Genomic DNA, 71,469 nt, shown 5'->3' with positions numbered 1-71,469 from the left:
CCTTCAGCATCTAGCATTTTAAGTCAGATTTGTTTTTAAAACGCTTATAGTGAGGACAGTGGAATTAGCTCTTCAATCTTTTGATTGATTATTGGCAGGTTTGGTATAACTATTGAGGCACTGGTTGCAATAAAGCAATACAGAACAGTGAAAAAGGAAGCGTTCTCCTCCAGCATCAACACTAAATGCCTCTTACCCATGCACATTATTCTAAAATGTGTTTTTTAGGTTTTTGGAGCACCAGTGTATCCACTGGTCAATTCCAGTGATGATAAAATCAATACAGAAGCTGGTATGATGAGCAGGAGTAAAGAGTAAGCACTATCAAACTGTAGGTGGTAAAACCATTTTTCAGATGTAATCAACAGGAGTTGAAGAAAGAAAAGAATTCAGAGAATAGTGCCCCCACCATCATTCTAACTCTCACCCAATTTCAGATGTTGAGAATTTAGGTGAAGAAAATAAGATGGTTACTGCTGCAGTTTTTCTCCACTAATTTGGGGAGCATGAAACATTGGTCAAAATGCCAACAGTCCATATAAACTTAACTACAGTATCCATCCATTTTCTAACTGCTTCTTCTAATTCTGGGTCACGGAAGAGCTGGATCCTATCCCAGCAAGCGACAGGTACAAAATAGGGTACTGGACAGAATACCAGTCCATTGTACTGCAGATGCACAGAACACAGAACAAATATGCAGTTTGGACCAATTTTCCCAGAAGCCAGTTAGCCCACCAGTATGTTTTTGGACTGTTGGAGGAAAGTGGAGCACTTGGAGGAAACCCATGTGGGAAGAACATATACTGTAAACTCCATGCTGACAGGACGCCAGGTCTAGAATTGATCCCAGGGTCCCTGCACTGCAAGGAGGCAATGCTAACCAGTGCGCAACTGTGTAATACTGTAATTGTCTAGTCCTGTTTAAATAAACAAGAAAGTGAATTACCTTATGTAATATGACAAATCCTAAAAAAACAGTCATTTGGCCTAAAGTTTCCCTGAAGTAGTGGATAAAGTAGAATTGTCTCTTGCATACTGTTGAGTATAATGTTATGTACTGTATGTGATTACTTTAAGTTTATATTGCTGTAAAAATGCTCTCAGAGCATTTTACAATGTGAAATGTATTGTAAAATAAATAAATAAGACAATTATGTCAGTCTTAACTGTTAAAAAATAATATAAAAAATAATAACGACAATTAAGCACTATTAAATCCTTAAGGAAATACTTTATTCAGAAATAAAAACAATGCACAATTAATAATATTTCCAATATATCAGTTGTTTTCTAATGCATTCAAATTAAGGTTTTGGCTTTTTATTCATGTAGAACCCTGCCTTTGTATTTTCACAACGCCTTGACTTTTAATTTTACAATAGATGTTAGACTTAACATCTAATCAGAGATTCAGAAATGGGCTAGTAGCCTACTTTATTTGCAGATACCTCCAGTATGTTTACAGGTGCATTCAAATTCTAAATCCTCCATGTGATGTTGCTATGACAACTATTTCCAAAGTCATAGCCTTGTTGGCAGTCGACTTTGATCCACTGTACTGAGCATTATGCTTCAGTTTTCTATAAAACAGCTTTTTTAATTAGCTGCACAGAGAATTCACCAGTCTTATTCAATCCACCAAAGCATGTTGCCTGGCAAGGTAAACTTTTAATTAGATGGTCAGTTATTTTCCATTAACAGTTTGCCTAAATAAAGATGAGAAATGTAATACAGATATGAAAATAATATAAAAATTCCGAAATAGTCATGTAATTAACAACTGACCACCTGCTTCTCAATGTAAGACGTACTGTTTGTAATTAATCATAATATAACTACTATAGATTTGTAGGCATTCATGCAATATAATTGCTTTGATCTTCATGAAGTTTGAGAAACTGAAAACAAAAGAAACATTTTTCTGACATTTACAGATGTTAACTACTGTAGATCAAGCAAAATTTCGGATATGCATTTTTGTAATTTGTACATTTTCCTCTTGCAATTCTTTAAAAAAATAACCTGACCTGAAAGCAGACCGAGAAAAAGCACTTGCCTGCTAGAATACTTTATCAAAAGAAAAATGTTTTTTAATTCTTCTCCACTTCTTTAATTCTTCCTTTTCTTATTTCTTCTCTCTCCTTTGCTTCAATTTTTTTCTGCTCCTCTTCCTTGATATTCTAGAAAGTAAAATATTTTACCAGAAAGTTTAAAAAACATAATAGGATACAGATGTCAAAATAAAAAATGTACGTTTTAATTTGTTTCAATGAGAACTAATGATCTACCTGAAAATCAGCAGACTACCAAATGGCATGAAACTGCACATTATCAGGAGAAAAGTCAATTGTAAATACATTCAGCTCAAAGAAAAATATCTGTCTTCTTATTCTCAATTTTGCTTTTGAGCTCTAATCCAATTATACAGTAGCTAATACTTTAAGACAGTGATAGAAGTACTGTAGTAAACCACTTTGATCAGGCCAGATGCATGCCATAAAGGAGTATATTATTTCTACTTTCTTGTTTCCTTTTTTCCTTAAGTTTATTTTTCTATCTATTTTCTGTTGTTTCTAAGTTGTGTATTTACCATCATTTTCAAGCTATCATTTATAATGTTCACCATGAGTTAACATTTCGGAAAATATTGGCGGCCAATATAAGTCTTTTCTGATAATGGTTTACCTGAATTTCACCCTCAAGTTGAATTCGTCTCTCTCTATGTTATACTGTATGTGTTCACTTGCCCGGAGGGTGCTGCACTTCAGTGGGGGATGAAGTGAGTCACTTCTTACCTCTAAAGCTCTGTGGGACCTTTGGGATCAAAAGTGCAGAATAAATTGAGGTTTTCTCTTCTTTGAAATGTAGCAAAAGGTAGAAAAGTGCTTAATGGTATTTTGTAAAAGGATTGTTTTCAAAGCTTTTCTCCTTCAAAAGTAAACATAGACAGCAAAGTTTCAAACTGCCTAATGCAAAATTTTGTTTCCACACATTTGCTTCTGTGGCCTTTCCATTTCTTAATTTTACAGAAAGACTGCAAGTTATTGAGACAAGAAAAAATATGTAAATGTTATACAGTACAAATGCTTTACATACAGTGGCTAGCAAGAGCATTAACCTCCTTGGACATTGCCACATTTCATTGTGTTACCAAATGAAAATACAGTATAATGTATTTAAATAGGATTTTTTGCTATTGATCAACACAAAATGCTCTACAATGTCAGAATGAAAACAAAATTCGAAATTGTTGCACAGTGAATTGTGCGTGGACTGCAGGAAAATGACCGAAAAAATGGCAATTTTTGGCACATAAACGCCATGTGAAGACCTACAGTATCAATGAACCTCTCTCTTGAGAAGTGACGAGCACAAACTGAGAGGCAAGAAAATCACATATGATCTATTAGTAGGCTTTGAACAAAAGACAGTGTACTTCTTTTGAGCTGTCTGAATTTGAATTGTTAAAATACATTAAATTAATTTAGAATTAAATAGGGTCTTTTTGCTAGACTGATTATCTCATTTATGAATGGAGAAGATGACTGTTTAAAGGTAAATGGCAACATCACTGCTTGGAAAATCTGATTAACAGCTCTTTATTGAGAAGTAGCTTTCTTTTGGATGGGTATGAAAAAAAAATGTGCTGAATCATTTGCACGGGGTTGGAGGAAGTACTGAGAGGCTTTGTGCGAATGTGGGGGTGTCCCTGGCTACAGTAGTGTAGGGTGCAAGTCAGTCTGAGCCCGGATATAACAGGGTCCCCTCTCAACAGGCAGTCTTCGGACAGCTCCCAAGGATGTGTCGGGTACCAGCTCTGGAAAGCCCGGATCAGATGAGGGCCATTAAGTTGCTGGGTTGGGACCCTGGTCCATACTTCAGGCTCTCTCCCTCGCCAGTGCACCAGACACTGCACACGAGACTGAACCCGGTGTGAATCCAGAATGTGCGGAGGGATTAGCTCTTCAGTATTTTTCACAGTGGTTGGTGGAACGTTAGTGGTTGTCAGTGCTGGTTTCAGTAAGGAGATGAGGAACGCTGGTGATACTCATTGCCCTAGGGAGTGAGGCAGGGCAAGTTGATAGGTAATGGCATTCACGTGCTCCGAGACTTCATATGGGCTGATGTAGCATGGAGCCAGTTTTCGGGAACCACAGTCAGATGGAGGTGCCAGGTTGAGAGCTACACTAGTTGCCCTGGTCATAACAGAGGGACATCTCATTGGTGATGGTTGGCTGTCCTTTGTTGATGTTGAACTGCCATCAGGAGGTTAGTCTGTATTACTAAAAAAAAAAACCTCAAGATCTTGGGCTGCTCTTTTAGCAGCGGGCACATTATTAGACTCTGTTGAAAGCCTTTGAAGAGAAGGTTGGAATCCATGTTGGCATTCGATGGGGATTTGCCTGTGGAAGTGTTCATCAAGATGTTTCGTGAGAGCTCAAGCCATGGTAGTGAAGGTGCCCAGTCATCCTGAAATGCAGTCACAGCAACACAGGAGGGTCTCAACTGCAGAGTGTGGTAACATCTGGGCCAGCGGGGCTCTCTGAATGAATGATCCTACTGGAGAACTTCCTGTCAGGCTTGAACAGGTATGAACCGGTTAGGTGACAGTGTTTGAGCTGGTTCAGTTTGAGGTCTGGTTTGAGTTGCAGTGACCTTCTCTTCTGCTTCTAGCAGTGTGACCCTGATGATCCAGTAAGGGGGAATTATGGTGGTGGGCTCTGGAGGGGCTTTATTAGAGATGTAGATCCTCGTGCCTTTATATTCTTGGGGCCATGTTGATATGAAATGGTGAAATTGAACCGGGAAAAGAATAAAGACAACCGTGCCTACAAAGGATTCAGGCGTTTGACTGTTCAAAGGTATTTGAGGTTTTTTACATGAGAGAGAGGAAGCAGGCAGGCTGAATAATGCAGGAGAGGGCTGTGTGAAATAAAGGGATGAAGTCCAGCAGGAAAAAAGCTGTCTGGCTTGCAGCAGTGGAAATGTTGGAACTGAGGAGCCTCTGGAAAAAAACAGCGAAACAAGCTAGAGAAAAAAAAGGAAGAAATCCGCAGATTGAGTCTTCAGGAGCCTGGTAATTGTTAGCCTGGATGAAGGTGAGTGTCAGTTTTGGATCAGTGCTCTAAGAAGTATGAAAAAAAGGCTTTTAGTCTTGGCTAGATAAAGCTGGTAAGTTACTTTGGAGAAGCTGTCATGTCAGAGCACTGATCAGCGGAGAAAGACTCCTTAGATAGGCAGCCTAAAGAGCTGATTGGGAACAAGATTAACCACCTAATTGGAAGGCAGCTGGTTTAATAAAGAGGCATCCTGATCTTGCTAGCAAGAGGTTGGAGGAAAATGTAGAGCTTGTGCAAGTGTTTGGGTTGCCCCTGGCAACAGTAGGATGTGAGACAGTCTGGCCCTGGCACAACATCCCTTTAGTAATACTGAAGTAAGATGAAAAAACTGGAGTGGCAGAAAATGAAGACCAAATATAGGTGGTGGCTATACTGGTTAACAATTGTTAACTGGCCTTGTTAACAATTTAATGGTTTTAGTCATTGTAGTAGGACCATGTCAGTCAGATTTAGCCAGGAATCCTCTAAATTGAAAGACAAGTACCATGACAGAATAAGAGCCAAGGAAGTGCAGTTTAGGAGCTCCATGAATTGTTGTCTGTGTCAGTTTGCCATGTAAACAAATAAACTTTTCAAAAAACTGTACTACTATGTAAACATTGTCAATGTGTATGTGTGTATCACAGTACACGATAAGTATTGTAAAGACACATTTATGTTGGCCTCCTTAAATGTTTTGCTTGTTATTAATATCTTTATGTAATCATTATTCGAAAAGTCATATGTGAATGATCATGAAGCAATCACCATTCTTGATAGAATCAATGTTCAAATCATGATTGAAAAAAACACACGTCAAATGGTATGGTATACTTGAGTAATTTGTATACATTATATACTGTAAGAGGGCACATGGACATAGGTTATAATAAACTGTAAGTTGATTCAATAACAATTGTCAGGTATGAATGGATCCACTGTAAAGTTTCTTGGCTTACCTCTGCCTTACAAAGAATGGAAATACATTAGTCTGTAAATTTTCAATTTTTAAATCAGAACTTTATGTTTTTATAAATACAATCTCCCCCATTAAAAAAATAAACATGATATGTGTGAGGAAATGGCACGATAATTTGCAACTAACCAGAGTCACTTTGTGAGGCTGGTCTTTGGCTTCCAGAGTATGTGCTCCCCAGCCTGCCAGAGCTTCTGAATTCAGTGAAGTGATGTTTAAAAGGAACTGGACTTGTATTGCTTAATTGTTAAATCATGACCATACTATATATATTGTCAGCCTTTAGCTGTGATCTGAAAATACAAGTAAGCGTCTAATCATCAATTGGTGAAAGTTACAATTTTATATATTTTTTTATTTTTGGAATAATGTTTTGATTTACAATCAAAGCTAAAACATATTTTTTCCACAAAGTCTAGCATAGGTTTATCTTTTATGTGGACTTTTGGCAGAGTTGTCCGAACATCTCTGTTGGCAGTACTGAATCACAGAGGTGCGTGATGTGAAGGGCCCCTATATTAAACAAGTAATTGAGACATGTAGCTGGATTTCACATTTAGCGTAAATGATTGCCTGATTCATTGAAACAAGTCTCTGTATTTTAAAACATACATAGATCAAATGAGATTGCTGTTTTGGTGAGGAGTCCATGTTCAAATTCAATCAATGTATCTTGTTCACATTTCGATGGACATAGAGTAGTTAAATCTGTATATGGCTAATGTTATTTAACATAAATGTTTACTATCATTTCTTTTTTCATGTGCATTCCCCAATTAAACATGCTAAGTGACTTGGGTATTCTTAACCTTTTCGACATTCGTTCAGATAAGTGTATTTGGGTTTTACTGTATTTCCAGTAATTAAATGACTTTTTTAGTTCTTCCACAAATAAATTCAAATTATTTTTTACATTGGAAAAAAAAATATAATAATTGATTTAGAAGGCACCTTAATCCAAATCAGTACAGCATTTAATATTTCAAAAGCCATAGGGAAAGTAATTTCAACTATCATAATTTATTTTATTAAAATCCATAGCCATTTTATAATAAATGAATTATTTTCTTGTTCAACTTCTCTCTAAGCATTTGTTGGAAAAATGTGTTGGAAACTATTTCTGTAATAGCATGTTTCTGGAAGTAAAAATGCTAATTAAACATGCATCTCTACAGTATATTATTACTGTAGATCACAATTAATCGCTGCAATAAGACTACTAATCTGTACCCTTTCAAAACGTGAAAAGATTAGTATGCACTGGAAATTGCATAGAAGATATGGAGTGTCCTAGTTTGAAGTAAAATAGTTTTTCTTTATTTCGTATACATTATGTCTCTGTTTTTGTCCTCTTTTTCAAAGCATTATTCACAATTACAGTGTGGTAGAAAGAAAGAAAATAACACGAAGTTGACCCACAGGCTATCTAAACTGTTAAACTGTTAAACCTTCTTTGTTTATGTAACTCCAAGAAAATGCTTCTGTCTTCAGTCAGGTTTGTCTGTGAATGTCAGCTGAGGAGGCAGGGACTTATTACATGTTCTCACATTTGTAAGTCTTAACCAACACAACTGCAGTATACAGTACTTTAGCATGATCTGTATCACATTACAGAGATCCTAGATGGGAAGGTGTTGTTCATTTCATTCATTGTTCCAGAAAAACTCTCAAGGTGTATCCTAGAGAATAACGTTCTTTTATATGCAATCATCTTTGGCGTTAAAGTGACACTTCTGGCAGAAGCTTGCATATAGAATTCAAAATATATTAGAATGGTGCCCATCAATAGCTTTTTAGAGATAAACAGTATTCAGGATGACCTAGTGTGTATGCACACTTAAATGTGCTTGGTTTGGAAGATATAAATACCATAGGTTAATACAGTAGGTGCCCTAACACTATTGTTACCTTGAATAATGTACAGTATGTTGTATACTGTATATTTGAAATTTCATCTTAGTGTGGATTCATTGTTTCAAATCTTCTCATCTACTTCTACTGAGATACTACTGGCCCATTAATGATTAATGATTAATATGGCCAGGCTAATGTATGTATTAGGCATTCTAGGTTTATAAAGGAAAGTTACGAATACTGTCACATTCTGTTTTGAAACAGTCATTTTTTGGAAAGCTCAGTTTTGCATATTAAAAAAGGTTACAGCTAATTATGCTGTGAGGTTTTGATCTTCAAGGTCTTGAGCCATTTCTTCAAAGCCAATATCTCATTTCCATGATAAAAACAATACACTATCCTTGTGTTATGTAACAAGATATTCTAACCACTATGTTCTTTACTCTGTAAAAAACGAGATGGAAATTTAATGGGGAAATTCTGTTGGGGCTTTTTTACACACATGGTGTTTAACGGTGATAGTTTTATTACCTACTTCAATGATTTTGGTCCATTCTTGGAGCTGAACATTTTTAATAGGGCTTTTCTAAAATGGTAAGGAAGTGTTAGGCAAACAGTAAAGCTTTACCGCATCGCAGTGATAAAACAAATTATCCTGATCTTTTTTAGCTACTGCAGATACAGATTACAATAGTATTAAGGCTTGCATTAACATGATGAATTCAGTGAAAAGCATACACTGCAGATGAACAAGGACTCCAACTAATCTCTGTACGGTACCTCCTGTTTATAGAGAACTTTTACCATGGCATGAATAAGTAAACCAATCCAGTTACAATCATGGAGATAATATGTATAAAAAGAGCAAATATGCAGTAGAAAAATAAGGTACTGTATACGGTCCATAGAATGTACTCACTGTTAACGTCTATCTTTTTGGCATTGATTTAAAATTCTCTGACAGTCAGTATCATGACTTCATACCCACCTCTTCACTTCAATAACACTATAACGTGGTCATATTTAAATACAATATTTTAATGAAGTGAATATGAAAGACAATGGGAAGACGAACAGAGCAAAAGGCTGTTTAATCTCTTAATGCACTTCTGTAAAAATATGCTGATTGAATTATGTCTGAAACGCTATCTAACTGTCAGCCAGAGCCTACATGCATTAAAGGCTTCATTAAAACACTCCCTCTCAACAAATTATTTAATTAAATTCTATAACAGGTCCTTTTCTAATGAGACAGCAAATAAATCCAATAATGTCCCTGCCAAATTCCGTCAATCACTTGAATTGTGCAAGTTTAAATAGTTTCTGCAATGTGTTTTATTAACCTTATTAACCATTTTCTTTGGCTGTGGGATTGCATATGACGTTACATAACTTAATACATTCATAGTGACAATTTATCTCTATGAGTCACAACCATGTTTTTCAATGCATTATAAACTATATAATAAGAAGAGTACAGTGCAAACCTACATGGAGTGCGGCTTTGTACACTGTAATGATAGGAATTATTGAACAGTAGTTACAGAATATACAGTATAAGCTTTAATATTACTAAGATTGGAACTATTGTTTTTTCAAGATTTTTTGCTTGATTATATAGTATATAGTTTCACTTTTTATAGTTATGAACCATATCTGTAGCTGATTATTTAATAACATGTCATTTCCCCTTCAGTACTAAAACAAGAATATATAAAAAGTACAGTGATATACAGGTTTCATCTATGGATTCACAACTTTTTGAAGATAATTTTCTTTTTCTGTCCTAAATTTACCTTTCTTTAATTTGTCAATTTAATCATAAAAAATAATGCCCATTGGTTTACATAGTGTTTTCTTGGTACACGATCTCAAAGCTCTGAAGCCAGCAAATCAGTAGAAATTTGCTTTGCCTGAATACAGCATACAGTACTGTACATTTCAGTTGTTTGCAGTGGAGTTTCTGCTTTGGGAACTTAAACCAACTTTATAACATCAAAAGTGTAATCAAATCAAAATTTGATTTGATTTAATACAATAATGTGTGAGATATCCAGAATTGTCAGCTCACTGAAGACGAACCTGAATTTCAGACATGTGTCCTTGCATTACACAAGTATACATTTTGAGCTTTAGAGTCCACCAGATACAGATGGAGGTGAATTTCTGCTTTGAGGAATAAGAAATGGATCAATTCAGATCTCAAACATGACATCCATTATTCTAGGAACAATGAACAAGACAATCGCCTTATTCATGTGCCTCAGAGAGTAATGCTGACAGAGGATGAATATACAGTAGTTTTCAAATTGTGTGCTTTACAGTATCTACTGTACGTAATCTGAAATTTACAACAGCTAGTAATACTGTATATAATCGAGCTCTGGAAGGTTAATTGAGAACAACTGGCTATAATCTCAGCTGAGGTGTGAAGATAATAGAAAACAACACTGCACAGAAAAAAAATTACAGGGAATTATACTGAACATTTCTCACTAAAGGACACTACATATTATTAATCTCCTACAGTAAATTCGGTTTCAAAATTTTTTTACAAGCTAATGCCCTGATTGTGAAGCAATAATTTCTATTAAGAAGGTGTTTTTACATGATGAGATCAAGAATGCTCACTGAAGAACTACAGCAGAAACTGTTGCCTTAGCATGAAGCATGTATTTGTATTATGGGTATCAAACCTAGCTAAACCCAAAGCAAGGAAGGTAAAACTCCACTAGTTATTATGCAGGTAGACTTTCTGTAGGTTATAAATAGACTTGAAAAATGGGTTTAAAATGCTCAAATCTCTTCCCGAGTTAGCTATCCCAACTTTAGTCGAGGCTAATTGAGGTGCTCTGAGTACCTGGACCTCTCACATCTGAGAGGACAATAAAGATACTTAATCTTTCTCACAGCACAACTATTTTCTGTTATTGTTTATCTTGCATATATGTTGAATTTTTATGTACACAGTATTGAAGGTCCATTTACAAGTTAACTGATGATTAAACAATTACACCGAACTGGAAATGTAGTTGTAGGATTGACATGATTTATACATTATGCTAAAACACCCTTAATCCTATATTTTTTGTAATATGTATGATTTGTACTGACACAAACCTGCTGCTAGAAGTTTCAAACCAAGACATAATAGAATCAAATAGCTGTGTTTTAATTTAATTAAATTTCACAATTTAATTAAATTACAATTTAATTTTAAAGTGATTCAACTTGATTGTCATTCTGAACACTTCTGCCATGTCAGGGCATTCTGCCATCAGGCCAGATTGAGGCCACTGAACAAATTGTGTGACTTTTCAAAGTCATGTTGTGCATCTGAACTAATTTAGATTTGCCAAAACAAAAAGGAGTGAATACTTATGCAACATCAACACATCGTGGTTGTTGACTTGTAGTCTTTGTTGAGATTTAACTTCCACCCAGTGTACAGTTTGAGCTTTCAAGTTTTCATAAAAAAAGAACTTCAACATCATCTGTAACTCGGGGATATGAGACATCGATGGAGGGGTGAATACTTTTGCAGGGCACTGCACATTCAGAAATGGGTTATTGATGTACATGATTGATCATGTGTTTATTGGTATTGACAACCACAGCCTGAAATTTATACAGCAAAACTATTTTGTGGAAGGAAGATGAAATCTCCTTGAATACCTATTCCATTTAGATCAAGAATATTTTCAAATCACTGGTAAAGAAAAGTGGCAAAATTATTGACCACAGGCCTTTCAATTTGAGCACATATCTGTTAAAGACAGACTTGGTAGAATTACTTGAATTTTATATCTGAGTCATATCACCACCCAGATCACTTCCTAGTAACTGCAAACAGTAATATTTGTATCTTCCATGGACAATACACATCATATACACTAGAGAATGTCCTCAAATGTTTGTGAATGCCCTCTTGTTGAACATTCCCTTGAAATCATGTCCAAGAGATGAAAATATCAACCACGGACTTAATGTCATTGTTACTACGGTAACTATCATGCTCATACAACTTGCCCATAACACAACAAGGACATAAAAGCAATGCGTGTTACCTGTATGTCTATTCTCAAATGCAAACATTTAGATAGAATTCAGAGTAAGAAGCACTATGACAAAAGCATCATATATTGATGGGCTAATCGATTATTTTCATTTTTTGATGAGAAACTGCAAAATATATATTTTTTCATAGAGTATAACTTTCCTTGGAGGTGAAGTTGAAGGTGAAGTAGATTTGGAAATACTTTCACATTTTTGTTTTTTTTGTGAGTAGTTGTTATCTGTGGCTTGTCATTTGGTGAATTCTTTAATTGTGGTTTGAATCATTCCATTGTTTGACATTCTAGCACTCTGTCTCAACTGTATGTTTAAATATGCAATTAGACGCAACAGTGTATGGTTATCGTAACATAACCCAATATAAGGAAGTACGTCCTTCTAAAATTCTCCCTTAAACTAATGTGACTAATTATACCTTGTATTCTACTCTGTTAATATTCTGTCTTTACTTCGTCTGGGATTCTCATCATTTCTGTTTTTACAGTATTTTTGGATATAGATTTTTAAAAGCATTTTCTATTTTTTGAAAGAAACTGGTACACATGGTGATGTGGATTGGGACACTAAATTGGATTGAATTTAAGACCAAAGCAGAGAACATCTTAAAAATGCAAGAATTACAGATGAATGGATATTTTTAAAATAACAAGCATTTGTAATTAAATCGTTAAGCTGTCACAAACAGCACAGCAAAGGGAAGACTAGGTTTTTCTCATTTACATTATTATATATTAACAATTTACCATGAAACATTGAAACCATGCTAAAAGACTATGGCCCCCTTTACCAAGTATGGTGACTTCAAGCAAGAAAATGTATAGTCTTATATTTTAGATACATTATGTACTTTTATTTCCTTTCCTAATGTCTCGTGATGATACATTTTCAAATTGACTTTGATTTTAGGTTATTTTGTCTAATTGCAATGCATTACAGTTTTTAATGCCTCTATTATTTATGACCTGAAGTACATTAATCTTACAAGCTTTTTCTTCACATATCTGTATATCTTTCTGTACAAGTACTGCTTTATCTTATATCCTTATTTGTAAGTATAGTAGATACACATACTGTACAGTACTGCATACACAGTATATACAAAACTGAATGCAACAAAAAATTGGGTATGAAATTCAAATATCACAATATAGAATCCTATATTTTATAAAATCAAATTCACGATAGTACAGTTCTACTTATACAATATATTACTTTTACTCTCCAATTATAGTTGGAGAACCTGTTGTAGTGTACAGAGTGAATGTACAGTAGAGTGCTATAGACTGTAGGAAAGTAATATCTCCTGACAAGCACATACAGTAGAAATCAAAAACAAAGCTGCTGAAGCTTGCTCCATGTGGTAGATTATAGTTAGACACCATGGTTTCAGCAGGCGCTACAGGCAAGACTCTGATGAGAGTACACAAAATTGGAACTGCTCTTAATAGATGAGGTTGAAGCAGGAAATTCAAACACACCAGAAGTGATTCTAAAATGTGTGCTGTGTGTGATAGATGGGGATCCTACAGAAATCTCGCTCAGTAAATGAGTAGGTTACTTCTAGTTCTGAACTATATTCATAACTTCAGTTATGATCTATATTAATGTACTGTATATAATGAACTATATAATGTATCTCATTTTTACTTCCCACCTTATATAATAAAGAGCTTGTAATTTGTGTCAAGTCGCACCTGATGTGTACTGTATAAGACGTGCTCCTGGAGCTCACCCTGTGGTCATAACTGGAAATAATATGTAAGATGTTATTATCATTTTTGCTCACTGCCAAAAACATATCAATCTATTTTGATTTGTGGAGACCCCTGTTTTAGGGAAATTGTCTGGGTAATGTTTTTTTTTTTTCCTGCAAGGTGTCTGGATTAACAGAACAGAAGAAATATGTACAGAATGTATCAAAATTCTGATGTTACCAGTACCAGTTTCAAAAAGTAGATTTGTACAGTTTGAAACAAGGTTTTCACTTCATCTCGTCATTTAATGGAAGATGTTTTAATTCATACACACACAAAATACGTAAAAATATTTTCTTGCGTGTATAAACATCCTTCTCAGCACTCTGTTTTCACCTGTTGTGTAACATACTTGAACATTAAGCTAAAAAATGTTTGCTTTGTAAACACATTATGAAAACATTTAATAGTCTTACTTAATTTCAATTTTACAGATATAAGCCAGAAAATAATAAAAAAGAAATGTCATAGCTGCAATAGGCTAAATTATTTTCATTTCAGATTATTATTTATATTTGGATGTGTTACACAGACTTTTACTTCAAATGAAAACTCCATATTACGGTTAGAATTTTCCATATGTGGCACTATTATTATATTGTTGTTTTTGCTATTTGTCTGGCAGGTACCAATTTCCTGTATGACTAAGTGTTTAGACATTTTGACATTAAGACTAGATAAAATGAAAAACTTCCATTAGAAGTAACTACAGTAACAAAACCAAAAAATACATTTGTGATGATCTGAGAACACAAATGTTAGGAAAACATATACTGTATATATAGACTGTTTTAGGGAATGGAACAGGTTAAAACCACCACTAAAGAAGAAGTGTACATCTGACATCCTTCATAAAAAACATTGTAATGGCAATTGTGCCATTCAAATGTGTTCTGTTGAATGGGACTCTTAATTATTTTGTTTTTGAGTGAAATGCACTAATTTTGTTGCCAGTGATGAAGAACCCATGCTGAATTCAGACACTGTAAAGTGAACACTTAATATGAATGCACATACTGACTTGGACAATGTGCTATTTAGAAAATCTGATTTCAAGCTTGCTTCTTTGGTAGTGATGCATGACAGTGGATGAGTCACAGGAGCCACATAGGAGATCACAGTTCTTACGCCTTTCTCTAAGCAGTTAGAAAAAGCAGCTGCAGTGTGAACATTACTTTGCTTCCTTTCTGTGTTGTGACTTAGCCACCTTTCCCCCACAGTTCAAGAGCACAGGTCACCTTGCAGCTATCAAACACCACTTAACTGCCTTCAGTTGAATTCCACAGTGTGTTTACTGTCAGGGCAGGGCCATGAAGGGCTTCCTTAGCTTTAAATATTTATTTAACATGTAGTGACATGCAAGTCACCTTCTGCTTTTTAATCCTGTGGGAATGGATTTATAAGGGAACAAATGTGATTGAACAAATTAGAACTAAAAAAATCTGAATTGATTAGGAAAATCTAGTTTGTGGCTTGCTTGCTCTATAGGTAGAAAACAAAATATGTCCATGTGATTGATTTGTGGTTAATGTTCTATTTTAGGATAATTTTATAAACAATCTTTGCAGTGTCCAGCCTTGTCTATGTCCCTAATATTTTTTTATTTTGCATTTTAATTCTGTGCCGCAGTTTAATGTTTCTTTTACAACATCATTGTTTCCAGTCACAATTTTCAAATCTTCTGGAAAAATAGGTAACAACAATAACATCCTTATTTGTTACACAGTATACAAGTATACAGTATGCTACAGGGCAAAGAAACACTGTTGTGTTGAAGTGTAATTCTAAAAAGATGAATTTTCTGTTTTAAGCGAAATTGTCAGTAAGCGTTTGAAACAGTTAATTGGGAAGCATCGATATGCTTGTATAAAACATTGCTCTGTAAATGTAAGAAATTCGAATTTTCCTAACTTTAAAACAAGTTTTCCAAATATTTCGTGAACTTTCTAACAGTTCGTGTGCATGCTGTTTGTTTTTCTTAACACACAGAAATTATACTTTTCCATGCCAATGGCACTGTATAAAAGCTTATTTTGTTCCCGAGCAGACTTGACATAAAACCATGGTTTTTCTCCAAGAAATGTGATCCTTTCATTACTCTTGCCGATACTGAGCTTGGGAGGAAATGAAAGGGAGGGGCCTGTGATATATACTGTATTTTTTTCTAAAATTTAACAGTACTCTCATGCACATCATCTCAGATCCATCTGGATCTGTGATGTTCCTACCAGTCATGTAAACCTGCTCGGTTTAAAAACTGTTGGTGGTTTATAGCTGTAAATGAGATAATGTTGCCGGCAGGTTATCAGACTACAGAACAACGATGCTTTTCTGAAAGGACTCTCGAATGAAGACTCTCGCGTGAAACAATGCTTAACCAATTTGTGTGGCGACACGCTCATGGATAGCATAAAAGTGCATCCCACCATTGCATTTCCTATTATTTCTTACTTAAAAGTCACACGATGGGATTTGCAGCTAGACACCAATAGACAGAGGTAAGTTCAGTTCAGTTTTCAAGCTTAAGTAGTTCAGCCAAGAGTTTTGCCTCTTGGGCTAGTCAGCACCTACTGTACAGCATGATTCTGGTAATAAAAATGATGCGCTTCCCAGAAGAACACGGATTGACGTTTTTTTAATACAACACTTCATTTTTCCATCGATCTATTGGTGCTTTGAGACTCTATTGAGCGATAAGAGATTTATAGGTTAAATACTGGTGTTTCAATATTTACTGTTTATGTTACAGTAGGTTGCGAACAGTGGTCAGAATGTCATTTAAATAACTGTTCTGTTCTTTTTTTTCCTTTAGGAAGTAAAATGACTAATCATTCTTCTGAATTTGGGTGGGGGCTGCAACTTTTCGATAATAAAACGGAAAAGACACTGGTCAAAGTGCCAAACGAGACTTTTGCAGCATTTCAAGGTTTGCAGTTGATTCAGCAACTTAAGGCTGTAATAATCCCACTATATGCCGCTGTTGTCATCATCGGAATTATTGGTAACTTTCTTTTGGTGTCGGTAATAGTGAGAGTAAAGAAACTGCACAATGTGACTAATTTCCTCATAGGAAATCTCGCTACTTCTGATGTTCTAATGTGCACAACCTGCATTCCTCTCACCTTAGCCTACGTGTACGAACCCAAAGGTTGGCTCTTCGGCAATTCAATGTGCTATTTCGTGCTTTTTATGCAGCCGGTGACAGTCTATGTTTCTATTTTCACTCTGACCGCAATTGCTGTGGACCGCTACATTGCGATCGTCCACCCGCTGCGCCGCAGAATTTCTCTGAAACTAAGCGCTTACCTGATGCTCTTCATTTGGATAATCGCGTGTTGTCTTGCTGTTCCTGCCATGGCTAACACCTACTATGTAGAATTAAAGGATCAGGGAATCACTATCTGCGAAGAGTTCTGGGAAACCAAAGAAAGTCAAAGACAAGCCTATGCTTTCTGCCTGCTGTTAATTTCATTTTTGTTGCCGCTGTTGGTGATTCTGATATCATACGTGAGAATTTCTGTGAAATTGAAGAACAGGGTTATGCCCGGCAGTGTAACACAAAGCCAAGCAGACTGGGACAAAGCCAGGAAGAAAAGGACGTTCTGTTTGTTGGTCATAGTTGTAGTCGTGTTCGGCATCTGCTGGCTGCCTTTGCACATGTTTAACATCATTCGCGATATTAACATTAATATTATCAGTAAATATTACTTCAACCTGATGCAGCTCTCCTGCCACTGGTTCGCCATGAGTTCAGTCTGCTATAATCCATTCATCTACGCATGGCTGCACGACAGTTTCAGAAAGGAACTAAAGAAACTGTTTATTTGGCGAAGAAAGATAGCTCCTTACGGACACAGCGTAACAGTGAGTGTAGTTTTGTAATAAAGAACTTATTCATGAGCAAACCATTGTAATTTAACCAAAAGTTTTGTATCTATTTTATTATGATTTAAAAAACACACATATTGAAGAATGTATTGCCATAAACGTAATGCCTTTAAAATGTATTTTGTAAACTCCGCCTTTACATAAGAACAATAGATTTTCTGTGAATAAACGTAAAATGTACGTACAGGTACTGTGTGTTCACGATTAAAACGAATAAAGCAACTGTGTACAAAATTATACTTGTTCAAGAAACCTTCACTTCAGCTCAAAAAGGTTAATCTGACACACACAATTCCTGATCCACATTCAACAGAGGGGTACTTTCTGTCTTGAGGAAACAAAAAGGAAGGAGAAAAATAAAGTTAGGAACGCAATACAGATTACAATTTTGAAAGAAACCTCTATGTACAGGATGTACAAAGTAAAGAGCGCCTCATTTTCTGCCCAGCCCCCTTGCTTATTAAAATCCTCAGCTGAATAGATACCATCTCCTCTTTAGAAGTCATCAGCAGAAAATTTATTAGGATGTTGTCTCACACCTACAATAACAGTACAGCATGTCCCCTTTTATATGACAGCTTTACTGCAGATTATGAAATTTGTATTTTTAACGAAATTCAGATAGTGTTTTGACAGAAAAGACTAGGTAGATTGATAAGATCAGTGTTAAGGCAAACCAAGCTACCGCCTATCATAATGCTAGAAGAGAAAAACTGTATTTTTGATTTTGTGCTTGTACTGTACATTTTTAGTGCATTGTACAGATGGTAAGGGTACTATGTACTGTATGAAATATTTTTAAAAGCAGTCTAGGGGGTGTAAAAATACTGTGGATAATGTCCAGGGATGTGTAAATTTGTCTCTTAATTAAACAATGTATTTGGTACATAAATGTAATTCTTACTCATATTGCAAGTTTACAACTAAATAACTTAGCTGATAAATGTTTAAAAATACTTTAAAAAACAAATATTTTCCTAGGATTGCATAAAGTGATCTTAATAATATAAATATAACCTCACCATACTCCTTTCAGAGCGCTATCATTGAGTAGTGGGTGACTTTCTGTTCCCTAGATTAGTGAACATGGTAAATGCAGCCATTCAGGAAAGAGTGATGGACAGGTGTGCTAATAAATGGAAAATCCCTGACTAAACAGTTGGGTTGTCATATCACCTTCATGAAAGATTCAAGCCACCATAAAAGGTACAAGTTATGGTGTTAAAATGTTATGGTCTCTTTAAGACAGAAAGAGGTGGCTGTGGTATTGTACTCGGACAACAGAACACTAAGAAAAGCTACAGAATGATTCTGAACTCTTTGTATGGGATAAGCAGTCTTTTCTGATGCATTTCTGTCTGCTCCAGAAAACCAGAAATCCTCTCCAACTTCCATTGTAGCCCCAAGGTTAATGTCTCTCTGGAAACCTATTTAAATCTGACATAGCTGCTATATTCCGAGGCTAACAAGAGTGCAAAATGCAGGTCAATTTTGGGAAGGGAGAAAAATACTGACACTTTGTGCTATAAAGCTTTTAGTGGAAGGAGGCTCATTCTTTTAATTTTCATCTTCTTAAATAAAATGCTCCAAGCTTATGATTGTCGGGCAATCATTTCCACTTTTATTCATATCAAGATTGAATATGATTATACTGCGGTAGTTGAATCTACACTTTGATTGCGGGTGCACGTTTTACCCCTTTCAGCTGTGGCTGTGAAAGCCATGGACTTCAATCAGCATCTACAATAAAACATACATTATTGGGCATTCACAGCCAGGTCACATGGAGGCTACAAAAAAGCTATAACATTATGACTAAACTCAAAAGTACCCTTTCACTGAAGATGAGTCCCTTCAGCAGAATTCTTCATTTTTTAAGAAAGGAATGTTCAGTCCAATTTTAGGTACATGAGTCTCTTAAGCATATGTCCATTTCGTAGTGGATATGTTGAAAACAACAAAACATGCATGCATAATAATAATAATATTTTTACAACTGCTATATTTCTATTGACCACTATGACTGATACAGTATATGAAATGTACGTGGATATCCGTTAGCAAGAGAATGAACAGTGATTGATTACATGCATGCCCTTTGGAAAACTTCCTATTATACTGGAGTCACCACATCTATCTGAACAAAGGCTTTACAGCCAAAACATTTCTTTTTACTTTTCAGTACGGTATTAACCTTCACTTGCACCTTTGCACACAGATGCATCTCTATGATCTAATATCTGTATCACATCTATTAGGCCATTGCACATTTAGTCATACTACAGTATAAAGCATACAATATCATGAGAATATAATTTATTTTCAAATTCTTGCTGCCAATACATTTAGGATGTTGATAAGGGATATATGTATACAGTATATGATGCTTTAAATATTCTAACTGCAGAACTGACCTCATAAAATCTTTCAATCACCCCCTCAACTGCAGATGACAAACTGTGTACTAAGTGAAAATTTTGTTTTGGGCAGATAAAAGAAGCCTTCAGCAAACACAAAGTCACAGGTAATACTGTATATGATGAATCTGTTACAGATGGGCGGGTGAAAGTTCTGAGTTGATTTGGTTCTAAATTAACCTCAAGTAGGTTTTAAAGAACATGAGTAGCCAATTAACATTAATGCATAAACTTACCTTAGACTACATTTATTAAAGCGTTATTAATGCCAACCCATTAATGCAGTCAATTGCCGTCAATGTAAAGTCTGAAGCTGCAGATGTCCTGTCCTTAAGATGTGATACTGTAGGGGTTGCGGACATACAGTAGGTGATGTACTTAGGTCTCCCTCTGCTGGCAACAGGGTTATATTACTTCACATACTGTAAAATTTTTTTGGCAATTAAGTTAGGTATGGAGTCAAATGACTGCTGATCACAAAATCACTAGACAAACTGTAAAGGAATTAATTTTGTCATATTGTTCCCGCGATTAAAATGACTTTTCTGTATGTTAATCCTTTATGTTTATTAACAGTGGTGCGATGTAAAAACCAGCGATACAGAAACCAAAAATAAAAAAATTCATAACCTTGGAGAGTAAAAAACTGAAAGATCAAAAATAACGAAATGTTAGTCCGTGATTGCTTGTAAAATTAACAATCTACATACGCACTGAACATGCAAAAACCATGCTCGTTTTGTTCCTTAGAGAGACTTATATACAGTACATTCATCCCAATTATCATATTGTATTTGCTCCTTTTTGCTCGTTTCTATTGATGAAATATACATAGATTAAATGAAAGGCAGAAACTTATTGACAAGACACGTTAACCTGCAACTTGTCTACACTTGATGACAGTCAGATCATATTGTTCCATCTGAGACGTAGGTAGCAACGTACAATGCTGTACAGCCAACCACTTTCCCTCTTTGTAGAATGCTGTGACATCGCTAGAGCATACGTGCCTTTTGAAAAAAAAAACACTGCCCACTTGTAGAATATTTCAACAGTTCTTGAATACGAGGAACACAATGTTTTATCTTATTAGGTTGCACGTTTAACCATGCAAGTCAAGGAACTAGCCCAGCAGCATCGTAAGTATAATGTACAATGCCGATAAACTAGTTTATTTTAATTTTTCCAAAAATATTGATACAGTATGTGATTTATCGTATCAGTAGTTTAATCATGGTGTTGTTTTTATTTGTACGGTTTTATTTTAGTGAAATGCTACACAGATTTTATTTTCTCGAATCTTTTAGGTTTAGTTAGAGGCACTCAGACAGAGGGGGGGCAATACGACTTAAAAGTCTGTCCACGCGCTGCCACCTCCGACTGTACCTCAAGATGAACACTGAGAACCCGACTTCCTCGCAGAGACTGCTGGCTGAACTGAACAACATAACGTGGAACCAATTCACTGGGCTCCAACTGTTGCAGTCCTTTAAACCTCTGATAATTCCCTGCTATTCCTTCGTCGTTTTCATCGGCATATTCGGAAACTATTTGCTCATCTATGTAATATGCAAGACCAAAAAGATGCACAACGTAACGAATTTCTTAATCGGTAACCTAGCATTTTCTGATATGCTTATGTGTGCCACCTGCGTGCCCCTTACTTTGGCTTACGCTTTTGAGCCACGGGGATGGATTTATGGAATATTTATGTGCTATTTTGTGTTTCTTATGCAGCCTGTAACAGTTTTCGTATCCGTTTTCACATTGACCGTAATTGCTGTAGAGAGGTACCATGCTACGGTTTACCCATTGAAGCGACGTCTCACCATACCTACCTGCGCGTACATCCTGGCCGCTATATGGCTGCTTTCATGTTTGTTGGCGGCTCCAGCCTTGGCTCACACTTACCACGTCGATTTCCCAGAACTTGACTTCTCTATTTGCGAAGAGTTTTGGGTAGGAATGGAAAAGGAGCGCCTGGCTTATGCTTATAGCACGCTTATCCTTACGTACGCCCTTCCTTTAACTGTGATCTCCTTATCTTACTTGAGAATCTCTGTCAAACTTAAAAACCGAGTTGTGCCAGGCAACATTACGCAAAGCCAGGTGGAGTGGGACCGAGCTAGAAGAAGAAAAACTTTCAGTTTGTTGGTGTTGGTCGTGGCTGCTTTTGGTACTTGCTGGCTGCCGCTGCACATTTTCAACATGATGAAGGACATGGATATCAACTTAATTGACAAGCGGTACTTCAATTTGATTCAGCTTCTTTGCCACTGGTTCGCCATGATGTCAGCGTGTACCAATGCTATTCTTTATGCTTGGCTTCATGATAATTTCCGAGGGAAATTAAAGAAGATGTTTGCCTGGCCAAAGAAGAAGGTAGCCCCAGTTAACAACTGTGTGATGACAAGTGTCGTTCTTTAGACTCATACATGGAGTTAAATGTCAGATATTCACATTAAAATATGCTTTGTGAAAACTTTATTACTTAGCTTTATCTTCATTGTTCCTTATTCATAAGTTTAGAAATGTATTGAGGTACAAATCTAGAGGTTAAGGTCGCTGTTGTTTTAGACATTTTGTGATCCAGGTGTGTATAAATAACAGTAAAATAACTACTAGAAGGCTTTCCGGTTTTCGGTAACGGGCATTTCACCAGATGTAAACAAAATACGCAGATGCAATGTGATTAATTTGCAGTCTGTCACAAACGTTGTATTGTTATTGATCCTTATGATACAAAGATGCCATGTACTAATTTATAATCCATCAGTTATTAGCTTCCATTTCATTGGTAAGTAATAACTTGTTATTGAATTTCGGAAAGGTCTCCTGCTCCACCGTGAAAAGACATGTTTATCATATATGGATAATGTATTCGGTTTTGGTCAGTTGTACTTCTGCGGTGCTACCATTGAGATCAATTCGAATTCAGCACATTGGACAGCTCCTTCACAAAGAAATGGCACTATCTTTAGCACAATAAGAATGCTTTTCATCGAACTAGTAGGCTTACGTAATGTACATAAAACATCACGTCCCCTTTCATCTTCATGACTAAACAATAATTAGACAAATCGCGTTTATGATGATGAAACTTGCTTCTTCTATTTCACGTTCCAAATTAAGATATTGTCATATCGCCCAGGCTAATTTTGCATATTGCTTCGAAAAATTAAACAGGTTAGCGTTAAAGGCTGTATTCTCTTGGAGGTCGATAGGTTTAATTTTAAACACGTATGTTTATTAAATGGTTTAATCGTATGTCTACGACGTAATGGGGAATGCATTGCCTTTTTACTGTGCAAAGAAACTACAAGTTAAAGAAATGACCACAGAGTGTAAAATGTTTTATATATTAGAACTTTTATGAATATATTGTGCATCACAACACAGTGATAACAGCAGTTTATTAAGGTATAAAAATACAAGATACAAACATATGATAAGTGTGTATCTTAGTACAGTGTGTAAAATACTGAAATGTGGCCTTCCTAAAAGTATTACATGCAGAGGCTAATAAAATATACTCACAAAATAAAGTATCTGTATATTTGTGGGTTAATCTTGTCATTGTTAAGTCATACTCTCTGTTAAAATCTCAAACGAGGAAGGTGTTCTCTTTTAAATAGAAAATGAGCACCATGCAAGTTTGGATATGTGACTAACATTCCTGAGTGCTCTGTTTTAGTGGTGGCACTGTGAAGGATATACTGTACAGTAGTACCAACACTTATTGATTAGATAAGATATTAAATGTTTTAGGGGACTGTATATCTAACTTGTAATGGGTGCCAATAAATGAGAATGAAACAAAAAAAATAGTTTAAATAGGGATAGAGAGGAAGTTCCATGAAACAAAGTACTTTTGAATAGAGACTGGTGAAGGAAGCAAATTTTACTTACTCTTCAACCTAATCCCTATTTCATATCTTAACAGCCTGACAATATACCGTACAGTATGTAATCATAAATGTAAGTTTGATATGTTTCTTGTTTTTAATAGTAGAAGAATACACCTGGTGAGAATTGTCATATACTGTAAGTCACATTTGTGCACTTTCAAGATAAATGTTGAATTTTGTGTATAGATTTTTGCCTTATGTCACTAGCTTTTGTACTATATGTCAAAAGGTCAATTTCTTTTTCATGTCCTCTAATCTTTGTATCGCTTTTGATTAAACACACAAATGGTGAAAACCTAAATAATGTCATTTGCTCTGTTCTCAGTTGAAATCTGTGCACGTTATACAGTCTAACTCAGAAACTCATATTTATGAAAGCAATCAATGCAATATTTACTGTATGTAGCTGGTGTTTCTTTTAAATTTTTTAAATCAGCCTATAATTTCCTGGACTTCGGCATGCTATAGGACATGTTTTCCTTATTCAGAAAAACAATGGTACTGTTACTAATTTCTGTGGATATACAGTACAACTGCTTGGCTGTGGGAAGGAGTCTAGTACAATAAATGGGGCCTGACCTGCCTGTTTTTTCCATTGAAAATAACATATTTACCTTTTATCTCCATCATCTTTACTTTCCAAAAGTCTTTGCCAGTTGGAAAAGGATAGTATCAAGTATTTTATACACCATTCTTGGATGAGATTTGGCTGAGAGAGGCTCAGGTAAGCTTAATCAGGTGATCCTCTTGTTCAGCTTGCAAATTAATTAAAACTTCTTCAGCTTACAGTATGTGGCTGATTGGAGCAAAACAGGAATGGCATGCAAGATCCTAGAAATGTCAGTTATTAGGAAATGTACTTTGCAGTCACTGGAAACTGCAGAGATCTCTAAATACTGCACATGTGCATAAATGCACTAAGAGAAAATGTGCAAATGAGTCATGGTTTTATCTGAATTCTTAGCAACTCAAATGGAAAAACCCCAAGGGGGTTCTTCTGAAAAAATATATATCCACAAGTGAACATGCTGTTCACTGTACAGTAGTTATGTGAAATGCTTCAAGCATAATTCAAAGAGAAACATAAATAAGACTGCAGGATCTCAAGTGGCTTATACAGTATAGAGCTCTTACAGTAATATCTATAAATTCAAACATTTAATATTTTTAAGTAGCAAAATTACACCACCAAAAACAGGTTCTATTCTAATATTCTTAGCAAAGGATTTTGCACAAATGAAAATTACTCATGCACACACTATGTTGTATACCTGTATATAAATAACTGCATAATCTGCTATGAAAACTTGAGCTCTCATGGCCTGCTGGGTTTTATAATTTCATTCCACTCAAATTCTCAACTCCTCATCTGGACTAATTAAGTCATAATTCTGATACACATCGTTCTTTATTTTCTTCTTGTAGTGGTTCAGATATATCATCTATGTTCTAAATATTATTTATAAAGAAATAATAACTATTTTCTTTAAAAGATCATTATGAGGGAAATGCTATTTTTCCATGATATCCTCCATGATGTTAGGACCAATTTTGCTAATATTGTCCCAACAATTAACAAAATGCAGTATGATTGTGTGTGATCTGGGCTGTTGGACGGTATTGCAACAGTTCAAGATCTTCAATCTAATGCCCTCTAGCCTTTGCAGTAAAAAAAAACCTACATGAACAACATTCAGTGAGATCAAACAGGTTTTTAATTTGATTTGGAACAGATTACAAACAAATACTAATTTAACTGTCCTTTTAATTGTAAACAGGGGATTCAAGAGGGATAAAAGTTATGCTAAGGAGAATTACCCATACTGTAGTTGGCTCAATTGCAGCTCACCAAATTTAACCACTGTATAATCAAATCCATTTATTATCATTGTTGGCTAACTGCTTGCTAGTTATCTTTGAAAATACCCGAAGGTAAAAAATGGCAATTGTGGTAAAAAGCTACTTAATATTAATATTTAATATTAGAGGATGAGTAGTTTATGGTTCCCAGGCATAGATTTACTGCTGCTCTGTTGTAAGGCAGAACATACTGTATTCATACATATTAAAATCCTTGATGGACTAGTTTGTGTTCCTGCTTTGTGAGTCTTTTTTGCAATGATTTGTTTTTATTTTAATTTATTCAAGAGGAGATTAAAGTAATCCGCTTGGGAAAGATACTCCTATAACATGAAAATGTAAACTTATTAGGTTAATGATAGGACAGATCAAGGGAAATTGCTAGTGAAAAGGCAGAGGAACGATAGACTGGATTTGAAAAAGAACTATTTTTTCTTTATTGTAAATCACCATACAACTATTGTGATGTTAAATATCACTTTTAAATAATTTGCCATACTGTAACATCTTTAACTCCTGATTGTTGCTACTACAGAGTGTATGCATTTGATAGTTCACAAGGTGTCTTGGAGGCAGTGAATCTGGTATTTTAATTATACAGTACATAATTCAGTTTCTAGCTTTTTGTTTCTTATAAAAAGATTAAGTAGTGAATGACATAGGTTGTAATAATCAATAATGATGCTTATATAGGCTATCATTTGCTATTTACTATGCCATAACTTAAAGTAGTCAACAGTAGTTGTAAACGTATTTTGGGGGTTCGGATATGAAATTAACCTTTTTTGAATTCACTTGACAGAGTGTGGAGATTTGATGATTTTATAATTTCAATCCTGAAGATAACATGCTCAGGTTTCACTTACTATGTTTCATATTTTCCCATAAATCTGTGCAAAGACACAGCTTCATACAAGTGGTGATGGGAACTAACATGTGAAAAAACACACACACACACACACACAATAACCTTAAGATGAATTAATATTAAGAATATTGCACCACAGACTTATGAACTCTATGCTTGTGAGAACAGTGCATTTTCAATCTTTATAAAAACTTGTAGTGTATGACCTACCAATGCCACTTTCAAGGTTTCAGTTTTAAGTTGGAGGCATAATAATACATTGAATTTTACTTTTAAAACTTATTATTGATATATTCTCCTTCTAAACAAAAATACACCTGTGTTCTTGGTAGTTGTATATAAAACATTCACATGGCCTCCTACTACTAAGAACTAATATTTACTTGCATTAAACAATACAAGATTTTTAGAACAGAAGAGAAGATAAAGTTATGCCCTGCAATCAGCCTATTCTATTAAGGAGTGGAGTACCACCAACTACCAACATTGGCAAATTACAGTTTCCATCTCTGTCAAAACACCAGAATCATTAGTCTCCAAGAGTCTTTAGCTTGTCAAATGTTGAGAGAGCCAAATTTATACTTTCACTGGCTTTTGAGTTCAGGTATTATTGCAGGCTTATCACAAAGTGTTGTTTACAGTATGTCTATTGCTTTCTTAGCTCATTAGAAAAGCATGCAGTAACAATGAGGGAAATAATACTATATAAATTGGTCTTTATGTTTTTACCAGGGTTCTGCAGGCTGTCTGAGGATTTCAAATGGAAATTGCTAAACTCTTGCAGGAGGTTTAGAATCTCTTACATTTCATTAAGTGGCATTAAAATGTACCAGCACTGCTTCAACTATAAAATCTTCATCCAGCAGCTGGTAAAATGCTTAGATGGAAAGCTATTGTTTTTGAGTCATGTTCCTTTTTTTGCAGATGACACTATTTTCTATAAAAAGTAATTAATCCCAGTGAAATACAGAAATTGCTGTCAGCAAATAAATGATACAATTTTGTAGAGCTGAAAGAGTATTTAGGCAATAAAGAGAACAAAGAGTAGTACTGTAATTATTTTCCTATATCACTTTATTATCATATAATGTTTATGTTATTCATTTTCTTCAGAAAACAATTAAATATCATGTAATGGTTTCCATTCTTAAAAGTGAATATAGCCAAACAATATATTGAGCTGTATTTATAGTATATATGGTATTTGATTAAGAAAACAAATTAATATCTATAATATTATACTTGCTATAAGTTCAGTGATTTCCAAATGATTGTCTCTACAATTTCATGATGGAAAAGCCAAGGATTAAAATTATTTATCTTAATTTAATATTTAATCTTAATTTAGATTTGGCTGTGGCTGTTACGTGGTATGTTCTTTGAAATTTGGTTTCAGCCATTAAAATGAGTGAGAAAGCAGTATCAAAAACTTAATTCTCGTAAACATTGTCATACAATACATTAAGTTGTGCTTGGTACTTAGTGTGCCAGAGACTATTGTTGTTACCCTTTGAACCCTACTCATGTGAATGACTTATTTTGCCAAGACTAGGTAGTATTATATTGTGAAGATGGGTAAGCCTGTTTGAAATGACAATGAGTTGATTGAATTGTTTTGTGTATGTGCTGTTGTTGTTTTGCCTGAAAAACACAAGGCAATACAATAGCCCTAGGACTGTGTAAGGGACTACAAATAAGTTGCCCTTGCATAGATTTTTAACAGAATGGATAACACTCATCTCTATTCCTGTTGTTTTGATCCCTGATGATACAGTAGGTGTAAATAAAGTCATTACTGTGTGTTTTTATGAGCAGAAAACTAGTCTCTTGCCCAGTGTCTTTTTGTATTGTGTCTGGTAAACCAGAAACATACTTCAGCATCTTGGTGAGCATGCCTTAATAGGGGTTATTTATAAACCTTACCATGTTTTACCATAGTAGTAAAGACTGTTACCTTACTTGTTGTGTTTTTTTTCCAATTCATCAACTGAGTTTATTAAAACTAGTCTCATTACCATGACAGAGGGCAATATAATCAAATGACTCTTTTTCTTAATTTGCAAGCACTGAAAGAGAAGCCTACAATCGCTGAACGTAAATGGCCTTTACTGGCTTGGAAGACACCAATTACTTATGTCTTCTGGTGGAAACACTATAGGTTTGTCAATACAAAAGTTAAAGTTGCTTTATTTCAATTTCACTTGATTGTTGTGAAATTATCACACATTATCAGACATTATGACCTATCAATATTAATTTAATGTATATGTTAAGTGTTGATATGCATTACAACAATGAACTGTAATGAAATCCGGGTACTTTTCATTTTAGACAGCAGTGTAGGTACAAATCAAATAACATCAAACTACAACTGAAATCAAATCATTTAACTCTATTTCATACCTTTAAATTATAAAATACTGTAAACATTTATTTGCTTCTGTGTTTCTGATCATGACCCAAAGATTACGGCACAAAATACAAAACAACCTTAAATTTTTATCAGGTGCTGGACAGAAGAACAAAGAGCGAAATCTGGCAAAAATGCCCTACATGTTCTTGCTGCTGGATTATTTACATACTCTAAGCTGTACCTCTCAGATTACATTCATTCTGAGATGAGTCTTTTGTCAATGCTTACATTAGACTGGGGTAGAGTATGAAAGGCTGCTTGCAAGATACCAATTTATCAAACTGGTGACTCAATACCTGATGCTCTCCTAGTCAATGCAGCTGCAAGAAAAACTATCACAAAAACCCTTTTAAATGTCCTTTATCCAAATGATTGGGCACTCAGACGTGGATCTTCAAACTGAACGATGAAGGTCTCCCAGGTACAAGATGAAGCTGTCTGTGGGAGATCATGATGATAAATTCAGTCAATATTCCTGTGCACCAGGAATCCCATGTGGGGAGTGAAGAGCCTGCAGGCTGCTATAAAAGAGATAATTCTTTACAACATAAAGTACAGCCAGGCAAACTACAGAAGGATTAAATATCCACCTAGAAATAGCTGCCATCAACTGGACAACAAGGCACCTGCATGCGTACTAATGGCTACAAGCATTCTAATGACAAGAAAATTGCTTATGTTAATGATCTGGTACTAATGACATAGAGATTTTCAAAGAGCACAAGGTCACGCCAACATTTAACCTCAACCAACCACAAAGCATGTTTACTTACTAGTGTCACCTTCTGCCAGGAAAATGAACAACATGGCCCAAAACCAATCTCTGATCAAAAGGCTGCAATGATCAAGGCTTATGTGAATATAGTTACTTTGTAATAAGCTGGGCAGTTCTCTATACAGATTAAATGGTAACATTGCAAAGATCCACTCTATCATCTCAAAAGCATTATACCACCTGTAACTTTGTTCTAATTCAGATAATTCCCACAGCCTCTTTTAATACAATGATAGAAATTTGTTAAAATTCCTATTTTTATGTATATCCTATGTATATTCCTATTGTATATGTATGTATCTTCCTATTTTTTGAGGAAACTGAAACAATAGTGTAACTAAAAAGCACATTGTTCTTTTAACTCACGCACTTTTTTACCCGTCTAGCTCATAAAAAATATGAAGATAACAAGAATTTCCAAAATGTCCCTACAATGAATGAGGATTGTTCCTTATGATTAATTAATAACAATAATATTTATTTTATTCAGACATTTTTCAAGTCTGGTGAAGATTTCTGATTCGAACGATCTAAGCTTTCATTCTGCAATATGTGTTTTTGGTCTTTCACAGATGCCTCACATAATTTCACATGCTCCCCACAGGAGTGAAATCTGAGACTTTTGACAAACCATACTTTACATTTTTTGTGTAGTTTGGCGCAGTTGTTTATGTTCCTGAACACTTAATAATGATCTTCAATCGCAATTAATTATTAATATAATTATCTTAATAGTCAGTTTCAACTATTTGCATATTTATCAGAAGCAACAAAAAACTACAGTATGTGAAAGTCCTATATCTGTTGCCCCCAACTAGGGCTCTGTAAAACATCTATTTAATCTATGTAAAAAAACTCAGACACAAAAGCACCTAAATTTAAATGAAATTTGTAGGTTTGAATCTTCATGTGAAAATCCACTTTTACTGATTTTATGTTGACGGATTGGGGAATTTTGTGGATGTAGTATTAGAGAGTCAATTAACTACCTGCTGGATTACGTACTGTATGTACTGTATGTTTTTAAGAACAATGGATATGTTCTGTTTTTAGTTATAAATGGAATTTATTGTTGTTTGATTTTTTTTTCGAATGTAATCCAGAGCTACAGTATAATTTCAGTGTGATCAACAAAACTGGTAATGCATGGATTATTAAGGATTGAGTATTAGAACTAACCAACCAGCGAGAGAGAATACTTCATATACAATGCCCTCCACGTGTACTGGTACAGTACAAACGTACTGGAAGTGAATTACATTCCATCTTTAATTAAACAACTTGATAGCGTTAAATGGCTAATGGATGTTTGTTGTTGGGTAAATACAGTAGGTTCTTGTAAAAGAGCTGTGAGAAGTCTCTTAAAGACTTCAGTGTTCATATGAAAAGTCAAATTGTCTTTTCTTTTAAATACAAGGACACAAAGTTTAAGCTGTAAGAACAGAAAAAAAATCAGAATAATAGCACAGAAATCAGTGCCAAATTCAACAATTTGAAATGTGCTGCAGAAGAAATCACGGGTACAGTACAGTGTAATTACCAATCAAACATTTGAAAAGAATGCCTACCCAAATATCACAAAGATTCTGTCCAAATGAAAAGCAATGAAAAAATAGGGTCAATTTGACACACCCCGTATATACTCCAAAATACAGTATATTATTTAACATAATTTATTATTATGTTATAATATAATATTATTTTACATAATAGGGAACCATAATTGATCATATAACTTACAATTAAGATTCACCAAAGTGCAAGCCTTATGAAAAATTGAAGTTAATTTAAAATTAGTTTACATACTGTAACATTCGTATAGATTTTAAACCTCTTTTTTATTTTGTCATAAATGGAAGTTGATTGATAAAGGTAATTACCAATCGCCAAAGATGGGTGAGCCAACAAAAACATCTGCAGCTGATGACAGAAGTATTATCAGAGCTGTCAAGGAAAACTGCAAAACAACTGTCAGTGAAATCACCTACAACCTCCTGAGTGCAGGGGTAAATTTAACAAAATTCACAGCAGAAAACAGAGACAGCAGAAAATTGGCTCACTTGTCTTTATTGATGATGTAGCTGATGATAACTACTTTTGGAAGACACTGTATCTTATAACTATATTATACAGTCACGATGCACAAAATGCATCGGATGTACAGGAGAGTAAAGTAAATGGTTGTCTATGTAAATGGTTACTCTTTCCACAGATTTATTCTGTTCCTTTCAGAAATTGCTCATTGTTTTCATTGTTATGGCATTGTCATGCTACAGTACAGTTTAAGGTTGATATACTCAGGTCATCTGCGATAACAGTTTTACATTGTTAAAGCTGTTTCAATCTGCAAGAAATTAAAACCAGGGATAAATTTATGTGATCTGATTCATTTATCCACGTAATGAGCCCTTGTGGACTAGAGTTAAAATCTCAAGCAAAGTAATCAATAAGGAACTCATTTGCGAGAAGCACAATGCAATTTATTTCAAGACTTCAAAACCACGGAGGAGCATGTAAGCTCATATTTCCATGCAGCATGTGGAATTCCAATGAACTGACTACATCTCTGAAAACTGCAACAAAGTCCCGTTCCCCATTTGAATCCGAGTGCCCTAGTGATAGAGCTATGAAAACCTCAAGGGTATCAGGAGATCTACTGTAGAAGCTAGCAAACCCCACATTCTTGAAAGTACAGTATGCACATCACATTGTCAGAGCAGCAACATTGAAAGGCTGACAGGGAGCAGCTGGTCTCATTTGGTCAAAGGAAATAAAACAGAGCAGCCTTTCATGCCAACCCCACTAAACATCATATTATCAAAGGAGTTTGCTCTGCACCAGGACTTGTAAACAAAAAAGTCTAAAAACAGTCTAAAATTGACAAGTCAACCCTATAGACCTCTTCAGAATTGCCAAGGTTTCCACAAAGGGTTATGGGAGTCTGAGACAAGGAATGGGCCATGTTGTTAAAACCCTGGTTTCTTTCTAAATAATAGTAGGATACGATCCTACTAATACCTAAAATGAGCAAGATAAACTGAATAGCCCCTTGCAAACTGTTCCATCACATAATTTATGATAAGGGTAAAGAAATGATTCATCTAAAGTAGATGTACATTGATGTTTTTAAAGCTGTTCTTTATACATTTGCTGACCACAATTTTTGTGGTATGAAGTAACCACACATAACTTGTTGGCTGAAGAGAATAATTGAGATTACCTCACTTGTACATTATGAACCAGAGTCTGAAATGCACTCATTTCAGGTTACATAGATTTACAATTTCTCTTGTTTTTTATTAACCCTTTCACTCCCCACAGAAGCAAGAAGATTAAGTGTTTTGAGTGGTTGTATGAAATTAGTTTGTTCTTTTTTCAGCAAAATGTGATGAAGCTTTAATCAAAGCAGCCCTCAGCAATTGATGACCCCACACTGATTACAGCCCCATGCTGTTGTATTTCTAATGGGATAATGTTACAATCTCCTTAAGGGAAAGGAGATGATTAAAACATAACATTTTAGAACCAGCTAAATTCTTTTGTGAGCTACTTCACTGTACATGAGAAGGAAAAACACTCGATGTTCTTGAACAACAACAGTCCTGATCAATTGAAATGGCAGCTGAAGTGTGTTCAGTTCTATGAAAGCTAATTTTAAAAGGCTGATTTGTAAAAGTTATTGTTCATGAGTAGTGTAGATGTACACATCTATTATTTCTGATATCATTTGTCAAAGCAGTGGAAAGTCAAGAGCTGTGACTCCAAGCTGAGACAGTAGGTCAGCAGTGTTAATCCTGGAACTATAAAGTTAGGTTTGACTAGCATTTTAGGCTGAAAAATGTATCTGTGGGAGAAAGACAGGAAATGAAGCCCATATCTGAAATATGGGAAAAAGCCATACATTTTTAAGTCGTATTTTTCTATTAACCTTTAAGCTTACAATTTATCAAGTGTTTAAAATTTTAATGTCAAATATCAGAATGTCCCATCCCATGTAATTAAATTCCTGAACCAGAATTTTTCACTTATCTGTCAGTCTGCTGCCTACAATGATAACTGTAAAATGATTGAAAAGGCTTTTGTTTCTGTAGCCCTGCACGTCACCTAAATATATTAATGAATTGAGTGATTTAAATGTTAATTTAATACAAAGCATATATTTTTATATAGATATAACAACTGCATCTTTGATAATTCTGCATGAAATCACTGTAATACACCAAGTAGTTTTTGCATTATATTGCTTGTCTAAAAACTGTGTATGCAGAAGTTATGTATGCAGAAATGCTTGAATATGTAAACAGTTGCAGACCTTAAGCTTGCTAAGTACAGACCTACACAGAATTTCACTGCATGTGGTTGTGCTTAAAATTGCAAAACATCCCTCCCTGCCTGGAAAAAGTCTGCACAGTTTAAGAGATAATACAATTCACAATGTTTATCTTCTATGTAAAGAGGAATGCAAAATAGCTTATCCAATCTTGTTTTCAAATACACATATCGTTCTGATAGAAGGTTTGTTTTATTAAAAATGTCCACATAAGCTGAAATGAAACTACAGTATATTTCTTTATTTTACTGTACCTACAAGGTTTGAATTCCCGGGCGGCATGGTGGCACAATGGTCATCATTGCTGCCTCGCAGGGTTTTATTCCTCACCTGGGGTGCTATCTGTGTGGAGTTCGTATGTTCTGCCTACAGTTTGTTTGTGGTTTCCTTCCACGGTCCACAGACATACTGGTACAGTAGGTTAATGAGTTTCTGGGAGAACTGGCCCTGGTGTGAGTGCGTGCGTGTGTGTCTGTGTGTGCCGTGTGAAGGACTGGCGTCCTCTCCAGGGAGCCTTGTGCTCGTTGCTTGCTCCAGCTCCCCAGCAGCCTTACATTGGCTAAAGCGATTGGAAAAAGCACGGATGGTATAAACTTTATTCTATTGAAAATACTTTCCCTGAAATCCCTTGCATGGTCAGAGAAAGGAAGCCTTGGAAAGTTCAGTTCAATGCTCTACGTTTCATCATTCAGCAGTCAAAATGAATCTCAGCTCTCCTAGTACATTTACTGGTCTTTTTGCAGCATCCAGTTGCATCAGGACACACTCTGGCTTTTCCGTATATAATAATAATAATTAATAATTGCTTACACTTATATAGCGCTTTTCTGGACCCTCCACTCAAAGCGCTTTACAGGTAATGGGGTCTCCCCTCCACCACCACCAATGTGCAGCCCCACCTGGATGATGCGACGGCAGCCATAGTGCGCCAGAACGCTCACCACACATCAGCTATTAGTGGGAAGGAGAGCAGAGAGTAATGAAGCCAATTCATAGATGGGGATTATTAGGAGGCCATGATTGGTAAGGGCCAATGGGAAATTTGGCCAGGACGCCCGGGTTACACCCCTACTCTTTTCGACCACAGAGAGTCAGGACCTCGGTTTTACGTCTCATCCGAAGGACGGCACCTGTTTTTTTACAGTATAGTGTCCCCATCACTATACTGGGGCATTAGGACCCACGTGGACCACACGGTGAGCGCCCCTGCTGGCCCCACTAACACCTCTTCCAGCAGCAACCTTCGTTTTTCCCAGGAGGTCTCCCATCCAGGTACTAACCAGGCTCACACCTGCTTAGCTTCAGTGGGTTGCCAGTTGTGAGTTGCAGCGTGATATGGCTGCGTATATGATACAGCTGTTATTTTAAATCACATGTACTGTATCTCAGAATACTCTAGTTACAACTATTATCTTTCACAAGACCCAATCTATTGAAGCCTATCATTGCATGTACAGCTTACTGTACTGAAAAACCCTCGGCTTACAGTAGGTGAGTGTCAAATTGGAGAGCACCTCCAAGTGTCCCATTCTTTCCAAGGTGTCCAAGTCAGTACTGGAGTCTTAAAAGTTCCCAGGAATGTCAGATTATGTGAAGATGTAATAAAATGATTCCAAAATAAAAACAGAAGAAAAAACACCAATGGTTGAAGTTGTGAAAATTGTAATTTGACATCTTTTTGAAATTATAATGAAACAAAAGGAATGGAGTTGGTCTGTACCACCATTGCATAACACTTAATGCTGTAAATACTAACTAATTTGACAAATAATTGACTTGTTCTTTAACCTATGGAAAACTAATAGAGTAGGATACAACTGTTGCTGTAACATTGTCTTAACCTGCTAGATTTAATTATACTTCATGCAGTACGTTTGCTGGGTTATTGATGCATTTATTACCCAAAAAGATGCTAGATCAAAGCTTTGGATGTTCCTGCTGTATTTATTGTTCCTGTATCCTTGCTGAGTGCATTTCTTTAATGGTTGTTCTCATTGCTGCACGAAGACACTAAACATCATAATTATAACAGTGTGAAGCACAATCCAGAGTGGTGCGTGGGCCTGTTGCTCGGTAAAATGCTGTGAATGAGTGCTTCTTGATTTATACACCTAATATAACTCGACAATAACTCAGGAAGACTCCCTCAATTCATTCAGAGCACTTCTGGGGCAGGGGATAAGGGTTTTTTTAAACTGTAGGCACTTTATATGGTGGATGTTGACCTTAATATAGCATTGCTTATCACCAGTGATTCCTTGGCTCTCCAGGAACCTGTTCTCCCTACCAAGTACACATTTCTTTTTTTCACATATTTGTTTTCTCACCGTCACATGTCATGAGACACAAAAGAAGGTTGGTTTCAGCTGTTTGCATGTAATTGAAAATAAATTGGCACTCTCAGTTTTGTGGCTTTCTGTACAAAATAATTATACGCTATTGGCAAACCTGCCTTACCTGCCTGGTTCAGCAAACAGACATTAGATTAAACATTGTACAGTATATAGGTTAGCCAACAGTATATGTGTGTCTGCCCCATTATTTCAGGAACCACACATGCCAAATTCTAAAACTCACAAACAGAAATGACAGAAATACTTGAAAAGGAAATGGGCTGTCTCTGGTGTGGCACAGCCATGAACTATTCTGAGATTAAGTCTATGCAAATCCAGTCTCCATTATGAAAGCCTTTAATTAATTATTTATACAAGACTTAACCCCCAGAGAGCTTGACAAGGGAAGCCTATTATACTCAAGAAAAAGCTAAATATCTAGAATATACTACTGTATGTATGCTACTCATTAATGCTTTTACTAATTGATGCCTTTAAATGATCCACTTGAATGTTTAGACTTTTAGTTTACTGATTTCTACACCCAGTTAAAAATATCCTACAATGTATTGTCCAACAACTTCAGCATCAGGAAGCAGACTCTCCTCAGGTTTCATACTCTTCTATTTGACTAAACTGTTCTTTATAGGAAGTGGTTTATGATGAATGGACACAGGCAGGACTGACAATGTTTCAAACATTCCTTCAGTATTCATTTTCTGACAAATTATATGTTTTTAAAAATACCCCTGTGCAAGTTTACATTTCATGCAACACACTGAGGGGAGTTCCAAAATACAGAAATTTGTATAGGGCTGATATCAGTTATGAGTCCTTTTCTCAGAACTGAAAATATATTTTTTTGATGTTTCAAATATAAAACCAGAACCAATTAGCCTGTAAATAAGAACTCAGTTTGAGCAAAATGCAGAAGAGACAGAGGTCCAGAAGGACCAAGGTTGGGACCCCTGCACAATGTGAAATACATTTTCTTATTCCAGAATTGAGAATCCTTATTTTTGTTTTGGCATGTAAATAATGAATCATGTTAATTTTTTTACATTTATTTAGCCTTCCAGATAAACTTCAGGAACACGAACTCAAAGGCGCTGCTAATACATCTGGCCTGAATAGTCACATTGCCACCTAGTGGTTATAACATTAACTATTGTAATTCTGTCCTGTTAAAGGAGAAGTGTGTGTGATTTTCTTACATGTTACCTCACTTCTTCATTTCCTTTTTGCCATTTTAACGTTCTGAGTTTTCTACTCTTGTTTTTCTTTATGTTATCTTTTGGCCTGCAAGCCGAAAAATAATCTAATAAGCTACCTGAACATTAGAAAGGTTATAAATAAGAGAGGCCCATCTAGCACCTAGTACAGTTTGGAAGTTGGTAGCTAATTGATCCAAGGTGTGTGTGTCCATATAAACAACAAAATGGAAAAGAAACAGCAAACAGCAACAGCAAAAAATGTTAGAAAATGTTACTTGTTGATAAAGTTAACAGTATGTATAATCTGGAATGTCAGCTAGTCAAAGTAAGCATCTGATTGTTATTGTTCACATCACACTACTAGGATGCATCCATCTATCTGTAACCAGAACTGTGCTGAACCAGAGCTTGAACTGGCAGGCACAGTGTGGGAGTACATTTTCAACGCTACACCAGTCTATTGTAGTGCACCCCTTGACATACTGTAATTGGAATATTTAATTTCAGAAATTAAACACTTAAAACTGGATATTTGCTTTTGTTTTTACATTAATGTGAAGCCGCACAGAACATAACCTGTCTGTGGATGCTATTTTATTTTATAAAGGCGAAATCAGCACACAGCAAAACACTTCTGAAAAATGAAGCACACCAACATCTTCCTTTTACGTGGTAATGGCTTCTATAGCAAAATAAAATAATGGAGATTTTTAATGGGTTAATGTTGCCAGAAAATATCTGAAGCTGACATAGTAATTGCATAAATATGGTAAGTATCTTCAACATATAATACAGGAATATTTAAAGAAAGGAACTCAATTTGGCAACTCGGGCTCTGTTGAAACCCTAGTGCTCTGCTTTCTCCTTGATTCAGCTGTTTTCACTTAATAGCTGGTGTCTTGTTTGTGGATCACAGGTTAAAAACCACTGCTTTAGGATCTGAGAGATAATGGCTAAAGGACCACAGTATGGTGATAATTAATATTAATTAAATATACAGTACTTTGTTCAGATTTATCTTAACTAAAACACATACAGTACTGTATGTCCTATGTTTATTTCATGCTGAAAAGAGAAGAAAGAAAACACAACTTTTCGGCCGTGGAGTCTTCTTCAGGTGAACTATGACAACTGAAGAAGACTCCACAGCCAAAATGTTGTGTTTCCTTTCTTCTCTTTTCAGCATGGAATAAACCTAGTACTTGTTCCTTTGCAGCCTATGCATGCTGACGCAGCTACCCACCTGTGTGTATTATGTCTTTGTAATGATTTTACCATGAGTATTACCACTGAATTACCACTGCGCTAGGGAATGTAGAGATCACAGAATTCCATGGTTTTTCATGTAGTATAAGAGCTTGAGCAGTAGGTGTCACTAACAGATGAGTAGTACAGCTTGTTTCAGGTTGTCTCCTTTTAGAAATGTTGACATTCTACATGGTTTCTGGAGTTGTATAAGTTTCTATTTAGTATCAGGAACATATTGTTACCTTTTGTCTGTGTTACGGTGCAATACTGAGTAGAAATCTTTGAAATGATGAGAACAGCCCCTTATAGGACAAAAGTAAAAGGGTTTAAAACCAAGTGCAACACCCTCCAAGGCTTGCCTTTTTTTGCCAGGGAGAGATTTACTTTTTCTATTTTCCTGGAAAAGATCTCTCTCCTAGGAAGAAATGAATGAGCGGGGGTTATGGATTTTTTCCTGACCATTTCTTAGTGCAACGGGCCAAGAATGACTCACATACAAGGCATTTTAAGTACTGATTTGTATGCACTGTGTGTGCTAAAAACAACTTGTTCCCTATGCATTTTGGGTTAAGTAGCCAGAAAAAAATCACAGTACTTATTGATAGAAAACGTTAAAAATGCATATACAGCTGAATAGATTCCTCCCATAGTGGAAATTGTAGTGTGTCTGTTCGGGGAAACACTAAAAAAACAAACAAAGCCCACACACATAGTTTTTCTTCTTCACAGTTGATTTCAAGTTGATACACAGTTGCCAATGTTCATTGCATGTGGATCTTCTTTCTTGCTGTCTTTGAAAACCAAAGTGGATTAAGGAAACAAAGAACTTCTAAGAAAGTTTTGCAGTCTTCAGAAGCCTTTCTTGTTGCACATAAGTCTTGTAAATATATCTGTTCAGGTTGGACAAAGACATCCACAGGCAACAAAAGGGAAAAAAAAGCTGATGAATGTAATAAAAAGTTAAACAAGAATTAAGCCAGCTAACTAAACAAGGTCTATATTCAATGTGTTTCTTGATGTCTGCATTCCTTTTGAGTTAAGAAGATTCAAGGCTTCTCTTTAATCAGAGCTGTGATTTTGGTAATGTTGTCCTTCAGAAAAGGAAAGTCTTATTTAAACCATGTATTAAAACTGTCTGCTGAATTACAAATAAGGGATATTCTCATATATCAAGTCCTAAATTAATCACAAGGATTTTCAGTCCTTGGGCATGGGCATGAGGATACATTAAGTTTTATGTGACAGTTAATATTCCAATTTTCATTTTATTAGTGCTTCATTCAAGGCTATTGAAAGCAAAAAGAACTACCATGGATTTTGTAATGCTCTGTTTTGATAGTCTTTTCAGAAATTCATTTATGTCAAATTTCAACAATCTGGACCAGGGTTCAATTCATAGTAGACTTTCCACTCTAATACAGATCATGCAGTACTAGATTAATTATCAGTTAATTAAACAATTAATGAGCCAGGATTGCCAAATTGTAGCAACAGAATTAATGGTTTTATACAATGTTAAGCAGCAGTCAACAGAAATGAAACAACAGGCTTTTTATTTTTAAAAACTGGAAATAATTATAATATACAGCAATAGACTAATATTTGATATACAGTACATCTGTATCTCAACACTTTCACAGATAAAGTGTTTGGTTTGTTTTTTTTAAAACGAAGCATAAAATGCAAAAATGAACTTGGAAGTGAGGTTTTTATATGTGTAGATGTTTTTTTTTCTATTTGACATATCTCTTTCTTAATGAATGCAATGCTTTCCATAAATATAGAAAATCACCTATTTGCAAATACATTTAGATGTAAGATTAATTGTAGTAATCTCACAAATACATTCATTTCCCAAATGGCCTCCTTTTTTTGCAAAGCTGTGGAGCTAAAGAAGGCTAGTGTTTCCTGATACTGTTAATTCAGTTTTAGAAAGAAAATAGTTCTGAAGAGATACGTTTTTTTTGCTTCCTGAATGCATGGGGTACTTGCCTGAAGTGTTAAATACTCAACTACAAAACTGTCTAGACCACAAATTGCAGAATTTAAAAGCTGTAATAAAGATTTCATAAAAAAATGACGATTTTGATTAAAGTGAGTAGAGGGTAATGACTAGTTGTGTGAAGTCTGCACTTGTCCTCCTTTTCTGTCTGTATTTTTAGTGTTTCTGGCTTAGCACCTTCGGCTAAAATACTGAAATACTGTCTGCTCCCTCAGCAAATGTATGATTTCAATTTTAAAAGGTTGAATTATGTTTTCAGAGTTATAATTAAATTGGGTTCTTTTCCTCTCTCAAAATTATTCTGCACCTTCCATTCTGCTTCAGCTGTTTTTAACTTTTTTTTTCTCTGATGTGTGGACATAGGTTAAGAGACGATAGTAGATCTTTCAAAGACATCAATTTAATTTCCTTCTGCAAGTCACAGGTACTCCTACATTTCACAAGAGCTGTTACTTTGTTGCTTTCTTGAGAAAAAAAAACATCCATAATGTTAATTACTGCTTAGACGGGACTGGAAATTAAAAAATGTTTAGATCACAGCGAGGTTCTGCCAGTATAGTAGGTGTAAATATATCCTGGCATTACTCAATGCCCTTCTCTTAAAAGTCTGCGATTTTCTGCTGCTGAGAATGCACTCAGAAGCATTCAAGACAAAAGACTGACAAAGAACCTCCTTAAAACAGATGATAGGATGTCGGAGAGAAAATGCCTCACACTGAAATATTTATCTTCACTTAGTGGCATTTCACAAAAACTTGCATTTCTTCTAACAATTTGAAAGTGCAATTAGGTCTGGGGAGATGGCCCGGGTTAGCCTTAATAACTTAAAAGGACCTATACTTCCGTAAGCTGAATCACTACTTTTTCATTCTTTTGGGAAAAGCCCCTTAAAGAGCAGATGTTTTCTCACTGAGCTTGGTGCTGTATCCTTGCCAGTGAACATCTTACGAAAGCCAAAATAGGAGAAGCGTGCTATGGAGAGCAGAGAGGCTTAAATCCCAGACCAGCCATTGACACACCGCATGACCTTGACCAAAGCACTTGACCCCCTGTGCCTCCGCAGTCCACAGCTGTAAAAATAAAACCTGGCTGAGTTGAAAGGCTTCTGGAAATAAGATACTGACTCTCCTGGGGAATATCAGACAACCCCAGCATTGTTTAAACAGTGCTGTCCCTCTAAAGCTTCTTGAGCCATTTATAGCTCCTTACATTCTGAAGCACGGCACTCATCTTGATTTTTGTCAACCCTATTTAAGGGTTTACAGATTTCGCCATTTAGTTATATACTGTAGCCTGTGTGAAAATATCTAAACACATCCAAACGCATAAGAAATGTGTGAGCTTTGCCACAAGTGTGTTGAATCATTGAGGTAAGAATGTGAATATGCAAACTAATTGTAACCCTAACATGGTAACATGAACGAATATCACATTTATCTTTTTAAAAATAAAAAATAGCTTAAGTGGCGTTTTTCCCTGTGAGTATAATGCAATACATGAATCCAAAGGAATACAAAAAATGTGGGCTCTCCTCTGGGTTTCTTAGTGTGAGTTTTCTATTCTTCCATGAAGTTCAAAATTATCAAAAATGTTTATTTGAACAAAAAAAAGACCATTTGTTTATTTTTTAAGAGGTTAAAAGTTGTTAAATTATTCACAATGAGTTATGCATTTATAACGTGTTATTAAAATTTTCTACATTTTTCAAAATACTACATATACAGTAGCAACATTATTATACAGTATAGTTTTTTAAATGTTTTTCAGTGTTTAAACTTATTAAGCACAACAGTAGATGGCAGCATAACATTAAATATATTCAACAGCCTATTTCTAAAATTAATTCTGTTGATTTATCTTATGTGTAAATGTTGTTTTCTAATAGACATCTCTGTCTTTTGGGGTTCCTTACAGTAGATGATACACTGTATATATTATACTGTACTTAAAACTGAGATGCATTAAAAATGCAATGCTATTGGTCCTGATATTCATTTGTTGAATTTTAAATGCCTCCCAGCATATATGATACAACGTTGACTTTGTGAAATTATCAGAAACTCAAGTGAAAGTGTGTTTCAGTTTCTGCATGCAAAGGGCGCTGTATTGACTGCAATCTCCAGCTCATGAAAGTGTACAGACCCCATGCCATGTCACAAAAACAAGTGTGAGTTAATACATTTGATAATGGAAAAACAGATATTCAAGATGAGCAAAGATACGCTGCATGTCCAAGCACCTCCTTCACGGATGAAAATGTTTGTCACATCGAAAGCGTGAGTAAAGTACAACACATGAAGCTTTCATTGCAAATTAACTTAACATCTCTCTGGGGACTGTGTAATGAGTCATCCCAAGCAGCTGGGATACTACAAAAATGTTCACCCAATTAGTTGACTAGGGAAGCAGCTCACAGATGTTTACAAATGTACCTGGATGGGGTTATCTTTATTGTACTTGAAACAGTAACATGTAAAAGTAGTACATCTCATTATAGCATTTTGTGAGAGAGGAACAGAACAGGACAACCTGTCTCAAAGTTAAGTAACACGCTGACCTGGTCACCAGTCCATCAAAAAGGTACCCCCTTTAAGCACATGATTTATTTCCATTGCCAAAGAACAGCAGTGCTACAGTATATTGTGAAAATTCTTGCCTAAATAGGTTTGGTTTTCATGTGGAAATGAGATGTTGTAACATTGTCATGCTTTTGACAATACCTACATACTGTGAGTATACAGTATAATGTAAGAATGAACATATAGAAATTTCTAATTACTCAGTGGTAGAAGAAGCCGGATGTCCCTGTTGCAGGCACTGCTGTTGTACCTTGAGTAAAATACAGGATTGAACCTCAGTTGCACCAGTTTACCAACTATATAAGTGGGGTAATGTGGGGTTATGTCCTATTCTGGGGGGGAGTCACATTCTGTCGAGTCCACTAAACACTAACTACACTGGGGTGAACTCAGGCCCTGTATGGACTTTACCCTTTTGTCCTTCTGCCCAAATCGATTAATTCTGCCTACATCTCATTCATACTACTGGACTGAAATACTGTGATCTTTAAACCCTACAAAATATGCATAAGTAAAACAAGTTTAGCATTGATTGAAGACATCCTAAGTTCTAAAAGCATATGACGAAAAAAACAAATATGTCTGATACACTGCAGCATTTTTCATACAAACTACATAAAATGGACAGGATGTAACCAAGATGTTGAAACAATTTGGTGAGTGATGTTCTGTACTGTAAATGTGAACACAAATAATACCGAACTAAAAAAAGGCACAAATAAATTTAGGTGTGAACTGGGGAAGACACAACAAGTTTCTTCTCTTTAGAAACCTGCAAAAGCATCTTTTTTTTTACCAGACTTACTTCTTCATGCCTAATGTACTGCAGTACCTGTGAATGGAGGTTCTTTTATTTCTGCAATGTTCACAGATGTGACATAACAAAACATGCACTTACTCTAATTCATAACGAAATACTCTGTTACTTACAAATCCATTACTTGTCATTATATAGTATTATTAAAATGTACACTTTTACACTACATTTTGGTTGATACCAGACAGGTTCAAAATCTGTATCATCAAAGCAAACTCACAACATCTTTACTTGGATTTGTCTTATATTTATCTTATACAGTATCTTATATATCTTATTTACATGTAATAAGTTCAATAGGAGTTCAACTCAGCTCTTTTAATTACATAGAGTGCAATTACTTTAAAATTCAGTGGCATGGTGTCTCCTATATATTGCTTAGGATCTGATCGATTTATCAAGATGAGACCAAACAAAAACACAGGAGGGAAGTGAAAGAAGGAATTACTGAATTTCCCAATGATTATTAGTTAATTAATACTTATCAGTTACTGAGTGCAGAAACTGATGTGGATTCAAATATTCATATTTTTTAAAACTTACTTTTAATATTCTTTTCTTTTTCCTGGCTGAAGCTTATGAAAAGTGAAGGAAATGTCAGAGGCACTTCAACGTCTGCAATTTGAATTTTTCTGGACCTCCCCAAACACAGCTTAAATCTGACCTAAATACATCCACCACCTTGCTCCAGAGGTCTTGATCGAGTTATGTGAAAATATGCACTCTAGCAGAGTAAACGGGGGTCAAACAACTTAGAGTAGCTTAAACTGTGACCACAATACTAATTTCGCCCTCATTAATTCTGAAATGATAATAACTTAATTTTATACCCTCCAGTCTGTATTCATAAAGATATTTTTTGAGGTTATTATTTGGTTTAATCGTTTCTTGTTGCCTGTTAACTAAATAAATCACCTCTACATCGCAGGTTGCACATTTAAAGAGTAAGCGAGTCAAACCTCAATGAATTCATCCCACTGGCGCAAGTGTGAAATCCGTTTCATATTGTTTTTCAATTTTGCACCCAAAGTATTGCAATATGAGTCACCAACTGAAACATCGTTTACATTTTTAGTAATCAGTTGCAGCAGGTAAAATCCCTGTAGGGATGTCATTGCTTTTTTCAGCATAACTCGAGCCGACATATATCATCACGAATGTATGGTTCCCATTTGTCACATTTCGTGTTTCATAAAAATGAAACAAAAAAGCCCTTGTTTACAGCATCACTTCAAAACAACCTGCACATTTCAAGTTCTTGCCTGCGGTGGCTTTGTCTCAGGTGGTGAAATTACAAGCAGCTGTCACTGTGTTGTTTTAATCAAGTCATTGTACTGTACCTTAAAGGCGTGCTATTGAACACCTGCACTTTCTTGTTGCTGCCTATAGTATTTCTGTCTTAGCTCATTTCTGAGATATTCTACTTTGTATTAGTATGCTACTTTTTATTCTCTTTCACTGCATCTGCTTCAGTTTATATTTGCCATACTCATTATTCCAAGGGAGGTAAATTAAAAAAAGACGCCTATGGGCGAGGACAGGAAATGTACAAGTGCTTAACTACATAATAATTTACTTAGGGGACCAGAGCTCTGAAAGATACTAACATCTTTCTGTTTTTTTGTAGTCAGAGTTTCTTTTCAAGAAAGAGTGTCTTGAAATTCATATTTCATGGAATAAAGGTAGTTATCATGTAAAATAGAACATGTTAATATAAATAAGAACAATGAGACATGCAATAAAAGGGGAAAACGCAAGGAGCAGAAGCTATACATTTTGCATACACTACAGTAGTTGTACAGTATATGTATTTCTGGCACATGTGCATTGTGGATGTCACAGGATCTATAAAATGTACCAGATTGTATAATGGTATGATGCCACAATGGATTTAAGAACCCAAAGAGCCTTGCAGAGTGGAGGTGTGCATTATCAACCCTTTAAGAGAGACATTATTTTAGATGATGGCCTTTGGTGTATTACTGAATGAATAAGTATTATTTTCATTTCATAAAAAAATTGGCCAACAATACAGTGGCTAGATTTGAGTTTTTTCTCTTGACTAAACCCGTGGGTCAAGCTGTATAAAATGCATTTTCATGCATTAGTTTTGTTAGATGTCTGTCTTAAGGTATCCTGCCAGAGATGCAGTCGTATGTTGACAACTGTGTGCTGCAAAAAGAATGTCTTTCAGATGGCAGGCTACCACATGACCCCTCTTATCTCTTAAAGACTTAATGATAATATAATTTCCTGTGATAAAATCCTTTAATTTCCTTCAAATCTACCATTAGCCAGCTGTGCAGAAACTATTTCTTGTTGTGACTGATCCCTGTAGGAGGCCACTTTTACAAACATATTTTAGACTTAAAAATATTGTTCATATTATTTATACACAAGTTTGACCACAAGATGACCTGTTCCTTGAGCTTTTCCAAAACCACCAAGTCTATTAAATAATGAAATCTATAAAATCCTTAATATCTGTGTTCATTAAATGTGCATTGCACTGGTGTTCTAACCTTGTTATCCAATATCCTGCCCTATTTGTTCCTCAGCTTTTTTTGTAATGCCTTGTATTTTGCCAGAAGAAAGACTAGCTTTGCTTATTAGTACTTTCCCATTGTTCTACATTACAACTAGAGATCACAGCCTTTTTAACCTTGGTATTACTAAATGCAAAGCTAGACGTGTATGAAAAAGCCCAGGAAACTCTGGAGTAACCACAAACACACAACTCTAAGGTAGTTTCAGATGTATGTTTAATCTGCTAGTTCATCTGATTTTTGTCATTCCTAATGTGGCTCCCCACGTTCTAGTTATACGAAAAGAAACGCAATGTTTAGGTTGTGGATGTGCCACACCTGAAGGAGGCTTCACAGCTGAAACGCTGTATCGTCAGCATCATTGGTTAAAAAGGACATTTTGAAAAACTCTGGATAAGTGTTATTGAGACAAAGTAAATTGCTCTGATAATCTTTCAGAGCTGACTACATCAGGCTCCCATGCCTTACCCCTGTCTTGAGAAACCAGTCACAATCAGAAGGTCACTTCTGTGTGTATGAAACACCTTGGCTCCTTATCATAACACTGTAAACAGGGATCTTAAACCACCTAGATTTACTACACCTTTAGTGTCATTTTGAAAGAATGTGTGCTATAGAAATGATGAAAGACCCACAGATTTAACAGAAATCGGCAAATACCAGAAACCTACAAGCAAAAGCTTAAGGCTATTTATACATGTTACTGTATTGTACAGTACCTCTCATTTTTCTTCTGATTCCAATCTAGTAGACTACTTCCTAGAAAAATGTGTTATCTCTCTCTTTATGTTATGAAAACAGCCATATGGAGAGTATAAGGTAGTGACGAAGAAAAAAACTTCTTAAGGTTTGCACAGAGCAGCATGGTAATTTAATAACCATCTGAAGCAAATTCCACAGAGATTATCACACAGATGCCACACATACTGTACCAAGCCAATGTAACCGTATTAAACAAAGTGACATGTGAACACAACAGGCAATACAGTGTAAACACTGGGGATCACAATATACTTCAGGAGCATAAGAGACATGTCAAATGTGTTAGGAACAGATAATATTTAAAAACGGGCTGCTCTGTACATCCTTTCTGTTAAACTGTTTAATTGGTTTTGCAATGCTGTTCTTGACTGCTTACCCCTGAATCGCTAGAGACAATTTAGATTGACAAAAATATTAATGCTTAAGTATTTTAGAAACTTTTAGCATTTAGTAACATTTGTACTGGTAGCATTTGAATGATTTGTACAAGATAATACTAAGTTATGCCTTCTATAACATTTTGTGACTACTGAGTTACGTAAGTGAGATGAGGTGTTGTTATATTAGTTATATTAGTTATATTAACCTTGCTCATCATGGAAGGAGCTGAGGGTTCAGGTGTTGGGCGTGTCTGATTGGCTTAAGGAGATTGTTGCCGAATCCAACCTTATCTTAAAACTGAAGTTATGTTTTTCTGTAATTGTACTTGTTAATTACAGAGCTACCACTCTACAATAACATAACGTCGTACAGATGGTTTGCCATATATTCTTGCTACAGTATGTATATCATCGGTAAGAAATCTGGGGAAAGAATGAATCATTGATAAGTTGTTCGCAATAAATACAGAATGACATGCAGCAAGACAAGACCAAAGATTTATTGAGATCCTGTGGAAATACAATGCAATTGATGCAACTATGTCAAACATATTTCATTTGTATCAAAGACCTAAAAATATTTCCTGGACAGAAATGTTAAACTGAGTTTGTCTACACTCCTTTTTTTACCCATAGGAAGGTAAAAATAGATTGAAATTAACACCTGATTTTACAACCACCAGACATTTACTCATAATCTCTTCATGTTATCTGATATGATGAAGAATAATTTTAAGATTGCTTCTTGTGGTTTGTCTCATAAGGATCTTTGAATATTTTGAAATCAAAGGACAATAATATAATAATATTAGTTGATCTTAACTTCCCCTACTCTCTAATTTTATGTTACCTGACAAAGAATTCAGTTGACTGTATTTTCCTGGACCAAATTATATGGCACGACTACCACAAAAAATTAAACCTGTTTATTCCAGACTTAGAACTTAAGAAAATAATTAAGTGACATACATTTTTATGTATGAAAGCTTACAGATTAAATTTTAACGTAGTTAAATCTCTGAGGTGTGGTTTCCGTTTAATTTCAAACTAAAGAGCAGTTTTCTATCCATTACACTTTTTCTGTAGATAAACATACTGTACTCTGCATCTGTTTTATGTACAGTACAGTACTATACAATGCTGCTAATTCCCCAAGGAAAAATGTGCTCTACAAATATGCAGGATCCTTATACACTAAGTACAAACAACACAATCTGATTTGTTTGCATTTCTTGCCATAATTCTGCAACAGATTTTGAAATTTCTGGAGTTTTGATCACATTGCAACTGGTGCAGAATTGCTTTCACGAATGACCCATGTTTATATATGGAGTATGAAATGAAAAACAGTTGAAGTAATAATGAGCTTGTCAACTGTCCTTTTACAATTGCTTATGTACTTAAATGTGTCTTTTGAGGGGCCATAAACTATTGCCTGCAGTTCTCAGGAAATCACTGAATGTAGCTTACAAATTGTTTGCTTTTTTCTCCTTGGAGATGGGAACAGAGTTTTTAAGAGTAAAAGAACAGTTTTACCATTCATCTTTACTGTCCTGTTTATTTTATTTAAATGAGACCTCAAGATATCATTTTTTCCCAATCTGCCAGAACCAAGTGATAAATCTCTATTAAATACTGTATATCTTACAAGGCACTCAATGGATATCCATGGAAACTAATGTTCTGGACCTGTCAGCAGAGCAGGTTAGACTTAGGCTTAGACTTAGTCCTTTTTTCCATACCCTAATGATTCTGTTCTGCAGGGATCAGCTTTGGAAAGTGTAGGTAGTTGGTTGACGCCTATTTAAAAAAGGTTTATTCATATCCATCCTAGAACTGCTCTTTAAACAATATTGTTTTTGTATTGTTTTATTGGCTTTTTTTCTTTTAATTGCAATGAGAGAATCCTACTGTATGTCTCTTATTTGGTATTGTTTATACAGCAAAGAAAATACTTCATTCTTGAAGACACTGTAGCTGAAGGTTTTTTTTTTTTAAGTGGTTCACAAAAGCAATTACAAGTTGACTGTCAAGCATGAGTAATGAAAATTATCACATTCAGAGTGATTCCCAAAATAAAAAAGCATGAACGTGCTTGTGAAGCCTGTTCAATTTACACCAGGAGGTTTTGGTCACTTTATTAGCAGCACAGATCCTTGGGAGCCCACTTTAATAAAAAAAACTTACGAAGAGCTTTAAGAATCTGAGTTAGTAATGCCCATCAAGAGTATTTTGAAGTACTGTGCAAACATGCCAGTACTTGAAGTAAAGTTTTGCGTAAATTCTGTATTAACCCTTTAGAAGTGCATTTATCAGGTATTTGTAGATAATTATTTCCAGGGAATGTAGAAATCTCAAAGTCAAATTAAAAAAAAATACCTGCAGAAAATACAGTTCAGAGCGTGTTACAGCTTACTAATATTTAAGATTCAGCTGTGCTCCATTTCCAAGCACAGGTGGCTAGTTTACATTTATCAGTATCTAAGACAGCTGTCAGTAGTCTGAAGACTGTCAAGGCCACTCTGAAATCAATGGATGTTATTCTCCAGAGCTGAAATGCTATCTTGAAATAGAAAACTTAAATGGGAAGGTCTACAAAGTCATTTTTGATGACACCCTGAAAATAGCTCAGTGGCTAGTTTCTCATTGTGAACAAGAACTGGGATCCATTGTGATAAAGAAGAGTCTCAGGTTACGTGATCTGGAATAATGTAGACCAATTACCACTCTATTGCACTTCATTACACCACTGTAATAGACATGGGGTCAATGTTTGAGTTACAGCAGCTTGAGAAAATTGAGTCGTCATTGATTATATGATAAAAGTGATATAGAGAGGCTCTCATACAAATTATTGAAATTAGCATTTAGTCAAAGAGTTGGGAAACACTATACCTGATTTAGGTGGGGACACCTGGCATTTGTGTGGACCTGTCTTTTGGTCACAATGGGGAGATTATAGAAGGAAAATGAAAACCATTATAGTATATTGAACTCCAAAAAGTTTGCAAAAGATCACCCAACTTTGCAAAGATTGAAAAATATTTTCGCTGCTGAATCTATGTCTACTAATGCGCAATGTATACTAGAGATGTGCACATTGACTCGACTTTAGATTTTTTTTTGCTCTAGTGCACTTCAGCTACATTTTATCTCCTTTTACAATCTGGCAGTAAGATCCCAATTATGTTCAATTGATCCACACTTTACTCTTTAGAATTTAATTTGTATACTTTCAGAAAATTAAGACTAGGTTTTGTACAACAAAAATGTACATTCAAAATCACTTACAGTAAATAACATTTCCAGAATGTTACTGTAGATGTCCTGTTACCAATACCGAACTTCCTGTTGTCCTGAAGTTTGAGTTCGAGGACTTCTGAGGTGCACAAAGACAAGCTTTTAGAAAATAGTTGTATCAATCCATTATACTTAATATGCTTACTGATGTGATGCTTAAGTAGACATCTCTTTGCTCAAAATGTGTTGCAGCTGATCTGTACTCGTTACTCAAGGTAGTTAATTCAGTGTACTGACTTTAAAGATTATTTCATATGCTCTCACAGAATTTCCTTCCACGCAGAATGCATTATGTTAATATTTACAGATTAATATTTTTTAAATCAATTTTTTAATATGATAAAGTTCCATTGTACTGTAGGTCTGTTTTCGCTAATTGAAATCAGAATAAATAAGTGATGCATTGTATTGTACAGTAACATCTCTAAATCCAGAATTTATTTATATTTACCTTTGCAAACAGATACAGTACTCCTAACTGAAAAAGTAATAATATAAATTATTATATATTTGGTAAAAATTAAATGTAGAAGTTCTTAGTCCATAATTTGTGAGCATGACAGGCCAGCAAAAACTTTTTTATCCAGAGTAAAACAATTATCCACAACTCAACACAGGCAATGAAAAAAAGAAAAAAATTCTAATCTGCCGGACTACGTGATTATTGTAGTTCAATGCTGACATCCAAATTGAGTGCCTTATCGTTTTAGTGACTTCAGCAGAGCAGGGACTGTAGATGAAAGCAAAATGATCTTTAAATAGTGGTTTAAGATTGCTTGCTGATAAATCCTGCCACAACAGTTTTGATCAATGAAGCATGCATTCAATATATTGCCTATTTAGATACACAAGATTAAGTTAACTGGGCCTTTTAATGCTTCTTAAATTATATCTTTACCAACGTGTGACCTTTATGACTTCATTACTATTAACATAGCTGACTCAGGTAAAAGGTCCTATTCTATATTTCCCCAAAATGTTGTGTCCTAATAGCACAAAAAAGAATTTACTTCTTAGTGCTACACACTGAAAGACAACAGTCTTGATGAAACTGTTCTGTACAATGAAATGCTGGGTTGTAAAAAAATTACATTACTGGATCATTATGGAAAAAATATTACACAGTTCTAGTCAAAGCTTTTAAAGTAGATTTTAAACTTTGGTTATCAACCAGCAAGTACATGATAACTATTTGTATAAATATAGTGTATATTTATATTTCCAGTGAAGAATCATTTAAATTATTCTATATTTTAACAACACTGTATTGCTGATTTTCTATCATGAAGAGCCTTTAGTCAAGACATAAGTTCACTGTAGCTCAAGTAACATAACTAAATAGCATAGTGGTGCGTGATATGAATTACTATAAGGCAGACTGACAACACAAAGTACTATACATATACAGTACTATGCATATATTGAACTGGTTACAGATTGATTTAGATACTGAATTGGGAAGGTTGCCTCTTATGTTGGGTTTTCTCAGCAGTAATTTGTTTTCTAAAAAGAGGAAAACACCATAAGGAACATGTTCATTGTCCGCTTGTAAAATTGTCTATAACCTGTTTAGTGTAGCCTGGTGTTGCCTGGTTAGTGAAAATTCAGCCTCTTCCCCCGACTTTAAAGCAAGTCAATGAATTACAGAAAATAAAATAAAAAATGCATTTCGTGCATTATATGCAGTGTCATTGATCCTGAATATCAGGTCATTCCCTGTATGTCAGTTGAAATTGCTTGATTAATATGCTGGCCCGGATCTTACTTTGTTCCCCATTTCATGCAGTCTCAGTTTCCAGTGAGGCAGGGCTATCATCACCTGTTAAATTAAGAAATTATGAAAAAGGAAGCTGTGGCACAGCTTTATTTCTCCTTGGCTTGTGCAACTGAAAGCCATGATATTGTATCTCTGAAACCATTTCCGTTCAAGTACATAAATAAAGAGCTTCTCCTAACCCATGAAATGTCTCACCTAATTTGATTATCCGTGTATTTCATAAAAAATTGAATAATAATCCTACTGAAGTATTTGTTGAGTGAGATTGTGGAAGTTTTACAAAAGTAAACTGTCTGCTGTGTTTTTTTTTCTAACTGGGAAATAATGCCACAGTCACATTTCATCAGAGATGTTTAAGTTCATTAACATTTTACATTGCTGCCTTGATCCATTCTCCCTCCTTTTATGATTCACTTTCTTTTTTGGTATCTCTTTTTATTTCAGGAAAAATATGTAATACCGCATTTCCAACATATTCTAAATGTTTTTATTTTCTCACATCAAGCTTTTTAAAAGGACAGAATACATGTACTGTATAAGAACAAAAAAAAAATAGGGAAGTTCATGTTAGCTTACAAAGTGCTTTGTGAAAACGCCATCGAATTGACTATTTGTTGAAATGGGGGTCAGGTGTTGCAAGAGGTGTAAATGTTGGCAGACATCATTTGAAGCAGCCATGAGAAACTCAAGTCCTAGAGGGCCAGATTCCCACAGCTTTTACAGCTACTTTTCTATTAGTAACTAAGTCCTAAAAATCAGTTGATTTCTCTTTTTTATCCAAATAACTAGTTAAATTAATTAACTGAGATTAGTGTGGAATAAAAGCTATAGGATCTTGTGGCTCTTGAGGACTTCAGTTGCCCATTCTTGCTTTAGAGGATTAATTGAGATATTAAATTTAAATTGCAGACATGCCTTAATAGTCACTGAAAAGCATCTTATCTGTTCTTCCTATTTTTATGCCATGGTCTATGCTATAGCCTCCACAAAATTAACTAATCATTATCTTTATCATCAATATGCATGCATTGGACCAAATGGATTTATGGGCTCAATAAGCTAATGCTACTGGACTAGATTTCATAAACATTTGAAAACATTAAAAAGTAAAACTCGAAAGCTCTGTTCATTGGCTTTTTTTTGAGGGCATACAGTAGAAGATTTCTGTACACTGTTCATGGTTGTTCTCAGCTTAATACAGCTGTGACAGTAATGACAGTAAAAGGTGTTCTTTTTGAGATATTGTGCGACACTTCAGCTTTGCAACTTTAAGAAGGACGCTGCCAAGCACAAGGAGGTATATTTTGAGATAAAAAGTGAAAACGTGGCAGGTGAACTAGAGATGAGCCTTGATAAAGGTGCTATAGACATTGTAATATTAAGAGAATAATATTGTCTACGACCCCATCTGCCTTCAGGCTGATGCTAATATTTCATTCATGTGGTTTGTATTGTCCCATGTTCACAATAAGGCAAACTGATGCTTCACAACCTTACCTATCTGAACTGTGCAAGGCAAGACAGTACCATTTTTATTTTCACACAGTATGAAGACCTTTCACTCCCAGAACAGTGCTGTGCTCAGGAGATTTGACTTACTTATAATCTTCCATCTTGATGTTTTTTTTATTCCCTTCTACCCCAAAACTTTTTTTTCATGTGTCATTCAGAAGAAGGCCAAATTCCTTTAGTTTGAATAATTATTGTACTGTACACTGAGTTTGAGAAGGTTGAGCATTAGTTCCTTAAGTGCATTATGCACGTTCTCCACTTTTTTTTCAAAATGATGTAGCATTTTCATTTGGTGCATTAAATTGTTACAGCATTGGATGGTATCGAGATGAAGTGTTAGTTCTGGGCTTAGTTTGTTTCAGCTTCTGAACAAAACATTTAACTGAGGGAATTAACACAATGCGAGAATTAGAAATGACATAGTCAGAGCAGGGTAAAAAAGAAAAAAACATCGAATTGAATAAAGATTCATGTTTAGAAAAGACATTATAAAATGTATGTGCGTACCACTAATAATACATCATAGGCAAGTTGCAAAAACATATTCAAATTGGTTTTCTTATTGATACCAATTTGTTAACAGTGCAAAAATAAAACGGTTTTCTCCTACTATTTATGTTTTCCTAACCACAAACTTCTGTCAGTTTAGTTACAGTATAGGCACATTACATTCAGATGTGTAAAAGGTTTTTAATGTTATTATTCAGCATAACCAATCCAGTTCTGAGGAATGTGGCATTTCTCTGAAATAGCTGGTGGAATAATGTGGTGATGTCCCTCTGAACTGTCTGAGGAAGCACATAAAATTTTCTGCTGTTTCCATTCTTACAATCATTAGATGGGTTATTTCTGGCTGCATTCGATAGGCAATGAAGCTAATATTCATGTGTGAGCAACATAGGGTAGCGATCCAAAGGGAGGTCCAAGAAAAAAATGTAAATAATTTAGTTATTGTAGATTGAGATGAACAGATCTCTATTTCAATTCTTTTCATTCACAAGGAAAGACAATAAAGTATCCATTTCTGAATAATATTATGAAAGTAAACTGGGTTATAATTAGTATGCTTCGAGGGAACTCACATGAACCACAGAGGAAGAGGACTCTTTAGTTTAACAGACAACTCATAGGAAAAGAAGAAAGCTTGTAAAAGATACTGTAGATGAAGGAGGCCATTTGTCCCATACTTGTGTTATATAAACTTAACCATAGAACCCATAAATTCAGGATACCACATCTCTGACCTTAGTTGTACTGTAAGTGCAACACTTGGCATACACAATCATTTTATCTTTCAAGACAAATCTACATTTTACGTTCCCTTTTACAAATGACAGCACTTTCTTGTCTACATAATAATTGGAATCTTATCCCCTTATGTTTGCTCATCATTTTCAGCAGGCTATTTTCCCTGACTAAACTCTATTTAAGTTTTTAATAACATTTTAGAATAGTTCCAGTTCAGGTAAACAGAATTTGATTGCTTTGATGGATTGAAAATGGTTGGTCCTGTAGAGTCCTATTTGATTTGTTTCGTTAGGGATTACAAATAGGATATTATCTCAAGGGTACATGAGAAGCCGCCTTTTCTTTTCTGTGCAATGGAAAGTGCGATCAACATCGTCTAGGTATTTTATAAAAGAAAATTGAGCAATCACAAAGGTCTTTTATAGTTATTATGCCTTTGATATTTCCTAAACCATTTTGTCAACAGGCACTGTTAGGCTGTATTGCAAGGACTGACATCCATTTGTACTAAAAAGAAAAAAATAATAGCGTAGAGAACTACAGTATAACTATGAAACAAATTTAAATGGTTCCCACTACATGCTTTTTCCTGGTTCCTTTTGTTTTAGGAAGCTTGATCCAAGACTGTGCATAACTGTCTGCTTTAACTCGTACAATTACATTTACTGTATAGACTGAATCTAATTAAAAGTTATTGGACATCTATTGAAAATTCCCATAAAAATAATTACTCATGTAGTCTATGTAACAGCCATACACTATAATCTTAAATAGAATCTAGTGTTTTACAACCTATGTGCAGAATACTGTTGTTTGAAAATACGGTCATGCCTTTATTTTTTACCTTTTATTTCAAATACAAATTATTTTTAGTCACTTTTTTTAAATAATACTAATTTTAAAAAAATGATTTGTTTGAGTCCAGGTATTTTGTTCATGATTTTACAAAAACCCACTATGACATAAAGGTGTGTAGCACAAAAAATATTTGTTGTGCCTGGTTAATCGATTAATGGATTTGTTACAATTTGGCGCTGAACACCATATTTTAATGCTACAGCATATTACTTCTGTTACAGATTTAGCACTGCAATTTGCCTTAGATTATACAATAGACTGATGGAAACTCCGTTTTTATTGTTTTTATTACTGGTATTCAAATAAATCATTTGCATTGCGATTAGGAGGTGATTAGGTGCTAAAAAACGTTTCATTCTAGGGCAGTTTTGCTGGAGTGTAATGAGTAAAAGTGATATTACAATGGTATTTCTTTATAACATCCAGGTTAGAACATGATTTGTTCATTTTAGATTTTTTTATTGTATACTGCCTTAATAAAGTAGGCTGTTTACCAAAACTAACCTTTAAAGTGTAATGTCTTGAGTTTATTAAAATAGAAGCAATTTTAGTTTGTTACACTACTGTACTTTCTTCTTTGGTATGATTTGCAGGTTCAGCTATTTTCACAATTATATCCAGTGCTATCCAGTAATATCATGGGCTAGTCGGTTCTGTTTCAGAATAGGATGCCTTCTGTACTTTGTTTCTTCAAACCCACCAAAGACATGCTAGATGAGTTAATTGGTATCTCTAAATTGTCCCTTTGTGTTTCTGTTTGTACTGTATGCCTTGTGATGGACTATCATCTCGTCCTGAACATACTGTACCTTGTACAGGACTGTATGTGTTACAAGATTGGTGCGACCCATGCCAGGAGTAAACATTTTTCTAAATAATGACAAAACATGAACTAAAATATTTTTAAAACCTTAGAACAACTAAATAACCAATTTGATTTGGATGTATGTGTATTCAAATGCAAATCTTAGATTTAAAATGTCAAATATAATGAAATAAGAGGAAATGTTTGCAACGTATTTTGCTTCAGGTTCAATCTAAAACATTTGGTTTATTATAGAACCACAAAAAGACATACTTTGATCTATGACTAAGTTGTAGTTATTCAATTATACTAAGTACAGTACAGTGCAAAAAGGGTGACTTCAGCAATTCTGGATCCTCATTCTGGATCTTGGTTTTAAAAGAGTTCAGTGAAGTGATGACACTGTACCTTAACTAAGACATTATCTGTATGTCACAATCCTAAATTTAACAATGAGTTAAGTGATAAAATCCCTTATTAAAAATAAAAAATGTTCAGGTTGCAATTATCATTCCTTGTACACATTTGCATTAGTACTCATTACTAACTCAAATGTATACCAGAAGACTTTCCAGTTATTCAGCTCTAACTTGACTGAGAACAGTTCAAATACCAATCTTCAAATTTCTATTTCTAGACTTGGGTGCTGAGATTATTCAATGCTTTTTTTTGTATACAAAGGTTTTGTTGTTTCCTTCCAGGCCTTCTTCAGCACACTTGCTACTTCAAGCTTGAATGTGCCTTTAGCTCAACAAGACTTGTATTTTTATCCATCTCTTTGCTGTTCTCAGTATGTCACTCTATTTGTCTACCTCTCTATTCTGTACTGGTTTCTACACCTCTTCTGTGTCAGCTAGTCAAAGCTAACCACAGTGTCATGGCTTCTGGATTACTCATTCCGGGTCAGTACAGCATGTTCTGCAGCCTGTCATGGAATACCAATCTTGAACAATTAGACCCTGAACCATTGCCCCTACGAAACCTTGCCTATCTGAACTGTCCCAATTGGCCAAAAGCTTGTGTACCATTGAATAACTCTGCATTGGGATCATTTCCTCAGGGAAATCCTGACAAATTTTACTAAGACGTTCCTATAAATTGCATCATCTTGTTGCATTGATTAGAATTTAGCTGAACTACTGAATTCCTGATAAGAGTCATGACAATCTAAGACGAAAGGTCTATTCTAGTCTGTTGCAGGGTTCACACACACTGTAATTAATCTAGCCGTCATGTGTCTGGGAGGTACGAGGAAATGGGAGCACCATATTTTTTCAAAATATCTATGCAGGTTAGAGGCAGGTTGTTGTTCCAAACAGGTTCAGGTCCCTAAAGTGAAATTAGTTCAGAGAATGAAGATGCCATTAGATTCTACAGCAATTGTCTCATTGACCAAACTTTTCCCGGCACACTAGCCTTATAAATAGAAAGCATAACACAACATTTCATTTGCTGTGTGGAGTTCCTTAACATTTCCCTTATGTACTGTACCTCTGATAAACATAAACACAACTGCAGTGTTTTTCTTCCAAACGTGAAATAGTGCACGTTTGGCAATGTGCTGCAGCAACCTAACTAATGGTCCATTAAAATACTTAAGCAGATAGACCTAGGTTTCATATTGCAGTGATACTGATGTGTATGCTCCCTTATATGTAATTACATACTGGCTTCTCTGTACTGAGCTGAGAAAAGAGACATATGGACATTTCAGCATCTCATAAAAATGGACAGACTTCTCCTCTGAAAAAAGCACAGATTTTAGTGTCGTAAATCTACCATATACACATCAAGCTAACCACAGAAAGAACAGGGCAACATGCACCAGAGGACACAAGTGGAAACTATGTGGAAGTGCATTTAAAACCACTAACAGATGTTACTTCTTTACCCAAAGGATTGTGTGAGTTAGGAACAATCTACCCAGCCATGCTGTTGAAGCCAATGTCGTGGCTTCTTTCAATAAACAGATAGATGGAAATTTTTACTACTAACTACTAACCTCCAGAGTGGCAAGTTGGGCCTTATGTTCTTAAGTCATTCACTGCTCTATACTGAGAAATGCCTATCTTGCTATCTAATAGCGCCTATTGTAGCATATTATTTAATTATTTGTACTGTTACTCTTTTCATACCCCTATTCTCTCTTAGTATTTAGCATGCAGTGTTTACTTTAAGAATTGTGGCAATACAAATGCTAATTGAGGTATGTTTGCATTATGACTGGTGTAATCATAGTGTATTTGGGCTGGGATCTTTTTGACAAAACTGTGTATTATATAGATGTGTCTCAACTAATTATCCATGATGTTTAATATTAATTTTTATGCTGTAACCTTTATATTTTGTTATACTGTAGTTATAATTCTTACACATTCCATCTGTAACTCTGCCCACAAACCTATCAAAACAAGAATCTTGTTCTTCTGTTTAGACGTACAGCAAGAATAATCCTCTGTATCACATAGTATTTGCTCCTTTATTTCCATGTACTTTACATTTTGTGTACATTTTTATTTATCTTGAAAAACATAATGTTTTTTTATGTTGAAAAATTAAAAACATTCATATGGTAAGTAATGATTGCAATGTTTATTTTTGTTGAGTTTGCTTTAAGAACTATGTTGTATGCTGATTAAACTACTGTACTGTACATAGTGCTTCGAGAATTTGCCAAGCAGATCTGAAGACGTAATCATACTGTAGCTCTCAGTCTTAGCCTAAAGCTGGTTGTAAAGAATTTTCACCTACAGGTATTTCCTTAGCATGTTCTTATGATAGCCCTAGTGGTGACTGTTCAATTTGGGTTGTATTTTTAGGTCTGTTTTTCACTACTTATTTTGAGACAGTTATTTCTGATTTTATTTAATGCATGGATTTTTGGGGGTGAATTTTTGCTACTATTTTTAATGTAATCCATTTTATTTTTTCAGGGTTTCAGAGAAAGTTTAGAGCTTGTTTTTTGGTTACGTTTCCCTTAAGAGCAGCAATTCTTCATGTGTGGGAGTCATAGGTGGTATAGCTTGCTCCAGTGCTGTGCTTGTTAGAATGCTGGTATTGTTTCAGGAGCATGGTGACATGCTTAGGAGAGCAGGTGAGCTTCACTGAGTTCATTTACATCAGGCAGATCATTACAAATGGCTTTGAACTTCCGGACTTAAACCTGAAATTTGTGCCGCATAACTCTTCTGGCTTAATCCAGTATTTAATTAAGTGGGGGTCAGGCGCAGGGTCAAGTGACTAGTGATCTCAGTCTTATACTAGCAAACTGCACAAAGGGAACACTGATGAAGATGAATTTTGGATAAGGCTTTGTGAAATGATCCAATTTAATAGACTGTATAAAGAAAATGCACATGTATATTACATATAATATATTATAGAATGTTCTTGTGAATAAAAGAACATAGAAACAAAAATATATTCCAGGAAAATGAAGAATTCACACTATTTCTTAATTATATTGGACACATAAATAAATAAATTATATGTGTCTGCAATTTTTTGCATTTAGTTTTGTAGATACAACATCTTTCCTAATTTAACAGACTTTTAGTTCCACCACAACAATGGTTTTGCTCCAGTTAATAGCATCTCAATCTGATTCAGGTCTAGTAATTAAAACAGTCAGTAAAGAGCCACTGTTTTGCATTTCTTTGAAAGTTTACTTTGTGTCTTTTCCATGTATTTAGACTTGGTGTCCTCTTGAAGGGTATCCCCATGTCCCCATGGCAAGTCCATGAACACACAGAATCCTTTTTTCCTTTGTTTTCTCCACTTTAGTATCCTTCAATAAAGCACATTCACACTGCTAAAGCAAGATCAAATCATTACAGACCGACCTCTGTGTTTCACCGTTGACACCAGACGTTCCTTCTTCAAAAGCTGTAGTCACGTTATTCTAACCATATTGTGGCTTTATGTTACAAAAATAAAGCTATATTTTGGTTTCTCTGACTCAAAGACAAAGACCTTTTACAAAAAGCATGTGGTTTATTTAACAGAATATTTACAGAGTTCAAAGGGGGTTTTATTAAAGTTTATTTTTTATCAATATTTTAGTGCATTATGTAGTGTGTACTTTATTTTTAATCACACATGAATATTACTAATACTGTGTCTCGAAGAGCATGTAGTGTATTCTTGTCACATTGGGTTATCAAACATTGCTGATTTGTTAGAGTTTATTTATGCCACTGGAGAAAATGGATGTAAAATTATCCAGTTAAACTTTGAGGTCACAGATTGTCATCAGTGTTTATATGAAACTATAGTATAAAGCAGATTATTAATGTTTAATGGTCAGATAGTTTTATTAATTTTTTTTAGTATTTTCAAAGGTATGCATCTTCATGAATACTGACTTATTCAGAACAAATCAAAGGAGTTGTTTTCCTGTACTTCACAACTGCTAAAGCGGTAAAAAAAAGCGGTGGGAAATACAGAAAACACAAACTAAAATTAGTAAGTAAAGATCCGACACTATTTGTACATCTTGCCATCCTGTGTTTACACAAAAGTGACTAAAATACTCAAGAAAATAAACGGTGAAATCAGACGCTGATCTGAGTTTAATAGCACTGAATTAAAAATGGCCATTGTTTTCTTCTTAAGTTTAAACCTCAACTTCTTTTTTTCAGTAATGACACTTGTAAGCATGAAGTGCAACTGACCTGTTCAAATGATATACTGTATCCTACAGTACGTGTGCTCCTCCAATTTATCCACTAGATAGCAGACCGCCACTACAAACATCTGTCTGTCATTTTCCTTGTTTGTTCCTTTATAAACACCCGAGTGATGCATTTTTCTTGTAGCTCAGGAGATATAAATGGCCATTTCTAATACTGTATTTTTTTTTACCACATCAAGTGATTTATTCTGATAATTTTAATGTTTAGATGATGCAGTTGAGAAATGATTTATTAACAAGTTTATTAAAAATAGAAGAACTGTAAATTAATGGAACCTTGCACATACATTTCCTTACACATCTATTTTTAGTCAAAACCTGAACAGATCCATCCTGTTTATACGGATTAAGAGACATTAAAAAATCAATGGTTTTGGTTATAATATTCACTTTTGGCTATTTTAAATGCCTCTTGGTATTGATTTAAAGTACTCTGTCTAGTTTACGTTGATACTCCATGGAAAGGCTGTTACAGAGATCCTCAAGTAGGCATTTTCTTCTATGAAGAGTTGAACAGTTTTTTTTTGCAGGTGGTAAGAAATGCCACCAAAATTTTTGCTGAACATCCTATTACCAATATACTGTACACAAACCTTAGCACTACTATTCAGCCCATTGTATTTCCCTCATTAGTTGTTATTCATGTTAGTGGAGCCATGACCTGCTGTGTCTCACCTGGGAGTTGTCTCCAGAAAGCAGCCATTCTACCCAGATAATTTGCTGAGGTAATTAGGAGCTTTAATTCAGTGAAGATACAGATGAAAGAGTGCAAGGGGGAGAGGACACCAAAGAGAAGGACCCCACCTGCTGAAGAGAGCATCACATCTTAGTAAAGTTTAGAAACTGAATTGACTTTTCTAAGATGTACAATAGCCTATTTGTTATTGTGTATTAGATAAACCACTTAGAAAAAGTGATTATATTCTATCTAGAAGTTAAATCTGTCGGTTCAGTAAAAATTACCACTTTTTCAAAACATGAACATAAAAATAAAATGTTGAAATTTCACATTTTTAAAGTTCATTTTTTGTTTGTTGCTAAAATAAAATATTCAGTTTAATCCTTATATTTTAGCTGTACAGAATGTTACGTTTTTTCTTAGTTTGAAGAATACCCTAAAACTAATATTTGATTACTGTCAATTTCAAATAAATGTATTATAAATTACCCTGGATACAAGAATCCACTTTTATTGTAGTATTATTATTATTATCATTATTATTATTATATTATCTAAAAACGGAATCACTTCAGTTAGAAAATGTTATTCTTCAGACCATACCGACATTGTTTTCCAGTACTGTTGACTGAAATTGTCTGTCAATTTCACAGCACAGTGTTTTGTAAAACTAATGTACTATACAGTACACATTGGTAAAGTAACCCACATTTGTGGATTATTCTATTTTTCTCAATGTCATGGATTGTGCTTTTTTGAAACAAAGATAGTCATAGATTGGTCTTCTTTAGAATATGGGAGAAAATCATTATGCTTAATTGGGAAATGCACCACATATATAATTTGTATGTGAAGATAACCTAGCGTAACAATTACACCACATTGTGATATCTTAGAGTGAAAGATGGATTTTCATTACACAAATCAGTTTTGACATTTTTGTCTGCTGTATTCAAAATCTTAATCATTAAAGGCTCACAACTGACAGCTTCCAATTATATGTTACAGACCCAAAAGATATTTCTTCTCAGGAAATCCTGCTTAAAAGAAGCTCCAAGCAATATGTTAGAACAAGAGCTAGTTAGAACCTCCAAGCCCCAGGATGTCTGAGTAACAGTAGAGAATTGCCACTCCTATAATAAAACATGAAGTGGATTGAATGGTAACATGTCTCATATAGTAAATCAAATGTGGAAAGCTGGTTACATGTTTCAAACTCAGACTCATTAAAATATATCTTTTGTGATTTGATACAGATTTTTACATTGTTTTTCATGCAACACAGTTGGCACAAAGAGCTGATGTATAGTGTGTGTATGTCCCATCAATGTGTGTAACTCTAAAGGAGGAATTTTAAGGTTAGTTTACAGTAATGCAGTTGGAATGGTAAGCTATTGAAAAAATGAAAATATTGAAATGGTTTTCTGTTTGCCTACAATTAACTTTGTAACAAACTGGAGTTCTCATTTTCAGATAAGTACAATTTTTATGGACTTTAAGTAATGTCTTTCGGTAACTTAACTTCATATGGTGACTACTCTTATCACTTTGCACATTTCATTTTCGGAATGAAAATGGCTTAAGCTTAATGCTACACAATATTTATTTACATTTTTTAAAATTGATTTAAACAGTAAATTACAATTTGCAATAAATATGTATATACTTTAACAACCTTTTTACTGTTTTGTAATGACTTAAGTCAGTAACAATATATAACTATACAATATACATAGTGTGATTAAGAAGACTACGTTAGACTACCAAACAGATTCCTTCCAATGCATCAGTAGTGAGACACACTAGAATGCAAACCAGCTGCTGTAGGTTTGAGAACTGTACAGTAACTGAGATCAGGCCATAAGAGATAACCTGTCAGTGTACCTATTTACATTCAGGAAATACAAGTGAGTGGAAAAGACCTACCAGCTTCTTCGGTATCACCTGAGGCAATCAAATCCCACAAATATGAAGCAACTTAGAGCAACTGTCTCCAAGCGTTCCTCACAATAGTCACTTTTGTGTGTTAGAGCTTACTATCCAGAGCAGAAACCATAAACTCTGACGGCTGCTCCTGGTTGAGATAGCTAATGACTGTGCTTGGGCAATGGCACCATTGTAATAGTACTGCTCTGAGCAGTGTGGGGATTTACTTGTATATCATGTCCCCCATCTGACAACTGAAATGGTAGGGATGGATGGAGATTGACATTTTTTTCTTGTTTGTATTGATATTATTTCATCAAGAAGTCTAGAACTGGAGAGGGCTGCCACACCGAGCCAAAATGACCATTTAATCTGACTGTCATCCGGCTCCACTTCCTAAAGCAGAACACACATTTCTATTCGTCAGGGGTAATTGAGACTGTGTCAGGCTGGCATAAAACTGTTATCCACGGGCAAGGAAAGAATTTTCCACCATTAATCCAGTTTTTTTCCACCCTTTGAAAGAAGGAATATATCTAGTTGCGGGGCTGGGTAAAAATAGCAACCAACAGTGCAGCTTTTAGAATATTTAAATTCTACTCAGATTAAAATTATTGTACATAAATCTCTTGGCAGGTGAAATTTTTTTAATGCCAGGTGAAAACGCACATGCTTAATGAGTAAATATGAGCACACCTATTTAAAAAGTAATTGCATTAGTATGTGAATAGCAAGTAAAATCATTAACAGGGTTGCTGCAAATGGAGTAGTTTAAACCATGGCTTTGGTTATGATTTAAATAAACTAAAAGTCCCAGATTTCATTGTTAAAATGTAAGCAGTCATTTGCAGATTGTCGTTGTAAAATCTGCGTGCAAATAAGACTTTCTTGGACTGATATACCACCCGTCCAGAAAGGCATGAATATTTCTCAAGATTATCAGATTATTTAGTGTAATAAAATAAGAAGAAACTTTGACGGAAACCAATTAAACACTGGAGGACACCAAAAACTGACACTTAAATCTTTTTTCTCATTATAATATACTTCCATTTCAACACATTCCTTTGAATTAACCCCCTGTTGTTTTCTCCTCCATGCTCAGATAGGTAAGATTAAATGATTTTTAATTGATTAAAGCCCAAAGGTGTAATTAATAATTTTATCGTTAACATGTATGGTTGGAAAATGACAGGAAAAGTGAAATGAATAAAGCAAATAGAGACAGAGCTCTGGAGATTAAAATACTCTGTCAAAGCATAATGGTACTTGTGATGCATAAGTTTGCCCTATTTAATTTATTAATTTCCAATTAGCAAGTATCAGAGCTTAATGAAACAGATACTGTTTTATTAGTTCTACAGTTTTAAGAGAAACAAGTCTACTTATTCAATTCACGTTAAAAATGCTTCTTAAAAGAAAAAAGGACATAGTACTAAGAAAAAAAAACTAACCGTATTGAAGCTAACGAACTGTATTACACACATATTAAAGTCATTTTCATTTTGCCATATAGAATTGGAAAAAATCACTTTTAAGTTCTCATTGCGCTTTGAGGTATATGTCATATTTCATTCCCAACTTTGAAGTATGCTCAAAAATGTACAGGTAGAGGGGACCACATCAAATAATCAGCAACTTCAAAAAGCATGCTGGCACTTAGTACTCCCATAGCTAATATCCCCAAGACATTCTGAATTTAAATTATTCAAACTCATTTAGCGCCAGCAAATTGGTCTAAGTTCAATCAGAAAACTGACTGACACAGAACAAGGAGTGCTGGCTAATTGTCGTTTGTTTGTCAAATGAAATTTCATTTGGATAGAAATAGAACCTTCCAGCAAATTCTTTTAAGGTGAGCTGCTAGTTGTATTATCAGCTAAATGCAGTAAAATCCATAATCATATGGCGATAATGAAAATGGAGCCAATGTTAACATTCAGGCTTTAGTTGCCACAGGGCACATGGTGATAAAACTTAAGTACTATAATGCTCTTCGAGGCACAATGACACCCAGGCTGCTCTTTAGCCTCCCAGATGCTTTTTTGCATTTTAAAAACTTTATCAAAGCACCGTTGCAATGTGGAAAATGTCAACGTGAAATGCACTGAAGGCAAATTGAGATTTCATTAATTGTAAAATTATTGCTTTTGACTGATGTTTTACTATGCTTGTTAAGAGCAAGAATGTGGAACATTTGCCTGTCTAGTTAGCTTGCTTCTTCTTGTTCCGTGCCATTACAGAAAGTTGGAGATTGGCTTGAAAACCGGACCATGCAGTGCACAAGGAAAATGCAGAAGGAAAATAAAACTCTTTAATCTCTAAGCCTTTCAAGGAAAATAAAAATCAGTCAACCAATGACAGCCAATGCATGTCAAACATGGTATTAATTCATGTGTGATTTAAGCAAAATTCTGTAATCTTGTGATTTTTATTATGTGTTCTAAGGGGGCTTATTTGTTGTGTGTACAATGGCCAATGCACAAACTGGTACAAAGCACAGGTAGATGCATGTTATACAATATGTTGTGTATCATTCATAAAATCCTATTTTCCCATCTGCCATGTTCAGTTTAAGCTGGGACTCTGCTTGGGGCAGTCTGCTGTCCACATGTACATTTTTCTGTCAGTTTGCAGCATATGGTGGACAAACCACAGAGACATCAATGCAATCATGGAAGGCATTTTAAAGGAGATGCCAAAAAATGGCGTGGAAACATTTTGTACTTAAAAACATTCGACAAAACTGGTATTGTAATATTTCTCTTTACAATAGTTGCATGATTTGATCAATGTGTTCTAGGTTAACATCTTTGCTTACAGATATCATATTTGACTTTTATTAATTATGATAGAGAAAAACTATTAGCACATGACAACCACTGTAAAGAACAGCAACCAAAAAATTACTTACAGATTCCTTTCAACTGTATTATTTTAAGTTGATACATATATCTCTTCCTTTTTACCCATGTATTTTCTATTTATTTGACCAGACCCACCAGTACCTTTCCTTCTAGCAAGAGTGAGGTGATACAGTATGCACACATTCTTTAAATATGGTCATATTGTTATTTGCAAAGGAGGGTGGCAAACAGCAAGGGTTTGTAAGTCTGGGAGAGGTAAGGAAGTACTTTTACTTACATCACCACATGTGCCAAGGGCACACAGCAAGCTGTGGTTCCTCTAATAAAGGAGTTTTCAACATGCATGAGGTTCCTCAGGGCAGTAATTGCAACCCCTGGTCAACTGTGCTTACTCAATCCCAGCATCCCTATTTTATTTCTAATTCTCTCTGCAAAACTTGACGCAAAACTCTTATAAGATATTTTACACTTAAAAATGGCTAGTGCTTTGATGGAACTGCTTTATGGGTATGAACAGCATGTGCATTTGCTTAATATTTAGTTTTGAGATTCCAGGTTGAGATTCAGTTGTAAGTAATTGACAGTAATTATTGGTCCTTTCACCTTCATATAAGGTTGGGTTAGTTTCTTCAAGAAAAAGTTCATGAAGTATTCATGTGTCATTCTTATGGTATTCTCAAAGATCTGAAGTCATGCTTTTTGGCACCCCCCATCAACGTTGTAAAGCCAATGTGAAAAGCTGATCAACACATTTGTCTTCTCCGAAATTGACTACTGTAACTCCCTACTTGCGGGGGTTTCGAAACCCACATTGAACAAACTCCAGTATGACCAAAATTTGGCAGACAGAATCCTGACCAGGTCTAGTGCAAGTGATTACATTACTCCTATCCTGGAGTCCTTGCACTGGCTTCCTGTCAGGTTTCGTGTCGACATCAAAATCCTCATGCTCGCCTTTAAGGCTCTGGTTGGCAAATCAGTACCTGTCTGAGTTACTACAGTATCGTCCCAAACCCCACCTCACAACCTGCTCTTCTAATTCTGGTTTCCTATCTGTCCCCCAAGCCTGTCTATATTCTATGGGTGACGGCCTTCCCCTGTTATTCCCCAGAGACTCACCTTACCCCCTTTACCATGCTCCTACCGTATTCAGTAACCCCATCTACTGTTCCTCTCATTGTGTATTTCCATTTTGCAAACTGTATCTTGTGTATTTTTTGTTGTTGACGTTCTGTAAAGCTCATTTAAAGGTGCTATATAAAAAATTGTAAATAACATTTTTTATTAATATTATTATTATTATTATCCTGTTATATTGGCATATTTGCATCCAAGACAGATATTGCCAAGGAAAAAAAACAGGGTGTAATACTTGATGTAATGCATGGTTAGGATTCATTTTACACATTTGATCTTAAAGTGTTAAAGTGTTTTTAAACAATAATAAAAAGCCAACTTTTCTAGTAAAGGTGTTCATTGTGTATGTATGAATAAGGTATGTACTGTGCTTATTAAAATAAACAATTTAACTATTTGATAAATGAATGCTGCAGTAAAGCATCTAAATATTATCAGTTTCATCTAAATAATAGTTAATAAATGACCCTGGTGAAAGACCGCTCTCAATCCTTGTACCTGAGAAATAGCAATGGCAGCATTTAATTTTAAATATTTGATTGTAGTTTAATTATTTTTTTATCTCATTAAACATTTAAATTAATGAATACTTTATCCAAGTTCATTAACATTTTAATGCGTTAAATTTAATCTAAAACTAGATTTGTTTGATAAGGAATAGTCTATTGAAGAACAGAGGAGATAGGAAAATATCTTTCAGATGATTTAAACAAAAAAAGTATTTCGATTTAGATAAAAGGTTTATACATTCTGTCAGTGAACTCCACAATGAATGCAATGGTAGAAGAAATTTAGCATGACTATTATGAACTAAAGTGTACAGTAGATGTCATGACAATTATAACCTGGACAAAATGTTGTGCAGATCTAGATCTATGTGCATTTGTAAAAAGCAGGAGACCAGGTAAAGTCTGAGTAGCACCCTTTTGATGGACATTTAATGTAGTTTTATGCAGAGAAATAAACCTCAAAAGGCAGCTAGAGAAATATGCAGTGACAGATTAAACATGTAGAAATGCTTTACATTTTACTATGGAAACTCAAACTATCTGTGAAAAACATACTGTAGGCAAAATATTTTAATATCAGATTGGATTTTCTTACTTATTATGAGAACTGGTTATGTGGTGGAGCATTGAAACACAAAATGTCAAGGTACAGAAAAAAAACTGTTAGCTCTACTCAGTGTTAGGCAAATGACCCGATAAAGCTTGTAGGCTGCTCAATCTACTATCATCTTGTTCTTGATAATAAAAAGTGGAATGTATCTTCGCCCGAGTGAGGGAAAGAGATTTTCTAATTAGACTTAATAACCCCTGGACTTCAGCCATATCACCCTGCAGCTCTCAACTGGCTATCCACTGAAGCTAAGCAGCGTTGAGCTTGGTCAATACCTGGATGGGAGACCTCTGAGAAGCTATGGTTGCTGCTGGAAGTGGTGTTAGTGGGACTGAGGGGGGGCACCCACCCTCAGTCTGTGTGGGTCCTTATGCCCCACTATAGTGGCAGGCACACTATACTGTAGTGGGTCCCGTCTTTCGGATGAGGTGTTAAACCGAGGTCCTGACTCTCAGTGGTCATTAAAGATCCAGGGTGTACCCTGACTTGTGTTCGTTGCTTGCCGGGTAGACTCTGGCTTTCCGCAACACTGTATGGTATAAAGCGGTTTGGCAAATGTCATGACATAACAACCCTTGGACTTTATTGTTATGCTGGGAAGTTTAAAAAACTGCCAAGACACACTGTCTGTAAACCGATTCAGACTAACATTACACAGCAGTGCTGTAATAGTTACATCCCTTTGTAACAAATTCTCACTGATGCAGATGCAATTTAAAATTGTTTTATAAAGTTGGCATTTGCCGACTCCTTCAAGCAATTACTGATTTACACTTTCAAGTCCGACAAATGTATTCTTGTTCAAAGATTTAAAATTACATACAGTTATACTGCATCCTGTAATATGAATAATACAAATACATGGAATTTACCATGTAAACGAGATAAATTGGTTTCCATTAATTGAAGAGAATAGATGATATGAGTTTTCAGAGCAAGGAGAAAGTTAATAAAAAAACGTGTCAGGTTTGTCTGCAAACCTAATATCTTCACAGTGTCAAAACAGGATTCAGATTCTCACTTTCTGCTGTATTGCCATGCCATCCTCCTTCTGGTGGCAAACGGAGGTGAATGTACTGTATAATACATAAAGAAGAGGAACCCTTGTTATTGCATAAGCCTTTTTATCTGTTGCAGAAATGAGGTGCTGTTTGTCATTCTGCTTTGTATGAACCATATCTTTCTCACACATGCCCCCACTTTGTTGGTGGGCATGAAATTGATGAGGTGCTTGTATAAATTAGGGTATACAAAAAGGCTTCTTTCTTTGGATGCTTCTTCAGACTGCATCAGAAATAAATGGGGATTGTCAAAAGGCCCAATTTATCAATGACTTAAGACACTCAATTGTCTTCTTAGTACTGTAGGTGAGGTGGCAATAGACCTTGTTAGCACTTCACACTGTCTTTAGAGACCAACTAACAATTTTACATAAATCTTTTACATAT

The 71,469-nt window shown here is 35.1% G+C and overlaps 2 protein-coding genes across 2 annotated transcripts; both read left to right on the top strand.

The window, feature by feature from the left end:
• Positions 1-16,580: 16,580 nt before the first annotated feature.
• On the top strand, positions 16,581-17,642 carry LOC148834932 (prolactin-releasing peptide receptor-like). Its single transcript, XM_088917375.1, has one exon. The coding sequence runs from the start codon at positions 16,581-16,583 to the stop codon at positions 17,640-17,642; it is 1,062 nt and encodes a 353-aa protein (XP_088773501.1).
• Positions 17,643-21,457: 3,815 nt separating this feature from the next.
• LOC148834931 (prolactin-releasing peptide receptor-like) lies at positions 21,458-24,274 on the top strand. The gene has a single exon (XM_088917026.1). It carries the CDS (start codon positions 21,458-21,460, stop codon positions 22,490-22,492), a length of 1,035 nt encoding a protein of 344 aa, XP_088773152.1. The 3' UTR covers positions 22,493-24,274.
• Positions 24,275-71,469: the final 47,195 nt, after the last annotated feature.

Source organism: Atractosteus spatula, chromosome 5 (genome assembly GCF_055471065.1).
Source record: "Atractosteus spatula isolate fAtrSpa1 chromosome 5, fAtrSpa1.hap1, whole genome shotgun sequence".
Taxonomy (NCBI): domain Eukaryota; kingdom Metazoa; phylum Chordata; class Actinopteri; order Semionotiformes; family Lepisosteidae; genus Atractosteus; species Atractosteus spatula.
Note: the sequence above shows the minus strand (reverse complement) of the source record. Positions and strands in the feature narration are given on the sequence as shown.

What these genes read in the sequence shown, in the direction of transcription:
- LOC148834932 (XM_088917375.1), top strand. Translation starts at nt 16,581, where the DNA reads ATGACTAATCATTCTTCTGAATTTGGGTGGGGGCTGCAACTTTTCGAT.
- LOC148834931 (XM_088917026.1), top strand. Translation starts at nt 21,458, where the DNA reads ATGAACACTGAGAACCCGACTTCCTCGCAGAGACTGCTGGCTGAACTG.